At 44.5% G+C, this 70225-nt stretch overlaps 3 protein-coding genes across 6 annotated transcripts in view; 2 read left to right on the top strand and 1 right to left on the bottom strand.

The window, feature by feature from the left end:
- Nucleotides 1-13036: 13036 nt before the first annotated feature.
- On the bottom strand, nucleotides 13037-21511 carry DYDC2 (DPY30 domain containing 2). 2 transcript variants are annotated; one of them, XR_006209270.1, is made up of 4 exons: nucleotides 20881-21511; nucleotides 18218-18301; nucleotides 16875-17509; nucleotides 13037-13537 (listed from the first exon to the last, which is right to left on the bottom strand). XR_006209270.1 is itself a non-coding variant. In XM_007095604.3 (3 exons), exons 1-3 carry the CDS (start codon nucleotides 17518-17520, stop codon nucleotides 13403-13405), a joined length of 426 nt encoding a protein of 141 aa, XP_007095666.2. In that variant the 5' UTR covers nucleotides 17521-17839; the 3' UTR covers nucleotides 13039-13402. The 2 variants fall into 2 exon arrangements, 1 of the variants encoding a protein (XP_007095666.2); XM_007095604.3 differs by lacking the exons at nucleotides 18218-18301; nucleotides 20881-21511 and having other exon boundaries at nucleotides 13039-13537; nucleotides 16875-16997; nucleotides 17353-17839.
- Nucleotides 21512-21843: 332 nt separating this feature from the next.
- Nucleotides 21844-37813, top strand: DYDC1 (DPY30 domain containing 1). Of its 3 annotated transcripts, XM_015543594.2 has the most exons (9): nucleotides 21844-21948; nucleotides 22100-22173; nucleotides 24220-24314; nucleotides 24896-25058; nucleotides 25735-25836; nucleotides 32501-32593; nucleotides 34483-34539; nucleotides 35194-35298; nucleotides 37732-37813. In XM_015543594.2, the coding sequence occupies exons 4-9, from the start codon at nucleotides 24912-24914 to the stop codon at nucleotides 37759-37761; spliced, it is 534 nt and encodes a 177-aa protein (XP_015399080.1). In that variant the 5' UTR covers nucleotides 21844-21948; nucleotides 22100-22173; nucleotides 24220-24314; nucleotides 24896-24911; the 3' UTR covers nucleotides 37762-37813. The 3 variants fall into 3 exon arrangements, with proteins under 3 accessions (XP_015399080.1, XP_015399082.1, XP_015399081.1); XM_015543596.2 differs by lacking the exon at nucleotides 22100-22173; XM_015543595.2 differs by lacking the exons at nucleotides 22100-22173; nucleotides 24220-24314.
- A 25590-nt stretch (nucleotides 37814-63403) lies between these two features.
- Nucleotides 63404-70225, top strand: part of MAT1A (methionine adenosyltransferase 1A) — an 18259-nt gene continuing 11437 nt past the window's right edge. The window contains exons 1-4 of the mRNA XM_007095606.3: nucleotides 63404-63715; nucleotides 63808-64177; nucleotides 67926-68003; nucleotides 68804-68926. Of these exons, the coding sequence (XP_007095668.1) occupies nucleotides 64084-64177; nucleotides 67926-68003; nucleotides 68804-68926 (295 nt within the window). The 5' untranslated portion in view covers nucleotides 63404-63715; nucleotides 63808-64083. The remainder of the gene's footprint in view (nucleotides 63716-63807; nucleotides 64178-67925; nucleotides 68004-68803; nucleotides 68927-70225) is intronic.

Below are 70225 nucleotides of genomic sequence, written 5' to 3'. Positions count from 1 at the left end.
ATCCCATCAAACAGTCACGGAGAAGGCTAAGGTTATAAATGCATGTTTCAGGGATGCCTGGGTGGCTCAGTCAGTTAAGTGTCCGACTTCCCCTCCGGTCATGATCTCGCAGTTCGTGAGTTCAAGCCCCACATCAGGTTCTGTGCTGACAGCTCAGAGCTTGGAGCCTGTTTGGGATTCTCTAAATCTCTGGCCTCCCCCAGCCTCTCCCCCTGCTCTCTCTCTCACTCTCTATCTGTCTCTGTCTCTCTCTCACACACACTTACTCTCTCTCAAAAATAAAATAAAAACATTAAAAAAAAATACTGTATATTTCAGACCTCTAAAAGTAAAGAAATTGAACTGCTTAGATTCATATGGATACATTTTACTTTTTTAAAAAAAATAAATTTTATTTTCCCAGTGGAAATATTGTTTTATTTCTTTTTAATTTTATAAAGCATTCATAAAGAAGTGTAAGTGATACAGAAAAGTACTCAAAACATAAAAATTCAGCAGCGATCCTATTGCTCAAATGAGCGTCTTTCTATATAGTTCTCCCTGCACAGACACATAAACATATGCCCTGAGATAATACATTTGCTATGTCATGACATATGTTTCTACATGATTGCTTTTAATGGCTGAATTAGAGTCATAGCAGAATGTTTTCGTGATGAATTCGGTAATGCGACTTGTTCTTTCTACCTACCTATTTGAAATACACAAGATATTAAACACCAAATCAAAGCCCTCTTTTTGTGATCCTCTCTTAAAATTGTCAGTCTATGTTTCTATGTGTTCTCTTTTGTTCTGTGAAGTTATTCAGGAAAGGTTCCTATCTTTGTTTTACGAAAAAGTTGCATGCTAAGCATAGTGGAACCTGGGACACAATACCGCGTTCTGCCAGTTACCTAAAACAAAACCCTTAGAGGGGAAAGGTGGGCAGGCAGGGCTTGGAAAAGTTCCCTGAACCTGGAGCCCCTCCCCAGCACCTCTGTCCCGTCCCCATCCTCTGATACTGCCCCCTGGTGGTGGAGATGGGCAGTCAAACTTGTGCCTGGCAACGTCTAGCCTGTCTTTTCCTCCTTTTTCCCTTCACTTGGGTACTAGAAGGACACTAACCAGACAGGAGCAAGAAATACTAAAAGAGAGAGAAGCTTTATTTGTAGTTATGTAGATTCTCAGCCTTATTTCATGAGTTTTGGAAGAAGGTAGAAGAACCTGATCCTTTTATAGCATCTTTTCAAACCCCACATCTTTCTCTCCCCCACCCCATCTCTGTCTCTCTCATGCTCACACACACACACACACACACACACACACACACACACACCATATGAGCATTTAACCGTGCTACCTCATTCCCCCTATTGGTGGGCATTCTAATTGCTTTAGGTTTTTCATTATTATAAACACATTTTGCTGTACAGCTTTGTACCTACATCTTTACACATCTTGATAAATTAATAAGCTCTTTCTCATGCCTCACTTCCTTTGTAGGAGCAGAGGGACTGCCGGAGGCATAAAATGGCAAGAAGTTCTTTTCTCTACTGCTACCAGAGCTCCCCAAAGGCTCAGAGCTCTGCCTTGGGATTCTGGTGAAGTTTCAGCCCTTGGAGGTGGCCGTGGAGGTGGAAGGGAGGAATGGTTGGTGGCAGGTTCCTTCAAACCATTCTTTAGAGAACAGAGGGAGCAAATTCACTGAGCAGGAGAGATACTACACGGCATCGTACGTGTGCTGACGTGACATATCACTAGGGATGACAAAAATAATCTAGGGAAGGGTCTGAACTAATCAGTGGAATAAGCGAGACCACTAAAATATGGGTAATCACTTTTAATTAGTAGTTTTTAGAGGCCATATTGAGCTGGAGAAACGTGGCCCATAGGTACTGTTTATTGAGCACTTATGTATGTTGCCTCATGGAAACCCCAAAAGGACTTTACATGGGAAAGCTTACAAGCATCCTAATTCCAGGGGAGTCAGGCATCTGGGGCACAGAGAGATTAAGTAACTTGTTCACGGCCATATAGCTAGTAAATGCATGCCAGGGCTTGGGTGTATACCCAAGTCTTGCTGAACCCAAAATTCTGACCCTTGATCATTATGTTATGCTTCTTTCCATTAAAAAAAAATTACTTGAGGAGAAAATCAAGTAGAAATGGACCGATCTCATGATCAATTCTCTATTTGTTGTTGTTGTTTCCAATCTTCATTGAGATAAGGGACTATACGCCTCTCATTTCCTTATTAGGTACCCGTATAGTTATTACTTTTTCCTTAAAAAATTTTTTTTTTACCTTTTATTTAATTTTGAGAGACAGAGAGAGAGAGAGAGAGAGAGAGCACGAGCTGGGGAGGGGCAGAGAGAGACACACACAGGGAATCTGAAGCAGGCTCCAGGCTCTGAGCTGTCAGCACGGGGCCCGACACGGGGCTCGAACCCACAAACCATGAGATCATAACCCGAGCCAAAGTTGGAAGCTTAACCCACTGAGCTATCCAGGCAGGTGCCCAGTCATTTACTTTTTCTTCTGGAGTTTCTGAAGTACTTGATGCACCTTTAGAATTGATATTTTGTTACATTTTTTGTTGATAATCTAGGGAGAAACAGCTTCTTAGATGATTTCACCATCATTCTTCATGTCTAAGGAGTATCACTTAACCACAGTGGAAAAATGATGGTTGCCTATAAAATAACCACTTTTGAGAAGGAATTTGAATCAGAGTGGGGGGATATGACGAGCAGTCCAGTTTTCATGAAAGGCCTCCAGGGAACGTAACTCTCGTGATGGAACCTCCTGGCGAAGTGTGGCTGGATTTTTCTATCTCTTCTTGCTGATGTCTGTTACCTCCAACACCCACCTCTCCTGAGAGGCAATTTGGTAACATCCCCTCTCAGCTCCCGACTTGTTTCTGAAGGCAGAAACATTTTGGGAACTTCATCCCTTTTTAAAGGGAAGTCTTTGTGAATCATTCTTTCAGTACTGCCTCCTGATTGACCTTGTTCTTTGACGCTGACTTTCATTTTTGTTGGCTGAGAAGTATCGTCTTGGTTGATCTTAGTCTGGAGTTGTCTCCTGTGAAAACCTTTTTTTAAAAGCTTTTATTTAAATTCCAGTTAGTTAACATATAGTATAATATTAGTTTTGGATGTACAATATAGTGATTCAACACGGCCGTGCAACACCCTGCACTCATCATGACCAGTGCGCTCCTTAATCCCCATCACCTCTTTCACCCCCGCCCCCCACCTCTCCTCTGGTAACCATCAGTTTGTTCTCCATAGGTGAGGGTGTTTCTTGGTTTGCCTCTTTTTTCCATCTTTGCCCATTTGTGTTGTTTCTTAAACTCCACATGTGAGTGAAATCACATGGTATTTGTCTTTCTCTGATTGACTTATTTCACGTAGCACTCTACTGCCTAGCTCCATCCATGTCCTAGCAAACAGCAAGATTTCATTCTTTTTTGTGGCTGAGTAATGTTCCACTGTGGGTATATCCCACATTTTCTTTATCCATTCACCAGTCGCTGGACCCTTGGACCGTTTCCATAATTTGGCTGTTGTAGATCTTGTGAGAACTTTCAAAAAGACTATTATTGAAGTACTAAACGTAAGCAGATTAACCTTGAAGTGGCGAAAGTTCTTCATGCCTTCATGGCTTTCTAGAAAAGGATCATAGAAAACTGAAGGAAGAGCTCCCTCTACAGCTTTAGCTTGGGTAACACTGTCTACAGAGTTTGCACTTCAAGATGACATCTGTGGGAATATGTGGCCTGGACTTCCTTTACCTTGGTTCCCTGATTTTCCTGAAAAAAGATTAATTGAGATCATGGAACTTTTTTTTTTATGTTTATTTATTTATTTTGAGAGAGACAGGGAGGGGCAGAGAGAGAGAGAGTATCCCAAGCAGGCTCTGCACTGTTAGCAAAGAGCCTGATGTGGGGCTCAAACTCACAAACCACAAGATCATGACCTGAGCCAAAATCAAGAGTTGGATGCCGAACTGACTGAGCCACCAAGCACCCGTCATGGAATTTTCGTAGGAGAGGCAATTTGCTGAGCACTTTCTCCTGAAGGGTTGCAGGCAGACAGCATTGTGAGCTCAGTGTCAGCTCAGACTTACTTCAAACTCTTCCCTATTCCTAAGACATTTGATCCTGGCTATCTTTCTCTAAAGATTTTTTTCCTTTGGTTAATGTTTTCCAGGGAACTTCGCTGAGTTGGATCCTCTCCATAGATTTTCTGACAGCATATGCTGGGGAGAATTGTCCTGGCTCAAAATATTCATTACTTGTTCCTCTTCTAAAGAATTACTTGAAAGATTTTTATCCTGACTAATCTTATACTTGAAACTTTTAATCTCCAGATGGCATTATTTGACCAGACTTACCTACTAATATTTGTGGTGACATTTGCTGAAGAACTTGTTCTTTATTTAGGATTTTTTATTTAGTAGTTTGACCCATGACAATGATAATTCTTTTGATATTTTGTTCCAAAGGGATATAGAGATGAATAGTGACGTGTCTGAATTCATGTCAGGATATTGTGCTACAGAACCTGGAAACCTGTTACTCCTGAAGAGTAATCCCAAGACACTTTGCCCTTATACATTGGTTTAATTCCTCTTGATGTCCAGATTTGCTTAGTTTTATCATTTCTCAGTGATTCAACAAACCATCTTTCAAGCAAGCCTCTTTTGAGGTTTTGTTCTAAACATCTTGATCGTTGGGGGTTATTTTTCTGTATGAACTTTCTGAATATCTTCTTTTCTGGACAATCCTATGCCATTTTCTCTGTAATTACGTCCTGAATGGGACACTGGGAATGCTTCTTCCAGACCAGAATTTGGGGAAGGGAGGTGGATTTCTTTCTGGATTTCTATTAATTGGATTCAGCTGCTCCTGAATAGACTTGTAAGAGATCATGTCTTTGTCACGGTCTTTTCTACATGATTGCCTCCCTGAAGAAGCTGCTTGGGGAACTGGGTCTCAATCACATTTGCCCTCTGATGAGATGTCCACTGATGTCACTTGAAGAATGTGCCCCAATCATCTCTTTTTAAATTTTTTTAATTTTTAAAAATGTTTTTATTTATTTTTGAGACCGAGTGCGAGTACGGGAGGGGAAGAGAGACAGGGGGAGAGAGGACTCAAAGTGGGCTCTGTGCTGACAGCAGCAAGCCCGATGCGGGGCTCGAATCCACGAACCATGAGATCGTGACCTGAGCTGAAGTCAGACACTCAGCCAACTGAGCCACCCAGGTGCCCTCAATCATCTCTTTTTTAAAAAATATGAACTACACACACACACACACACACACACACACACACACTCTACTTTTTTATTTTAAGTAGGCTCCACATCCAATATGGGGCTTGAACTCATTACCCGAGATCAAGAGTCACATGCTGTACCCACTGAGTCAGCCAGGTGCCTCCCCCCACCTAAACACTCCTTTTTGAAGAGGCTTGTCTTGAATATCTTTATCCAAGGATCTCAGGCCTCCAAGGGTCCCTCCTGGGCTACTTATTTGGTGGCTAATTTTGTTCATGGAATCTCTTTATTCAGCAACTGATTTTTGAGGAGTCTCATAAACACTGATTTTATGCACTGATTGTGACAGTGATGAATATTGAGGAATTTTTCCCTGGCTAACTTTTCTCATAAAGTTGCTTTCTTTTGGTCATTATTCATGAAGGTTTTTTCCTTGGTCAGGCTCATCTGTAGAATTTATCTCCCCTGGTGATAATTCTTGCAAAGTCACTTCTCAGCTATTTGCATCCATGTAGTTTCAAATGATCTGAAGATATTTTATTCTGGCCCATTATGGTTCTGGAATATGTCCCCAGCGGTGACTTTTTCAGAGAGGGGTGGGGAACGATTGTAGTCTGGCTGAAAATAGCCATGAGTTTTACCATTAGGGGCCATGATTTGTCATCAGTTTCTCCCTTCTTGGCATTATAGGTGGATTTTTCTTTTCTGGTGCCTCTTATGGAGCAAATTTTGTGCCAACAACCCTTATCTCCGAACTGTACGCTCTTTGATTGTTCCAATTCACTTTGCCTAAACTTATCTGCAAGTGTGGTATTTCCGGACAATGATATCTTTGGATCCTGTTTTATTCCTGAAAGTTGCCTTTTTGGACAATGGCAACCAAAGAATTGTTTTCTTTTCTAACCATTTCTTTGGAAGGGGGTATCTTTTGACCATGACTCTAGAGAAGACTCAAGAAACCCCATCTGGTGCCAGCATGACTTTTGACCATGGCATCCAAAGGTCTAGTTTCTGGGAACACTAACTGAGATTCTCTTCTTTCGGTGACATTTGGACTTGCCTTTTGCTGAAAGGCCTCAGAAGTTTCTTCTTGACAAACAGAACTCAAACATGAAAGCAGAAAGACCTGGAGGACTTTCCCTCTACTCATATGACTCAGCTGTAAGCTATCCCTGAGGAGCGGTTGGCTCAAGTATTAAACTGTCTTCATACAAATAATAAATTTTAATCCTATTATGAAAATCACTCACCAGTGTTTCTTTGTTGACAAGCATCTTCTACCTACATTGTTAGTTAAAACTTATATTAACTTATATTAATAATTATATTTTCATTTTCATGTTCCAACCATATCTAGTTGTGACATCATAGCTTTTGTGTTTGTTCTCCAAAAGTCATTCTTCTCATTCTCTTTCCAAAGAGAGAAGAGGGGTGTTTATTTCCCCCATAGGATATTATTCCACCTTTTGAAAAATATTTACAATCTATGGAAAAATATGAGAATGATATCACTAAGTACGAGTTACTCAAAAGAATGTTTTCACTGGAAGATGTTACTCTGTCATTGGGAAAAGCTTTAACTTATGGACTTTATCACTTTCATGGTTATAAGTGGCTTTAAAGGATCTAACATGAATTTTTGAAGTATCCTGTTTGGGATTGCAAATGCTTAGAGCGTTGGTTAATTTTGGCTGATAATCAAGACAATAAAATATACATGAGTGAGCTTAAATGCTTCTGGATAACAATGATCATTTGAAAGCTTTTTGAAGGTTTCATTTCATCTACGAGGTAAGAAAAAGACTGTAATTGACTTGGAGCAAAATGTCCACAGACAGGGGATTAAACTTCCTTTATCAGTAGGTGTGAGGCAGCACAGCCTGGCAGTCAAGTGTGTGAGCTCCTGACAGACAGACCCGAATGCCACCTCCTGGCTGTTTGACCTTGAGCCAACCACTAACCTCTGAGCCTTAGTTGTTTCCTCAGCCATACGTGGAGATTATTAAAGTGCCCAACTCGGGGAGGGGGTTGCTGAGAGCGTTGAATGGGATAATGTAATCAAGCCCTTAGCATACGGCCTGGCACATATTAAATATCCAGCATAAGTCAGATAGTATTCTTGAGAACCAAGATAATGCTTTTTAAAGTATGTTTCTTTCTTTAAACACAGGTGAAGGAATAAACTTAAGGGGTAAGTGGAAATTCGCATATTCCCTTTAGAAAGTATAGAAAGTCTGAGTGAGATCATATGGCATTTGTCTTTATTTTGCTTAACATTTTCTTCTGGCTCCATCCATGTTGGAAGTGGCCAGATTTCATTCTTTTTTATAGCTGAATAACATTCCATTGCATATATATATATATACCCCATCTTCTTTATCCATTCATCTCCTCATATATGGAATTTAAGAAACAAAACAGATGAGCAAAGGGAAAATATAGGAGAGAAAGAGAGAGAGAGAGAGAGAGAGAGAGAGAGAAACCAAGAAACAGACTGTTAACTATAGAGAACAAACTGATGGTTACCAGAGGGGAGGTGGGCAGAGGTTTGGGTTAAATAGGTGGGGATTAAGGAGGGCACTTGTGATGGTGAGCACAGGGTGATGTATGGAATTGTTGAATCACTATCACACTGTATGTGAGCTACACTAGAATTAAAATAAAACCTTAAACTTAAAAAAAAAAAAAGCAAGTATAGAAAGTCTGACTGAATACGTATCCTTTGGGGGAAGAAGTACTCCATCCTAAACCTTTACTCTTTGAAAATGGTTCTGATTTAAAAAAATTTTTTAATGTTTATTTATTTTTGAAAGAGAGAGACAGAGTGTGAGTGGGGGAGGAGCAGAGAGAGAGGGACACAGAATCCAAAGCAGGGTCCAGGCACAGAGCCCAACACGGGGCTCAAACCCACAAACCCTAAGATCATGACCTGAGCGAAGTCGGATGCTTAACCAACTGAGCCACCCAGGCTCCCTGGGAATGGTTCTGATTTCAAAGTCACTTCAAAATCAAACATTATGGGGTGCTTGGGTGGTTTAGTCAGTTAAGCAACTGACTTGGGCTCAGGTCATGATCTCGCGGTTCGAGAGTTCGAGCCCCGTGTCAGGCTCGCTGTTGTCAGCACAGAGCCCACTTCGGATCCTCTGTCTCAATCTCTCTGCCCTTCCCCCACTTGTGTGCCCTCCCCCCCCCGCCCCATATCTCAAAAATAAATAAACATAAAAAAATTTTTTTTTAATCAAGCGTTGTTTTGGAGCAAATTTACTCAGCCCCTTAATTTCTTAATTTCTCCCTAAGCAAATAAAAGCTGGGGTCCATTCTAGACTTCTTCCCGCTCACTATGGATACCTCCTCCCCAGCATCTCTCAAATCCAGCCCTTTTCCTGCACCCTGAGCCCCTCCGGCAGTTCCTCCACACACACCCTGCTGACACTCTAGTGAGTAGTCACTCCTGCCCCTGTGCCTTTGCACGTGCCCTTCTCCCAATCTCCATGTCTTTCACCTACTGTCGTTTCTGCCACCATCTCTCCATGCACTGGGCTTACTGTGGTCATTGAACGCCTCCTCTGCCTGAATTACTGCTGCTGCCGGCCATAGCTGCCCTAAGAGGGCGACAGGACAGGTGAAGAGAGCTGCCAACCACAAGAACTAGGAGGCAAGGAAGGCACGGCTGCCTTTCTTCAGGTTAGTCTTCAGTTGCTCCCTAAAAGCAAAGCCAGCTTGGTCAGAGGTGGGATACATAATGTCACCTTAGTGAGAGAGGCGAGAAAGACCATACACCCAGTGGAGGCATCGAGCTTCCTCTGGACAATGTGTCCTTCAGAAAGAGGCAGCACAAGCGTTGGCAGTGACCTCCAGGCACTGCCCTGGGGAGAGGGAAGGGACTTGGCCATTTTATTTTGCCACTCAGTCCCTGGGCAAAACAAGCTTTTGGTAAAGCCTGTGAGACTCTGGTCACCCGTCTTGACTTTGTCCTGGGCTGTGGACTAGGGCCATCTCTGTTGGGAGAGGGATAAGTCAGGTTGCAAGCCCGTTCCCTTAACCAGTTGATTTCCAAGGCTGCTTTTTTTTTTTTTAATGCCATGTTTATTTATTTTTGAGACAGAGAGATAGTGGGGAGGCAGCAGAGAAAGAGAGAGAGAGAGAATCCCAAAGAGGATCTATGTTGTCAGCACAGAGCCCGACACAGGACTCAAACCTGTGAACCATGAGATCATGACCTGAGCCAAGATCAAGAGTTAGACACTTAACCGACTGAGCCACTGAGGGGTCGCTCTGAGGCTACTCTTCTGAGGGCGGTGTTGATGAGTGAGGTCAGGCCCTCACTCTGGAACCAAACCGTTGGGGGGGTTTGGACACTGACTCTCCCACCTCTAGCCACATGGACTCAGGCAGGCTACCTGTCTCTGTGCTTCCGTTTCTTTGTTGGTAAAATGGGGATAATAATGGTGTGTATTTGCAAAACACGTATCTGATTAGGGGTCAGTATCCGGAATATCTATACAGAACTCTACTGTTTTTCACATATCAGATGGACAGAAAATAAAACTAAAATAACCAGCTCAGTGTGGCAAGAGTATGAAGAAATGGCCACTTTGAAAAAAAAAATTTTTAATATTTATTTATTTTTGGGAAAGAAAGACAGACAGAGCATGAGTAGTGGAGGGGCAGAGAGAGGGGGACACAGAACCTGAAGCAGGCTCCAGGCTCCGAGCTGCCAGCACAGAGCCCGACGCGGGCCTCGAACTCATGAACTGCGAGATCATGACCTGAGCCAAACAAAGTCAGCCCCTTAACCGACCAAGTACCCAGGTGCCCCAAGAAATGGCCACTTTGAAATGGGAGTGTACGTTAGTCTAGCTTTCTAGGTGGCAATTAGGCAAAACTGATTGCAATTCAACATAAAAGATAACGTTTTCTTTTTAAAATAAATAAAAACCAAAGTACATTATTGGGATAATTTGGGATATTTGAAAATGGAGCGTAGGTGAGAATTGTATGAACTATTAAAAAATTAAACGGTTTCTGGGGCGCCTGGGTGGCTCAGTCGGTTAAGCGTCCGACTTCGGCTCAGGTCACGATCTCGCGGTCCATGAGTTCGAGCCCCGCGTCGGGCTCTGTGCTGACAGTTCAGAGCCTGGAGCCTGTTTCGGATTCTGTGTCTCCCTCTCTCTTTGCCCCTCCCCCGTTCATGCTCTGTCTCTCTCTGTCTCAAAAATAAATAAACGTTAAAAAAATTTTTTTTTTTAAAATTAAACGGTTTATTTTGAGATACTTAGAGATGTGCATGCAGTTGTATGAAATAATATAGAGATCCATGGATTCTTTACCTAGTTTCCCCAAATAGTAACATCTTGCAAAACTGTTGAGCCATGATATTGACACTGATACAACCGACCAATCAGATTCAAGATTTCTCCAGATGACTTGTACTTGCCCGTAGGTGTGTTTAATTCCAAGCAATTTTTTTTCAGATGTGCAGGTTTTCGGATCTACTACCGCAATCAAAATACAAAACAGCTCCATCAGCACAAAAACCCCTCTTGTTTTTTAAAACGACATCATCCCTCCCAAACCCCTGCCCTAAGCCATGGCAACTGCTAATCTAGCCTCCACCTTTGTGGGGTTATTTATAAATGAACCATAGAGTCTGCTGCCTTTTGGGATTAGACATAATTTCCTACAAGCTTTTGTGCTCGGCATGATTTCTCTTCAGATTCGTCCAAGTTGTTCGGGTATCACTCGTTCACTCCTTTTTAATTTTTTTTTTTTTAAGGTTTATTTTTGAGAGAGACAGAGACAGAATGAGAGTGGGTTGGGGCAGAGAGAGAGGGAGGCACAGAATCCGAAGCAGGCTCCAGGCTCTGAGCTGTCAGCACAGAACCCGACGCGGGGCTTCAACCCACGAACCTCGAGATCATGACTTGAGCCGAGGCCGGACACTGAACCGACTGAGCCACCCAGGCGCCCCAGTTCATTCCTTTTTATTGCTGAGTAGTATTCTGAGATACGGATGGACTACAGTTTAACTGTTGACCCATTGAAGAACATCTGGGTTATTTCCAGGTTTTGTCTACCGTGAATAAAGCTTTTATAAACATTCACATACAGGTTTCTCTATGAATCTGAGTTGGGTTTTCCTCATCCTCACTAGTATTCAGTGTTGTCACTATTTTTTAGCTCTAGGTATCCTGACAAATGTGAGGTGGTGCATCATTGATTTATTTATTTATTTATTTTAGAGAGAGAGAGAGAGAGAGAGAGAGAGAGAGAGAGACGCGCGCACGCGCGCAAGTGGGGGAGGGGCAGAGAGAGAGGGAGACAGAATCTGAAGCAGGCTCCAGGCTCTGTCAGCACGAAGCCCGATGAGGGGCTCGAATTCACTAACCGTGAGATCATGACCTGAGCCAAAGTTGGACGCTTAACTGACAGAGCCACCCAGGCGCCCCCAAATATCTTTCAGTTTAGCAATCTATAAATCTATCAGCAGAGATGTTCTAAAATATGTGTACAGGAAAGTTCATTGTAACAACTTTCTGGTAACAAAATAATAACAACAACAACAAAAAGCCAAACTTGGAAACAGTGCAAAAAAAGATTAGTAGGGATTGATCACACTTTCATGGGCCAGGAACGTGATCACATACCGGGGCTAAATAACGGTCAAAGGCAAAAGTATGGGATCCCTTAAAGCAGACAAAAGTTACAACTCACCTCACATGGGTTGTGATGTCCAAGGGACAACCGCTCCCAGGCAGAGGACTTCACCTTCCCGCTGGGGAGCTGCAGATACCATCCCATCCACTGAGGATTCCACTGCGTCCTCTACGAAGCTCTCTTTGCTTCTGTGTGTGGGTTTTTGGATCCTCTGGCTTTTTCCCAGCTACTCTGGAAAGTGTGGCTATATGTCTACCCACCAGGTGCAAAATTGAAGTAATGACCTCACCACCTGCTTTACTCAAAGACCGAGTGGGTCAAGGCCACTCCCAAGTTTCCCAGGTCTGCCCTCTGTGATAAAGTCTGACTCCACTTTTTGGTGTCTGACTGCCGACAGCTTTTAGGTTTCAACTCTTCCCCTTCCCCACTGTGCCCCACATCTGGGCAAACTGATAAACTCAGGTGCTCCCAACTTTGGCACGGCGGGAGTTTCAAGCCACACAAGCCTCTCCCCGAGGGCGGAACTCCTACTTGGGTCCACCCCTAACTACACTATAAAGCCTAAGCCAGTCTCCTCTTGATATCTCAAGCCATTTTCAAGCGAGCATGGGAAGCCTGTCCTCTTCTTCCCCAAAAGCCTCATCGTGGAATAACTATTCTATACTCTCTAGGTGTATGGGCACACCGAGCTCTACGGTCATTGGAGCTGTTTTAAAATACCTGTCGTCAGTGACATGGGTATGCTCTAGGACACGTGTAAACACTCGGGGACCTGACTGCAAAAATTCATCTAAAGTCAAGACACGGGGCTCCTGCATGGCGCAGTTGGTTAAGTGTCCAACTTTGGCTCAGGTCATGATCTCACGGCTCGTTGGTTCAGGCCCCACATTGGGCTCTGTGCCGACAGCTCAGAGCCTGGAGCCTGCTTTGGATTCTGTGCTCCCTCTCTCTCTGCCCCTACCCTGCTCGTACTCTCTTTCTCTCAAAAATAAAATAAACATTAAAAAAAAAATTTAAGTCAAGACATGAACACATGAAATGGATGTTTTTACTGTCTAATCTAAAAAAAAAAAAAAAAGATAAATCAAGAGAAAAAAGTCTTTTGGTTACTTATTTGAAATCTTCATGAGTTTATTTTATCCTATCAGTAGTTGAAATGTTTACATGATTAAGGGGTTTTCATGGCTATCAGAACAGAACTTTGGCTGGAGAGTCCCTGCAGACACCCCCCTCCACAGTCCCTCAAATTTTGGTTTAATTCACACAGTTACCATCTTCAGGTCAGAGCCCTAGCTGGCCCCTCTCTGAGCTTGTAGCTTTGAGAGAAGCATCATGAGAATCAGCCACCTTTTGATAACTTAAGGAGATTTGGAGCCAGGATGCATTCTGGGAGCAATTTTATGCCGAAAAGCCTAGGAATTTATTTCTTGTGGAGTTTCAACACTGCAGTCAGCCTGGCCAGACGTCTTTCAAGAAGGAATCTATTGAGGCATTCCGGGAACCATATTGGAAGTACCTGGCAAAGATTCTTGCCTCAAGCCATCCTTCTCAACGGGTTTTGTGTTCTCTTGTATGAATACAGTCTTCATTGTGGAGCTAGCTACAGATACCAGCGGCTAAACAAAACAAAAAAGGAAAAGAGTTCATTAGCAGAGATTAAAACACACTCAATATGCCAAGAACACAACACTGCCATTTTCACGCCCGAGACTAATAAGAAAATTAAACAGATCTGCTCTCACAAAGTATAAAACAAATCAGATAGGATCAGGATGATTCACCAATAATTTTACTGCCTGCCAGAACAAAACTCAACACCATTTAAAGGAAAACTACATAATCTAGGCTCCCTACTAAGTATCATCTACAATGTTCAGCACATAAGGAATAATTACTAGACATACATATCATAATCTAGGGAAAAAGTATGTAATAGAAAGAGACCTTAAAATGACAAAGGGCTTAAAACACTTATCACAAATATTGTCAAGATTGAAAAAATAAATTCAGTCTCAGTGACCTATGACACAGTATCAAACAGTCTGGCATCTATGTGACTGCAGTCCCATGAGATCGAAAAGAACCTTCCAACTTCAAAGTGCTATGCGTCTACACAGCAAATGTATGTTTTTCTGTTTTTTGTCTTTAAAGACAGAAAACATGGGGTGGGGAGAGGAGCAAAGGGAGAGAGAGAAAGAATCTTTTTTTTTTTTTAATGTTTATTTACTTTGAGAGAGAGAGGGGCACAAGCAGGGGAGGGGCAGAGAGAGAGGGAAAAAGGATTCCAAGCAGCGCAGAGCCCAATATCGGGCTCCATCCCGCAAACCCTGAGATCATGACCTGAGCCGAAATCAAGAATCAGGCTCAACCGACTGAGCCACCCAGGCACCCTGCAAATCTATGTATTGATTCCATAAAAATATAATTATAAAACATTTGTATGGCCACATCTTTATATAAAAGGGATCGTTTTCCAACATAGAAACAGAATTATGGTTTACTTACTTAAAACTACCTCAGCTTAATAAAGAGAAATACAAGGGCAACTTTTGCTAGCTTTCCTTTAGGCCTGACTCAAATACCACCTTCTCTTGCCACCTCTTCTTGATGGCTATAATTAGCTATGATCTCTACCACACGCAGTGCTGTCTGTACTCCTCTTTTTGACGCATCGACTGGACCAGGAGTATTCAATCTGGGGCACTCAAAGGCTTTCTAAGGTATATGCAAGCGATCATGGTTTTAAGATAGTAAGGTAAGTTTAGCAAAGCTTTGAGTAGGTGCACAAAAGCCCATCGGCAGGCCTGCTGACATCTTTTTTTTTTTTTTAAGTTTATTTATTATTTTTGAGACAGAGAGAGACAGAGCATGAATGGGGGAGGGTCAGAGAGAGAGAGAGGGAGACACAGAATCGGAAGCAGGCTCCAGGCTCTGAGCCATCAGCCCAGAGCCCGACGTGGGGCTCGAAATCACGGACCGCGAGATCGTGACCTGAGCTGAAGTCGGACGCTTAACCGACTGAGCCACCCAGGCGCCCCTGAAATCTTATTCCACTCCTCCTGGGCCTATTTGAGACCAGATTTCAGAGTACTAGTGACTCAAAATCTGAAAATGACCAGTAGCCAGGAATAGTCTGCCATTTGCCTTGAGCCGGTGAGAAACGAGAACTTAGAATTTCATCTTATTTGAGGTATCTCCACTTCTTTGCCCTCTCTACCCAGCTCCTTCAATTCATACTCTGAGAGCAACTTGCTTGTGGATGATGTGGCTCTTCAAGGGAAGCGTTGTTTCCCGATCATCGTTGGGTCTCTCTACTTCCTTCTAACAAAGGGCATCACTTTCCATGATCACGATTTGCACACGCATTCTTCCTTGAAACTGAAAACTTGGCACTTAGTCCTGGCATCATGCTGGCTCCCCCGCCCATCTTCCCTCACCATCGCCTTTGTCTCACACTTGGCAAAAGAACAGCATACCTTTTACTCATCTAAATCTTGCAAAGGAATATTGCTACAGGGCGTAATAGCTCCTGCACGCAACACAATGGGATGATTCAAAATATTCACGTGAGCAAAGTTTTCTTTAATAAAGGGATTCTAAAACCAGGGTGGAGTTTTGGAAGTCTTTCCCTGCCTTATATATTCATATTTCTATTAACAGGGAAGCGTGATGTTGGAAAAGGATGAGGGGGGCGGTAAGGGGATGACAGCTTCGGCTTCACAACCTCCGCACTACCATCTCCCAGCAACTGCTCAAAGAATGAAATGTTCCCCGGGGCATCTGGGTGGCTCAGTCAGTCAAGTGTCGGCTCTTGACCTGGGCTCAGATCATGATCTCACGGTTTGTGAGTTCGAGCCCCATATCGGGCTCTGTGCTGACTGCACGCAAAGCCTGCTTGGGGATTCTCTCTCTCTCTCTTTCTCTGCTCCTACCCCACTCGTGTGCTCTGTTCTCTGTCAAAATAAATAAATAAGCTTTAAAAAGTTAAAAAAAGAAAAAGAAAAAGAAAAAGAATGAAATGTTCCTGAGTGAGAGTTCCTTTGGACTATTGACAAACAGGAGTATGAACCTACCTTTCTTTTGACTTGATTTACCTTTAAAACATCCAGACTTAAAAAAATACATCTATTAATGATGAGGAAAGCTGAGCATATTAGCCTAAGTGTATGTAAGCTAAATAGTTTCAAGTCTCTTCATCAAAGGTGGCTTTGGAAACCAGCAAAAGCTAGTGGATTGTACAAAACTGCACTAAAGAGTTTAACACACAGGATATGGTGACAGGTGGAAAGACGTCAGATATCAAGCCCAGTAAGTCAATTTCCTATCCAGATATCACGCACTTTGAAGAAAGCGCAAAATAGGCACAAGATGTTTTTCCGAAGATTATGGCAAAAATCTCGGGAGATAAAAGGTAAGCTTGGCAGACTAATGAACATACAGCTGTTTCCAACTACAAGAAGGTAACAATTTATGACCAGTATTAAAGCATCACAGAGAAGGCATCTGTGGTTTGATACATAAATAAGTAGTGCAGAGGAAATAAAATACTTAATAGTATATAATGAATACAATAATGTACTTGAAGTATATACTGATAACCATATTTGGTTTCTGGAATGCTGAATAATACTTGAAAAGGGTTCAAAGGATCTTGTAAGGAAACATATTTGTTCTAAGTGAGAGCAGATTTGTTTTTAAATCTGATTTTTTAAAACCAGTAACATCTAAGGCATTTCCTGAAATCTAAAATGGAATTGCCTTTAAACATTTTCTTTTTTCGTTGACAAGGATTGCCAATAAGAAGGGTTTATACATAAACATATGAATAAGGAGGGAAAGGTGGGCTTACAGGAGCCGTGATGCACTTTGCACTGGGGCCTAGAGGACTTACAGATTTCCAGATATCCATCACTGGGATGCGTACACCCCCACTGCTGAGTTCCTTCTCCCTACCTGGTGACACTTATCATACTTCTGTTGAATCTGACACTCTTCTTGCTTCAGCATTTCTGTCATCTCGGTTTCTTTGAGGCTATTATCATATTCTTCCTTCTGCCGGATCTTCTCTCGGCTATCCTGGGGTGATACGAGAGCTGAATCAGGTCAGTCCCTGGGAAGCCTGTACGAATAGGCCTGCCCTTGCTGGGATAGACCACAGACTCGGATCCTGTAGGCCTCTGAAACTTGCTCCTGTAACTAGCTTTTGCCTGCTGGTACCTCCAAATCTACCAATTCCACAACTCCTCTGAGTTGGATTCCTTCTTCAGCCCCCAGACGCCCCAGACTTCAAGAATATCTGGGCCCAAGCAATCTCCCAGGTTGAATAAACCAAGAAACCTTTTGGGCTAGCTCTGGGATCCTGCTTTGGATTTCAAATTTCTGTGAGGAAGCTGAGAAGCCGTCCCCAAGACGACTCCGTGCACACACACACCTCTTCTTTTGCTCTAGAGGTATTCCTGTAATGATAAAGCCAGTGAGCCAGGTACTCTATGGGGTCACTGGGCCGAACCTTCGCCACCTCTGCCAGTGCCTGGCCCAGGCAGTTTCCAAAGCACCTCTTCAGGTAGTCCGTTTCCATCCTTGTGGGCCTGGGAAACATCAAAGCAGAGTCACGCTACTTTGTGAATTTGATCTGATTTTAAAGATAGACACATTCTAATCAATTCGGATTCATTTCAAGATAACTATGAGATTCTTTGGGACGCCACCCCTCCCAAAAGAGCCAATAAATCCATATTTGCCTATCGTTCTTATATTCAAATGGACTTTTTAAAAAGCTCTCCAGCTGTCTTAAGTCAGATAATAATAGATCTTGGGGGTCATCAGGCCCGAGAGGAGCTTGCTTTATTGGTGATTAGGGGAGGCTAAGGTCTCCATTTACCCCCACGTCTCTACCCTTGAGTAGGGAGGAAATAACTGAGCGGGCAGGAGGCCCCAAGAGCGGCTCTAAGGACCCAGCAAGCTGTGCTATTGTGAGGTTGGAAGCTACAGTCATCTGTGACATAGATAAGACAGACTTATTTATTTCATAAGGGACCACTGAGAAGCCCTGGGGAGGAGAGGAAGGGAAAATGGCAGGTGCCACAGCTACCCATAGTCAGGGCCCTGCCAGCACTTAATACAATATTCTGCTGTCTAGTGCTCAAGCAAGAAACTGCATGAGCTTGAGTTAATGCCCCGGTATTTGCTATTAGTCAGATTTCAAGAGCTGGGGCCGTGTAGGCTGAGTCAGATCATAAGTTAGGGATGGCAGTGTAGTGTAGCAGTCTGAACACAGGCTTCAGGAACAGACAGACCAAGTTCCGGTCCTGGTGCTGCTGTTTATTAGCTGTGTGATCTTCAACAATTCACCCGGTCTCTCTGAGCCTCAATTTTCTCATCTGTAGAACAGAATAATAAATGTATGTGCCTCATAATTGTGGGGATTAAAAGAGATAATAAATACATGTAAAGCACTTAGCTTGGCACACAGGAAGTGTTTAATAAGTATTAGCTATTACAGTGGAAGACTATAACATAAAAGAAGATAGACTGACACCTGGCCTATTTCGGACCAACTCTGTATTCCTGAAGTTTACATATCTTATGCCCCAAAGAGCAAATAATAAAGTGAATAATATTTTTATCTTATTTTTTTAATGTTTTATTTATTTTTGAGAGAGAGAGAGACAGAGTACGAGCAGGGGAGGGGCAGAGAGAGGGAGACACAGAATCCGAAGCAGGCTCCAGGCTCTGAGCTGGCAGCACAGAGCCTGATATAGGGCTTGAACTTGTGAACCACGAGACATGACCTGAGCCAAAGTTGGATGCTTAACCAACTGAGCCACCCAGGTGCCCTGAGATAGGGCAACTAATAAACATAGAAGGAATAATGGGAGTATTTAAAAAATCAACATTTTGGGGGCACCTGGGTGACTCGGTCGGTTAAGCGTCCGACTTCGCCTCAGGTCACGATCTCATGGTTTGTGGGGTCGAACCCTGAGTTGGGCTCTGTGTTGACAGCTCAGAGCCTAGAGCCTGCTTCAGATTCTGTGTCTCCCTCTCTCTCTGCCCCTCCTCCACTTGCACTCTGTCTCTCAAAAACAAATAAACGTTAAAAAAAAAATCAACATTTTGTACCCATCACAGTATAACTTCATCAAGCCGAAACATCAGTGAGTGCTAAAACTCAGTGAATATTTGATAAACAGAATATTCATATAGTCTCAAAGTTTTTCCTCACAGTTTGTGTATTAATTCCAAAAGGAAATACAAGAACTTTACAGTGACGAGACCTGCCCAATACAACTTTAATCAAGCGATCTAAGTAAACATCACTAATAAAGGGATAAAGTGACATCATGTGTCTCCTGATGTGATGCACTTCTTAGTGGGATAAAATACATTTCTGTGGATCCTGCCCAAAATGGAAACCTCAAATCTAATTGAGGAAATAACAAACAAAGCCAAGTTGAGAGACAGTCTTGCAACTGGCCTTTACTCTTATAAATGTCAAGATCTTGAAAGACAAAGAAAAGAGGAGGGACCATTCCAGAGCAAAGAGGCCTAAACAGACCTAACAACTGCACCGAACACACGATTCTGGATTGAATCTGAACCAAAAAAAAAAAAAAAAAAAAAAAAGAATTTCATAATTCTTTTGAATTATGTTGTTGGGGAAACTAAATAGGAATTGGACATTGCATAATAGAAGTGTATCAAGGTTAAATTTCCCGGTTTTGGCCATTGAAATATGAGTAAGAAAATGAGCTTTTTCTTAGTAGTAGGTCTGAATAATGGCTCCCCAAAGTGTCTAAGTCCTAATACCAGAACCTATGGAAGAGGTTACCTTCTGTGGCAAAAGGGGCTTTGCGGGTGTGATGAAGTTAAAGATTTTGATTTGGGAAGACGATACTGGCTTATCCCGATAGGCACACTGTAATCCCAAGGGTCTTTATAACAGGAACACACTAAGGTCAGACAGGGAACAAGGTGTGATGGCAGAAGTTGAGGGCAAAAATGTGATGTCATTCAGGAGCCAAGGAGTGTGGGTAGCCTGTGAAGCTGGAAAAGGCAAGGAAACGGATTCTCCCCTGGGGCTGCAGAAGGAGCCAGCCCTGCGGATGTGTGGGTTTTAGCCCTCTTAAGACTCATTTTGGATTCCGGCTTCAAAAACTCTAAGAGAATAAATGTGTGTTTAAAGCTACCAAGTTTGGGGGGCGCCTGGGTGGCTCAGTCGGTTAAGCGTCCAACTTCAGCTCAGGTCACGATCGCGCGGTCCGCGAGTTCGAGCCCCGCGTTGGGCTCTGGGCTGATGGCTCAGAGCCTGGAGCCTGCTTCTGATTCTGTGTCTCCCTCTCTCTCTGCCCCTCCCCCGTTCATGCTGTGTCTCTCTCTGTCTCAAAAATAAATAAACGTTAAAAAAATTAAAAAAAAAAGCTACTAAGTTTGGGATAACAGTGGAAGGTGGGGGTGGGGGTACGAGGTGTTCTACTTCTGTTAATGTGCGGCCCACCTGAACCAATGCACCTGGATAAGCTATCTTCTACACCCCTTTTACTCAAAATTCGGTCCGTGATCTGCAGGACTTCATCACCTGGAGGCTTGTCGAAAAGCAGATTCTCAGGTCCCACCCCCACCTCCATATTCAGAGTCTGCATTTTAGCAAAATCCCCAGGTGATTCTGTTACAGCCCTACTTGGCTTTCACCACTGGAGAGCTGCCAGAATCACCAACTCTGCATTCCGGGACCAGTCTCTCCGCAGGAAAGGAGGGGCAAACCCTTTCTGGAGTGAGCATCTGCTGGACACTGCACCTTTTCAACAAGGGTCTCAATGAAACAGGAGACCTGACAGTTACAAGGCCTTGCTGCAAAGGCAGTAGAGCCAGAAAAACAGAACCACCGTGTGAGGCCTCGGGAGGGAGAGGCCAAAGGGACGCCTTTCGCAGCCCTCTGTCCACAAACTCAGGGCACACTTACCAAGGGGGAGGGGGCTCTTTTTCCCAGAGCTCCTCTGAGGGTCTGCTTTACACTGCGCCTCCTTGCTCACGGCCTTGCAACTCAGTCGGCATAGAGATGGTCTTTGTTGACACTCTTCCCAGTGCTAAGCACACAGTAGGTGTTCAGGAAATATTTCTTGACTTAATCAGTGAGGGCCCTGGCGCGTGCTAGCTCAGGCAAGAGCCCAAGCTCCCGTCCATAGGTCAGTGCCCAGTCTGGTACTTACTGCCTCAACCAACGTTTGGTGAGCACTGCCCAACATAAATTAAAACAGAACCTGGGAGACGCTAGCAGAGCTCTGGGCCCAAACCACTAGGCCTGGGAAGACTGCAATGGCTCCGCAATGGCGTAGGTCGGAAGGCTTCCGGGAGGTGGGAGCGCCTGAGCTGGTTCTGATAGGAACCAAGCAGAGGTCACCGGCACTCGCAAAGGTGCGAAGTGTCAAAACATCGGGGCCGTCGAACTATGGCGATTGTCTCCTCTGGCTGGGGGCTGTAGGGGTTTCCCGCCCTTGGGGGACAGGTCTCTCCCAGTGACCGCGGGCCTGTCCGCCGCTCCACTCCTCCTCTCGGCCTCCCGCTCCTCCCAGCCTGCAGGTTGCAAAGTCTAGGCTCACCTACGGTGGCGCTGCCCCCTCTGCGTGGCGCCCCCGCCACACCCCGCGCGCGCCTTCTGCGCCCCAGTCTCGCGCACGCTCCTCTCCGCCGCGAGCTCGCTCCCCCGCCCACCAGCCCGCTGGCGCCCGGACTCACCCAACCTGGGAGCGCCCGCTCACTGCCGCGCCCCGCGCCCCCGCGCCCCGCGCCCCCGCGCCCCCGCGCCCCGCGCGCCGGGGTCCCTTCCCCGCCGCAGCGCGCCTTCTCGCGTCCCGAGGCGCGCGCTCGTTGCCTAGCGACGGGAGATGCCTAGCGACTTTGAGCGCGCGGGCGCCGCCCAGACCTGTTGCTGGCGCTTGGCTGGGGTCCCGCGCGCGCGGTGGTTCGGGCCGTTGGACCTTGTGAGTGGTGTGGGGCTCAGGCGACGCCTGGGCTCCCCGAGCAGAGCGAGGTTAGTGCAGCGCCTGGGGGCGGCCGCCGTTGCTACCGCCTCCTCCTCCTCCTCTTACTTTCCCTCCCCTCCCCCTCAACCCCGCTGGCGGCACTGCGCCGCCGGGTGGAGAGGACTGGAAACTCTACCCGGGCCCCTCCTTTCTCACTAGGCCGGCCGGCTTTCTCCTAAGCATGGGCAAAAGGACTTCTTTGTACTTCTTGTGACAACTTCTACGGGCTTGAGGTAGCTGTTTCTGTGGGAAAGAGCTTTCTTCTATTTGCGCCGATGCGCCCGTTGGTGTATATGATAAGTAACATTCCTTGCAAGAACACAAATATCCTTTGTGTATGGATATTGTCATTTCATGGACAGGAAACATGCCAAGCGAGGTAGCAGATGTTACCTGGGTTCTGCTAAGCCATGCCCATAGATCCGAGACTGACCCTCCATTGGGAGCCGCTCTTAGGCCAGAGGTTTCTTCTTTGGGGACATGGTCCCTTTCCCATTTATTTTCAGGAATCTGTTGCCTGTTTTGTGTTACTCCACTTCAGATGACATTGACCTGTCAATGTAGTTATTTTTGTCCTTAGAGTGTATCCCACGGAAGAAGCACAGTGAAGATACCGCGTCTCAAACTATCTGTAATACTGTCATTCTCTCTGTATGGTTAAGACACCCATGCCAGCTCGATAGGGAATTAGGCTCATTTGTGCCAGTTTTTAGAGTTTAAGTTTTTATGGCTGCACTTATGTACGCATATACACATTCCTTTCTCCACTGCTGTTGTTAATACAAAACATACTATATACAATTTTTGCACCTTGCTTTTTTTTTTTTCTCCCAGTGTCCTGGAGGCCACTCCAGGTCTCTAAAATAGGGAGACCTTCCTCCTGTCTTTTATATGCACAGTAATTCATTGTGTTGTTGTATTTCGTCAGTCCCTTAATGAAGAAGTTTTGGATGCAGTCCCAGTTTGACTATTCTAAATAACGGTGCAAAATAACTATGTGTATGTATCATCACTCCATATTTTTGCAAGATAGGATCCCCAGAAGTGAGACTGATAGTTCAAAGGGTAAATATCTGTTTAATTCTCTAGATATTGCTAAATTCCTCTCCATGGGGACTATACCATTTTGTACCCTCATCACCATCAAATGAGAGAGAAGAGGTGGGGCTTATGGATGAACCTCAGGAGGTTGTTGTTTCTGAAATTTTATGCGGAATATTAGGTGCATCTGTCCAGGGACAGGACCAGACATGCTGGCATTCTCTGCTCTATAATTGCTCATGTCTGACATATAGGCACACAGTATATATTTGTTGAACAACGATTATATCTCATTAGATTCTCAGAAGAGACTGGACGCCGTGAGGGTAATTTGAGGGTGATTAGTTTTTTCAAAGCACCTGAGATGCAGTTGTTGCTACATTTCTTTCCTTCCCTTGTTCCTTCCTTCCTTCCTTCCTTCCTTCCTTCCTTCCTTCCTTCCTTCCTCCTTCGTTCCTTCTCTCTCTTTCTCTCTCTCTCTTCTCTCTTTTAAATCTGGTCTAAGATTGGGGCACCTGGGTGGCTCAGTCGGTTATGCATCTGACTTCGGCTCAGGTCATGATCTCACGGTTCATGGGTTCAAGCCCCGCGTCGGGCTCTGTACTTATAACTCAGAGTCTGGAGCCTGCTTCCAATTCGGTGTCTCCCTCTCTCCCTCCCCTGCTCATGCTCTGTCTCTCTCTGAAAAAAAATTAAATCTGGTCTAAGATTATTCCTGTCCCATCTTCATAACTGAATAGACTGGGACATTATTGGGAGAATGGAGAAACTCGTTCACTTGCTCCATGGGGAACCAGCGTGTCTGCCCTGTGGTTAAAACACACTCCTTGAGGAGCTGGAGGAATTTGTCTTCTAGAGGGAGGACGGACATGCGCGTACACAGATGATTCTCAGGTTGTATGACAGGTGCTGTGTGAGTTGCTTGGAGAAGGAAGAATTTCTTTACGGTGCTTGGGAAGGCTCAGGGAATGAGAGATGACCTACATCTTGCGGGTGAGGAGAGACATTTCCCAGGCTGGGAGATGGTGAGGAATCATTATGCACAACAGTCTTGGAGACTGAAGTGTGCAAGGGGTGACTGGCAGCATGGCAGAATGTTCAGTATAGTTAGAGCCCAGGATGTGCTGGTGGCAGAGGAGATGTCTGGAGGTGAGCGGGCGAAGAAATTGGGGCCAAAGCATGAGGAGTCTCTTATGCTATCCTTTGAAGGTTGAATTCTTTTTATTCTTTGTTCTTAGAGATTCATGGACTTCTGTGGTCTCTTGAGGTGGAGTATTGTGATGTTTTCTAAAACGGACCCCCATGGCTTGGGAGGAACATCCTAGTCATGAAGGTAATGGCTCTGGAATCAAGATTTGGGTATGAATCCCATCTCCACCATATGGACTTACACTCCTTGTGTCTGGGCTTCCTCATCCACACAGTGGGGATAAATAATACCGATTTTTTACCCATGTTGTGAGGATTAAGTGACACATGCATTGCTTGGCATATAGTCAGCTCCCAACGACAGTATCCCTTTTTCTTTTTTTGTCGTTGTTTTGTTGTTGTTGTTGTTTAGTTTCTGTATCATTTATTTCTGCTTTAATCTTTATTATTTCCTTCCTTTTGCTGGTTGGGGGTTTTGTTTGCTACTCTTCTCTGACTCCTGGACTCGAAAGCCCTCCAGGATTTTGAAAGCATATCTTAGTGTTAGTTGTAGTGACATCTGTGGAGGCCTTTTGGAAACTGTGAGAAGTTTCCCAGAGACAGCTTTTTTGTGTCATCCCTGACCGGGGGGGGGGGGGGGGGGGGGGGGGAGGGGCGCCCACGACTGGTGACAGGATGTAACGCTTTGTTGGCCTCACCGGACTCTACTTTTATTGTGCCTTACTGAACATTTCCTGCATTGATGCACAAACATTTACCTTTTAGAGGTTAGGGGTGAGAAATGGAGTCGACATATCTTCAAAAGTGCCTTGGGACGTGTCTAACTCAAGGTCTTGCAGAAGTGGCGAGAATTCGCCCAGTGGATCCAGTAGAATATTTAGCATTGTGGATTTACAAATATAAGGAAAATGTGACCATGGAGCAGCTGGTAAGTGGGGACCTTCTTGTAGAAAATTAGAAGAGTGAGGGAGGCCCCAGTTGGTTGAGCGTCCGACTAGGTCACGATCTCATGATTCCTGAGACCTAGCCCTGCGTCCGGCGGGCTCTGAGCTGACAGTGTGGAGCCTGCTTGGGATTCTCTCTCTCCCTCTCTCTCTCTGCCCCTCTCCTGCTCCTGCTCACATGCACACTTGCATGTGCTGTCTCTCCAAATAAATAAATAAGCATTAAAAAAAAGTAGAAGAGTCAAATAACTGGTCCGATTTGCTTTTTTAAGTGTTATTTTTCAAGTGTTATTTCTTTCTGTTTATAAAAATAGCATGTTTATTATAGAAAAACTTGGACAATATCAAAAACATAAAAAAATACCCAGAGAAGACCTCTTTCTTCTAGTCTTTTTTCTATATATTTTCTATACATTTTCTATACATTTGTAGTTTTTCTTTTTACATAATCGTGAACATACCCACTGTATGATTTTAATTTTATGCTCTTTGTTCAAATAAAACACACATTTCCCCAAATTGTTACACATTTTCCACACGGGTGAAGTAAAATTTGCTTACCCTTTCCCCATTGTTGGTGATTAACATGCTTTCAAGATTGTTTTCACAAATTGTTTTATCTCCGCTTAGTCACTTGATATTATTTTTGAACACTGCTAGAGACAGAAGGAAATGGCCAACCTGGAGCGTGAGAGAGAACTGGCTTTGATAGAGCAGGAAATGATGGAGAGGCTCAAAGCAGAGGAGCTCCTGATTCAGCAGGTGAGACAAGCGTGGGGGTTCAGGGGTGACTGGAATTAGTGGGGTCAGCCTCAGTGTGGTGCGACCCAAATGGTGAAAAACTCCCCATCGCTAGTCAGTTACGAATGGCTTTCTTCTATCTTCATGTTTCTGTGTTTCTGTATTTATGCCTTCTTTGCTAGAGAAGCAGCAGCAGCTGGGGTAGGAGGAAACCCAGGGAGTGTGTTCTCATGAAAGCCAAGGGGAGAGAGCGTCTCAGTGAGACCCGAGGAGTCAGTTGCTGGTTGAGTGAGAGCAAGACTGTGAAGTGCTCATTCAAGGCCACTGGTGACCTTGATAGGAGCAGTGTGTTGGGGAGGGGGGAGGATAATGGGGGAGACAGTGAGCGGAGGTAATGCTTTCAAGGGGATTTTCAAGGAGGGAGGTTGGGGTTTTTTTAGGAGCAGAGGGGAAGGGAGTGGTTGACGTTAAGAAATGGGGAGAGGATAGTCTGGGTACATGTGGGTGTATAGGTTTTGTGGCACAAAGTTGAAAGCAGTTTCTGAATGACTCTTTCTTCTTTATGAAGTAGAGACCATGACCATCTTCCAAGAATGGGGTGATGAAGTGGGAGGTATGGGAAGAGCGGTGAGGGTTTGAAATGGTGGCTTTGGAGGATGTTAGAGTTGACCAGGAAACTTAGCATTGCTTGGTGGCATGGAGTACCTTGTTAGAGTTAGAGACCAGGCGTTTATAATGTTGCCAGTTGGTTTGGTTTTATGATTATGGGTTTTCTCCACTTAGGCCAGATATTTGAGTGAAGATGTGGAAGGGGCAGACCCCTTGACTGAAGTAGGTTTGGGGTAACAGGATCAGAGAGCTGAAGATGTTGGTAAGAGAACGGTTTAAGGGATGAGTCCTGGAATGTAAACAAGATAGGGAAAGTTCCAGAGTGGCTTCTGGACCGATTTAATTTATGCAGAGTCTCTGAACTAAATTTAGGTTATCCTTACCATTCTACCCTGTAGTACTTAACTCTAGAGTCTCGAGTCACAGCTACACATATGTGAAAGGGAAAGAAGCCCGTGATTTGGATGTGTGGATAAGAAGGAGAGTATAGACATGGCAAATAGTTTCTCTGCCTAAACTCTCATACCCGATACCTGGTTAGAACATTCTAGGCACCTTAGACAGATATGGCTATTGAAAACTTTACTGCTTCCGAATCTTCTTTTTATCTAATCATTTGGCTAATTCCCTATCAGGAGGTGGCAAAGCATTGAGTTGGATGTCAAACGATCATCCAAATGGGTGAGTGTCTGCTGTAGTTGCCCCAACTTTTGAGATGCTGCCCTTGTTCTTCAGTTTCTACAGCCAGTGTCTGCCCCCTCCTATCAGAATAAGGAGAACCTCTCAGCAGTTCTCCTTCCCCAAGGCAGTTACATCACAAATGTAGAGGCACTTAACGTTCTTTGACTCATCCACTTTGTCTTACTTAGATCCAAGTTGGCAATACTAGAAATCAAGCACTCCTCTCGCGGTATCCTGTTGACCAGCGTGAAGTGATCCGCTGTGCATTGAACCCTGAGCATTGTATGGGGAATGGAAGATAACAGTAATAGTCTCCAGAAGATTTTATGACCAGTTAAAGAAATAGCTTGGTGGGCAGAACTAGATGAGACGAGGAAAAGGGGCACATGGGTCAGGAGGAGGGAGCATCAGAGAAGAGCTTGGGAGAGAGTGAGACCGAGATGCAAAGAAACATAGAGGCGCTCGGAGTCCATTGGATCAAGGTGAGCTTGGGCTTCAGGACTCTGGTCACTTCCCTGCTCTCACAATTAGTGCTACTGATTTTTAAGCACTCTCCAGTAAACCCTGGGCCCTTGTGAACTGGGAAGTATTTTTACTGCCATTTTCTACTTAAGAGCTTACTGAGGAGGTATAAAAGCTGGTCTGTCTGTTTGTTTGTTTTGTTTTTTGAATACCTTTTCTAATGGTTTTACTCATGTGTGAAGAAGGGAATTAGGTTTTGAAATTTTCCCGAAAATGTTACACTGGTTCTGATGACCAATGTGGCTGGTATTTACCAAGTACATTTTGCATTGTTGTTGAGAGATTAGTTATCTCACTTCCTCTGCGAATATCTGCAAGTGGATTGAGTGATGTGTTCTTGCACTTCGGCTACCTACCCCATCAATTTTATCCTAGTGTGCATGATACAAAATTACGAAGAAATTCCCTTCAACGACCTTTCGTAAATAAATATTAACTCCTGTTTATTATCTCTTTATTTGTCAAAATGTATTATTTTTAAAAGATGTGTTTTAAAAGCATAGCTTTAAAGTGCTCTTGGGGTGCCTGGGTGGCTCAGTCGGTTAGGCGTCCGACTTGGGCTCAAGTCATGATCTCGCGGTCCGTGAGTTCGAGCCCTGCGTCGGGCTCTGTACTGACAGCTCAGGGCCTGGAGCCTGTTTCAGATTCTGTGTCTCCCTCTCTCTCTGACCCTCTCCCATTCATGCTCTGTCTCTGTCTCAAAAATAAATAAATGTTAAAAAAAATTTTTAAGTGTTCTTAATGGGATATGTATGTATTATGGAGTATTATGCAGACATAGCAAGAGAGAACAAATTTCCGCAAATGTTGTGTCAATGAAATAAAATAAAAAAAATAAAATTGAATGCAAAATATAACTTTCTTTTTGGAATCCGGCTTACTACTTGGAAGACTTAAATTATTATTATTTTTTTTTTTTCAACGTTTTTTATTTATTTTTGGGACAGAGAGAGACAGAGCATGAACGGGGGAGGGGCAGAGAGAGAGGGAGACACAGAATCGGAAACAGGCTCCAGGCTCCGAGCCATCAGCCCAGAGCCTGACGAGGGGCTCGAACTCACAGACCGCGAGATCGTGACCTGAGCTGAAGTCAGACGCTTAACCGACTGCGCCACCCAGGCGCCCCTTAAATTATTTTTTAAAGATAATATTTCACTTAGTTGGAGTTCAGAGTTAATGTTCCTTATCATCAAAATTGATTGAAAATATTTATCTGTTAATGCTGATCTGTAATGAGATTTTAGTATTCCATCTTTGAAAATAGCTTAGAGATGCTTCCTGCCAAATACTGATTATCAGTCCATGTGCATATAATTTTGACCATATTTATCTTCTGGAATGCATTTGTAGAATTCTGTTAGATTTTTATCTTGTTTTGCCTTTTGGCATGTCATTACCTTGTAGATTAATCACTTCCAATTGAAGGTTGGTAAAAGCTTCTCAATCACACAGTTAAATGGATTTGGGGATATGGAAATTTAATTTGCACTTAAATCAAGGCCAAAAAAAAACCAACAACAACAACAACAAAACTCTGGATCTATAGTTTGAGATTGGGAAATACACCTGCTGCAGACTTGTGTGGGAATGGGGGTCTAGTTTCTTGTTTTAGATTTTGCCTGCATGGGAAGTGAATGAGGCAGCTTGACATGGTGATTCAAACATTAGGTGTTGTTGAAATGTCTGTCCTGCAGGGCTAAATTTTTACATGTTAGTGCTGTTTCACCTTGTATGTTTAGTTTGAATCGATTTAAAAACATTATTAGGTCTGTAGCAAAAGCTTATTTGCAAAGCCATTTACGGTTTGATAATAGTGACTGAACATGATTCTTCTCATTCAGAAAAATTTCAATCTTGGTCCTGAGCCCCAAAATTCACACTAAACTGTTACCGTGTTTTCATTTCATGATACATGGCCAGTATAGAAAATTCAAATTTCGGCTTCTCGGTGAAGCCATGGAACTGCTGTGTGGTAGGGCAAGCCTAGATTTATTCGGTTTCCGTTCCTGACAGAAATTCACAGAACTGATGATGGGCACGCTCGTAAGGGTGAAGGAAAGGTGCTGCTGGTCCCGCTGGCTCAAGAGCACGTGACGCTTCCTGCAGAGGACCTGTTGGTGGGCAATACGGCCACGACTCATAGGCTCTCCACGCTGTGTTTTCACAAGCTTGGTAAACGTGTCCAACTAAGCCTCTTTCCGTTCACCATTGGTTGTAACACATATTAGCAGGTTTCGCTGCTGGTTTTACTGAATTAGTGTTTCTCCACTTCTTTGAAAATATTCTTGCCTGTAGTTGTCCCATGAAGACTGTTCATAGAGGCTGATCTTTCAGTCACTTCAGACTCAGCCCTGGGGCGCCTGGGTGGCTCAGTCGGTTGAGCATCCTACTCTTGGTTTCAGCTCGGGTCGTGACCCAGGGTCGTGGGATCAAGCCCGAGTCAGGCTCTGCGCTGAGCATGGAGCCTGCTGAAGATTCTCTCTCTCTCTCCCTCTCTCCTGTCTCTCTCTCCAAAAAACAAAACAAAACAAAAACCCTCAGCCTTGATTCCAGTAAACAGTAACCCCTGAGCAGTGTTGGGAACATTAGTCTACCCATCAGGAGCCAAGGAAAATCGCTCAAAATAATTCGCCTTGGTTTTTTTTTTTTTTTTAATTTTTTTAATGTTTTATTTATTTTTGAGACAGAGAGAGAGACAGAGCATGAGCAGGGGAGGGGCAGAGAGAGAGGGAGGCACAGAATCAGAAGCAGGCTCCAGGCTCTGAGCTGTCAGCACAGAGCCCAACGTGGGGCTCGAACTCACGAACTGTGAGATCATGACCTGAGCCGAAGTCGGATGCTCAACCAACTGAGCCACCCAGGCACCCCTAATTCACCTTGTTTTTAATTGCCTGTTGATGTTGCTCCCAAAGCCATCAACTCTTTGAGCAACTGTTTCACCAAAATCTTAATGTAAGTCCCCGCCCCCCCCCACGCCACCCTCTGCCCCCAGGACACTGAAATCAAAACACGTCATTAAATCATCATTGGTAAGTGAGCGTCTTTGCTTCGCTAACAAAGGAAACACTTGGGAACTTGCTTCCATTGCAGTCTCATTTCTATTTTTAATTTTTGTGAAGAAATCCTGTGATGAAGTAATTCTGCTTAAATTTTCTAATACTTCTGACCTTTGTTTTCATGTGGGCTGAGAATATTGTGATGACACGTGCTTAGTCTGGTAGTATTGCGTTTTTTTTTTTTTTTTTTTACAAAATGTGCCCTTTTATTTTAAAAATTTACATCCAAATTAGTTAGCATATAGTGCAACGATGACTTCAGGAGTAGATTCCTTAGTGCCCCTTACCCATTTAGCCCATCCCCCCTCCCACACACCTTCCAGTAACCCTCTGTTTGTTCTCCATATTTATGAGTCTCTTATGCTTTGTCCCCTCCCTGCTTTTATATTATTTTTGCTTCCCTTCCCTTATGTTCATCTGTTCTGTCTCTTAAAGTCCTCACTTGAGTGAAGTCATATCATATTTGTCTTTCTCTGACTGACTAATTTCACTTAGCATGATACCCTCCAGTTCCATCCATGTAGTCGCAAATGGCAAGATTTCATTCTTTTTGATTGCCGAGTAATATTCCATTCTATAGATATACCACATCTTCTTTATCCATTCATTCATTGATGGACATTTGGGCTCCTTCCGTATTTTGGCTGTTGTTGATAGTGCTGCTATAAACATGGGGGTGCATGCATCCCTTCGAAACAGCACACCTGTATCCCTTGGATAAATGCCTAGTAGTGTAATTGCTGGGTCGTAGGGTAGTTGTATTTTTAGTTTTTTGAGGAACCTCCATACTGTTTTCCAGAGTGGCTGCACCAGCTTGCATTCCCAGTATTGCATTCTTTTAATAAAGTATCATTGCTTCGTAAACACCATACTTTGCCACTTAATTTGATAATAAAATAATCCACTCTCCACTGTGTCTTCAAAGGGCAACATTCCAAATCCACATCTTTTCTTGTTTTGACATGATGGGTGTGCACTGTTATAAAAAATGTCATGGTGTGGTGATACCATGCCACTCCAAGAACTGTTGAGATAAAATGGCATGACTGTGATTTGTAGTGTGCTGAGCAGAGCACAAAATGATGAGAGTACCACCTATGGTCCCTGTTGCAACTACCCAACCGCCGTTCTGCAAAACCAGTCACAGACAATAAGTAAGCAAATGAACCTGGCAGTGTTTCAACAAAACTTTTGTTTATGGGCACCGAAATTTGAATTTTCTGTAATTTCCATGTGTTGCGAAATATTATTCTTTCAGTATTTTTCAGTATTTTCATTTAAAACTTTAAAACCTTTCTTAGCTCATGGACTGTACAATACAGGACTGGGTTCAGATGTGGCCCACAGAATTTAGTTTGCTGACCCCTATTCTAGTGTGGCATGTCTGTTGACTTGGAACCAAATATGCTGTTGATTATCTGTGGTTTCAGATAATATACTTAAGGTTTTCTCATCCACTCTTCTGTAACCAAGGTTTGGCTATTTGAAGACCTATCTATGGATGAAGAGATTTTATCTGAAAAAAAGTACGACAATCTCATTTGTTGCTCTAAGAAGAACAGAGAAAATAACATGATTTTGTGCAAATTGTTCTTTTCTGCAAATTAGCAATTAAGGAAGCTTCCTTTTTTATGTTAGACTTCAGGAAATATTTGTAAAAGCTAAAGTATTAGGCGGCTGTGATCATTTATTCTCGTAAGCGTCTGAAATTTACGTAGGTATAAACTTAATTATCCTGGGACATTTCAGAGTGATTAGAGTTAATTCCTGGCAATTGATCTGACTTTAACATGACTTATTTATTTCTGAATATTCAGCAACAGCTGGCATTCCAGCTGGAGTTGGAAATGCAAGAAAAAGAGAGACAAAGAGTAGAAGAACTACACAGAGCTCAAGAACAATTAGAGAAGGTAATTTGAAGTTTTATACCTGCCCGCTTTATTTAAAACCTCTTAGAACCCTCAAACTGTTTCTTCCAGCTGTTATAACGTGGGATTCATAGACGTGCTACACATTAGCTGTGTGACTGACGCAAGTCTTATAACCTTGTTAGTCTCCTTTTGCCTTTTTGAAAAATAAGAATAACAAGATATCACTAGCACTATCTTACTGGTTTGTCACCAGGATCAGTCAAGACCGTATATGTGAAACTGCTTTGTGAGCAGTAGAGTCCTCTCTTGGGGATGTTAGCAACATTTTAGTCAAAGCACAGTTGTCCTTGACTATGGTAGCTGATGTTGAAGGTTAAGTTCTTTGTAACGTTGAGGGCGTTCTGATCTCTGAGACAGTCGCATATTTCTTCCTCGTGTTCGATGTGTTATCAACACTATTTTTACGTTTCAAAATATTTTTATATGGCTGTTTCATGTCTTTCATTCAATTATGCAGGGACTTATGTTAAAAAGTCTGTTTCAGGGCACCTGGGTGGCTCAGTTGGTTGGGCGTCTGACTTCAGCTCAGGTCATGATCTCACAGTTCGTGAGTTCCAGCCCCGCGTCGGGCTCTGTGCTTACAGCTTGGAGCCTGGAGTCTGCTTGGGATTCTGTGTCTCCCTCTCTCTCTGCCCCTCCCCTGCTCATGCTCTGTCTCTGTCTCAAAAATAAATAAAAACATTAAAAAAATAATTAAAAAAAAAAGTCTGTTTCCATTGACTGTCTGTATAATGTCAGACCTCTAGTTTGGCCAATGTTCCCTGGGATCCAAAATGTGTGTGTCACATAGACCAAACTTCTGAAGGACTGAGTTATACCTTTCAACTGGATATTTTATATTCTATGTTTATAACCAGCCTCAATTTATTCCACAATTAAAATTAAAAATAGAAGTAGGTTTCATTGAATATGTCTATTCATGGCTTAGATGAGAGCATCATTATTTAGAGCACTTTTTTGAAAGGTGGAAGAATGGATTGAAATAAAAAAAGATTCTTAAAAAGATAAATTAAGGGGCACCTGGTGGCTTAGTCAGTTAAGTGTCAGGCACTTGATCTCAGCTCTCAGGGTTGTGAGTTCAAGCTCCTCATTGGGCTATGTGTTGGGCATGGAGCCTACTTAAAAAAATAAAATACTAAGATAAAACACAAACAAAAAAGATAAATTCAAAACCCTATACATAGTCTGAAAACACACATAGTTAACAAAAACACAGATGCTGATGTTATCTCAGTCTGAATGTTGGAGGGCACATGGATATACATGCATGCACACACACACACATAAATACATGGGGACATTGGGGCGCCTGGGTGGCTCAGTCGGTTGAGCGGCCGACTTTGGCTCAGGTCATGATCTCGCGGTCCCTGAGTTCAAGCCCCGCATTGGGCTCTGTGCTGACAGCTCAGAGCCTGGAGCCTGTTTCCCCTCCCCCGTTCATGCTCTGTCTCTCTCTGTCTCAAAAATAAATAAACGTTAAAAAAATTTTTGTAAATACTTGGGAATGTATATCCCCTTTCTCTCTGGTGAGGATTCAGTGATGTCAAATGGAAGGAAAGTTTTTGTTTTGTCACTTGTCACCCTGACTAATAATTTGGCTTTCGGTTTAATGTCTCAGATCATTTCATTTTTTAAAGTCGTGTTCAATTATAAATAAAACATGGTTTTCTATCAGTGTCAAGTGTTAAATGAGACTGTGAGCTGCAGTTTTGTACTAAATGTATTCAGGTCACCCTTTTAAAAGTGATGACATGTTTGCTGTTAAACTGATCATAGCACTATGTAAAAATAAACCGTCTTGAACATTAAACATGGAATCAAAATGGAAAGTATATTCAAATATTTTTCTTCATTTTTATATATTGTAGGAGATGGGAATGAATATAGAAAACATACCTACGAGTGAAGATAGTTCACATTCAGAGGTGAGAAGGAAACATTATCCTGTGTCACGTGAAATGAATGAGTGTCCTGGGGGGCAAAGCTTAACTTTGATGCATTAGGAGCTAAACTTTTTAATAAGGAAATTATCAAACTTGATAGTCCAAGTATGTGTTCTAGTAACAACAGTTCACAAGTACAGTGTTCTTTAGAGCAAAATCTCAAAATGGATAAAAATTGGACTTTTGGTTTGCGTTTGTATTTTTTATTTTTTTTAAATCTAATTTATTGTCAAATTGGCTAACATCCAGTGTGTGCAGTGTGCTCTTGGTTTTGGGGGTAGATTCCCATGATTTATGTCTTACATACAACACCCAGTGCTCATCCCAACAAGTGCCCTCCTCAATGCCCATCACCCATTTTTAAAAACCAGAATGTCGTGAGATATTTATTGACCATATGTTTACTTCCAATGATACATGTTAATTTTCTGTATTAAATTAAATTTCTTAAATTTAAGTAAGTTTTAGCATTTATCTCTAGAATTCTCTCTCCGTTAACAGGTGTTGGTTCATTCCATTAATTAATGACGCTGAATTTTGATGTTGTAATTCAGAAATCTCCTACCAAAATCAGAGAAAATTAACATATTCATTTTGAACTCATCTAATATTAGAAATGAATTTTAATGATTGTAGGATATAACACCAGACTCAGGCAAAACGCTAGCTGAAATTAGCGATCGATACGGGGCACCTAACCTGAGCAGAGTGGAAGAACTTGATGAGCCAATGCTGTCTGATGTAAGTATCCTTAAGAAGTGTTTTGTGAAAAACAGATTTGTTTGTTTGTTTTGTTTTACTCTGGGAAAGCCTAGTGCCTATGAGGCCTGGGTTGGATGGCAAATGGGCCCTTACTGTCATATAGAAAGAAACCAGTTCCCCGAGTGCTGACCATATTCCCAATCGGCCTTCTGCCCTTTTGTGGACCTGTGCTGCTGGCCACCAGGGGCAGGCTGGGCGCAGGTCTGGCTCCTTGCAAATGTGTCAGCACTGATGGGAAAGTAGCTGGAAGCTGGAGCTGAGGTCATGGTGTGCCATATGCAGAGGGTGATGTATATATATTTTGGAGTTAGGCTTTGAAAATCTCAAAATCTCTTCAAGATATATATTTAAAATCATTTGGTGAAATACATAATCTTTAAGTTAAATGTTGGGGGCCAGCTTATTGTTTCTCAGGAGCAAACACTAGAATGAAATAAATATCCTAATGAAAGTGCATGCTTTTACAGTATATAAGTACACATGCTTGTTTAATAAACACATGGTGTTTTCTAGGTACCAGGCATTGTGCCTGATGTTGTTGTGAATAAAACAGTTTTTTTTTCTTTTTTTTACCTTGTCTAGGGGGGAAACAGGCGATTGGACAAGCAATTAATAGTCATTGTTAGAGGGAACAAGTGGTTTATTGCCCAGAGCAGTAGGCTTTGAGAATGAACAAGGGAGCTATTAATCTAAGCCGGACCTGCGGGTATAGACCAGGACTGTCCTGGCAGAGGATGTATTTAGTGACTTAACCATGCGCACTGACAAAATGGGACAGCCAGCCCAGCGGAGGAGCCCTGTCAGGGAAGGCTTCCTGAAGGAAGTTGGTGACTGATTGCTGGGGGTGCGAGGGGGAGGATGTGAGAGTACAAGTCAGCTAGAGACCTGACAGGGGAGAGTTGGGGGTGTGAGGCAGGGAGGAGGAGAGACCACGCAGGGGAGGGAACAGGAACCAGGCTGTGAAAGGCCTGGTAATTTGTGCCCAGATGCCGTAGATTTTATCCTAAAGGCAATGGAGGCTGATGCTATCAGCACTGCATTTTAGAAAAGCTCTCTGGCAGCAGCACGGAGGGGAGGATGGAGAGAGAGAGGTGAGGACACCCATTAGGAGGCTAATGCAGTAATCGAGAGAGAGATGGCATTGGTGGCCTATTCACAAGGGGGAACTGGAAGGGCTTGGTGCTAATCAGTTAGTAGAGATGTTCCATTAAATGTCTGCTGTGTTTTGGGACCACGCAGGGAGGTAGCGAAGACAAATGCACAGAACAGATGTGGCTCCTGCCCTCGGGGCGGGTGGGGGGGGGGCGGCGTGGGCCAAGGGCAGGTGCTCTAAGAGGACAGACCTAGCCTGAATGAGTCTTCCTGAGGAAATGAAACTTAAGGGGTTAGTCTGAGCTCAGCCCAGCAGACAGGGAGAGCAAGACACTCCCACAGAACGGAATGGCCCAGCTCTGACGCTGGCTGGGTTGTGCGGAGCTTGGAGATGGTGCAACTCCAAGCTGGAGAAGTGGCTAATGGCCACATCACACTGTGCTCTGTATGGCAAGTGCAGTGGGATTCACTGAAAGGGTTTATGTGAGGACTGGAGATGTGGCTTTAGAGGGGAGAGAGAGGATTTGAGTGGGCATGCGTAGAAAAGAGGGACCACTTAGGAGGTTTTATAATTGTCCAGATGCAGGATGACCAGGGCTAGGATCAGGGTGTAGACAGCAGAGATGGGGAGAACCCAGTGGATTTGATATTGGCTGGGAGGATAAGGGACAGAAGAAAGTCAAGGTGATGCCCAGGTTTCTGCCATGGGCAACCAACCGGACTCAGAGCTTAGCCATTTGTTGAGGTGAGGAACGTAAGAAGAGGAAGTAGGTTTTGTGAAAATGATGGCTTCCGTTGTGAACATGCTGAGTCTCAGGTGACCCTGAGATACGCAGATGTAAGTGGCCAAAGACCAGTTGATGTGCGGCACAAGTTCAGAGGACAAGAGAGCTGTCCAGGCAGGAGATAGGAACGTAGCAGTCGTCGGCATATGAGCTAGGTGAAGCTAGGAGAGGGAGTCGGGTACCTAGGAGAATGTGCAGAATGTTCAGGACGGGGCTCAGGCACATCCATTACACATTCCATCATTTAAGGGGTGGACACAGGAGGAGGACCCCTACAAGAATGATAGGGATAACAGTAAGAAAGGGGGGAGGGGAGCAAGAGAAGGAGAAGAAAGGATGGGTTGATAAACACTGTGCTTGAGAACACCATTGTTATCATGCTGAGTTTGGATCTTACTTGAACTAATTCGAAAACTATCGAAAAGCTTCATTTACATAGTCACATAGAATTGACCCCAACTCTGATTTCTTTGGCTTGTACCTTTTCACAGTTCTGATTGTATTAAAGTATATTTACTTTTTATTCTGCTTTTAGGTTGCATTAAACATTGATCAAGATTTGTAAGATCAACCAACCCAAGAGCAATACATTTTTCTGCTTGTTTCAAGTTTCAAAACATGAGGTTCCCGACTGTATTTTTTTCCTCCAAACCTGAACTCTGCTTTTTTTTTTTTTTTTTCTAAAGACAGCTTTATAAATGGGCTTTCAAGGGTAGCCTTAACAGGTTGTTTTGGATTCTCCGATGCAACTGGTTGTTTGTAGGATTCCTCAGAGAGCAAGAGCGAGAGTTTGCCCAAGCAACCGGAAGGCGCAAATGGGAGATGAGCTGAAAAGACTGTGTGCGTGTGTGTGTGTGCGTGCGCATGAGAACAAGATTGCCCGAGGTGAAGGTTACGGTCTGTGAAGAGTGAAAGGGGCTGCCACTGTGCAGGACTTGGGAGTGTTCGACATGCCTTAGATCTGAGCTCCCCCCTTCAAGTGGACTGTGAGGATTTCTCCAGTTTGCTCGGCAGTGATACTTTGTAGGACCATTAATTCACGCTTACTGATAGGGCTGGATGGGGAAGGATGCCAAGTTCTGGGGTACCAAGACCCAGCATTTCTTCTGGATCAACCAGTGTGAGCAGACGTCCTGGTGATACTGTTGGAGAGACGCTCTCGCTGGACACCGGCCATGCAGGGGGCTTCCTCGGGTGGGCGCTGGGTGGTCCACGGGCCCTGACTGCTCTCCTGGCCCCTTGGAAGTTTCACACCCAACCTTGAACTTTAGGGAGAACTTTGCTTCCTTTTTAAAATTCTTCCAAATCTAAGTCTTTATTCTGAATCCTTTGTTATTTAAGGAAGGGTATAGGCATGGAAACATAAATGCCAGGAAGAGGATTCTTAAATAAAATTTTAGGGGCTCCCTGGTGGCTCAGTAAGTTAAGCATCCAACTTCGGCTCAGGTCATGATCTCATGGTTTGTGAGTTCAAGCCCCAGTGTCGGACTCTGTGCAGACAGCTCAGAGCCTGGAGCCTGCTTCAGCCTCTCTCTGCCCGCCCCCCCTTGCACTCTGTCTCTCTCTCTCAAATATAAATAAACATTAAAACAATTATATAAAAAATAAATTAATTAAAAATTTAAAAGATCTGCTTTTGGTCATCATATATCTTTCCTGAAGCAATGAGAACAGAACAGCCTAGTTGCTTAAATGGGAAGAGAGAAAGGGGGAAAAATAATGGGGAAAGCACTGGTTTCATTAAAAAGAAATGTTATCTCGTCGTATCAGTTCTGTATATTCTTTAGAAAGAAGTCCCAGGTGCCCTGGAGAGATGGTTTCCGGGTCAGTTGGGCCACCAGGCACTGTGTCCCCAGCATGGATGACCTGTCTCAGTCTGCCAGGCAGGTGTCTAAGGCAGCGAGAGAGCACGTGTCCCCCCGCCCCCCAGCCTGGGCCTGTGAGGGCACCCTTGTGGAGGGCTGGGGGTGGAAGGGTGGGCTCAGGGGGCCCTTGGGCTCAGCGCAGCCCAGGCAGTCTGGTGCTGGGGCTTGACAGCAAGAGTCTGTGAGTGCCGGTTAGTCGCGGGGTGAATCACTGTGGCTCTGGGACACAGGGTAGCCCTCTTGGAAGCATCCCCAGCCAGATCTGAGCATAAGAGGGAGGAGGTAGAACGGGGTGAAAAAGGAGATGACGCTTTTTCTCTCAACCTTCTTCTATGCCGAGTAATTTTGGATGAGATGTGAATTCTATCTTCTTGGGTGTTGGATATTTTTATCCCTGTAAATATTTGTGAGCTTTGTTTCTGGATGCCATTAAGGTACTCGGGAATAATTTGATCCTTTCTGGTCTTGCTTTCAAGAAGCTTTGTTAGGTGGGACCAGAGAAGAATTGAGTCTAGGGCAAGTTTTGTCCCACCATTAAGGGCACACACTCTAGGGACGCTGTCCCATGTTGAGTGAATTATGAGAACTGTCACTTTGGCTGTGGAAAGAGACACTATCTTCATTGTATTTTTAGACCACTTTACTGAGGTATGGTTGACAGAAAGGTAACTTATTCCCACCTCTCTTTGAGAGAGCTCGTGTGCCCTCCAGTCATCTGAGAGTTTCTTTCCTTGGCTTCTTATCACTTCTTCCTCCCCATGCATTTATTACTCAGCTGAGGACTCAGGGGGACCCTCTGGAGGTACCCCTGGACTCCAGGCTCTGAGACCACTGGGCTTCACCCACAAGGCAGAGCGCTGATGCGGTTGCAGGGAACACTGTTTCCCGTTCCTCAGAGGTCTTTGTCCTCTGTTGCCTCAGGTTCACTGTCCCAACAGCTGTTGTTTCGCACCAAACGGTGCTGGTTTTTCGTTGTTTCACAGGTGAGGGCAAGGCCTGTCTCTGTCGGTCCACCTTCGCCTGAAACCAGAGTTCAGATGCCACAGACTTTTTCTCATGAAAATCCCTGTTCCTTCGCTTCTTCAACTTGCCTAATTTGGTGAAATTTAATGTGGTTACTTTCTGAGAAGAATTTAGGGGGTTTGGGAAGTATCGAATGACTTGTGTCTCTTAACCTGCTTGGAACCAGGCCGAAAGGGCCAAGCGGGAATCAAGGAATCAACTTTACAGATGCTAAAAGGCCACCAGAGAGTGCAGGACACCAGTCCAAAGCTGAGTATCCTGTTCCTCTTGGCTAGTTTGAAGAGAAGCCGCTGGAGAATGATAGTTCTCTCTGTGTCAGCTGAAGAGCCCACCTGATCTGCTTCTCACGTGGAGGACTGAAGCACGGCGGGGCTGTGGCCGATCCTGATCCCCGAGGCTTTCAGGAGCGAGAGCTCGAGAGGCCAGGTTGAGCCTGGGGCCTTTACCCCAGACCCATTCACCCATCTCCTGAAAGAAGGAAGAGAAGAGGGTGCAGAAATTGCCTGGCTCCCTGTTCTGCCACACGCTTCTCTCCTGGGAAATGACACTTCTCAGTATTATTTTGCCTGACGTAAGTGACCAAAAACCCTGACTTGGAAACAGGCTGACACCCTTGATGCAAGTGGCTTAATGGATCAAATGATCTCTTGTCTCCCACGAGAAGTCCAGAGAATGGGCAGGCCGCAGACGCGATGGGTCAGGGCTCTGGCACCCTCTCTCTTGGCTCTGCCTTTCTGGTCTCCACTGGTCTCATCCTTGGGCTCTTCCCAGTGTGGCTGCCGTCAATTCCAGGTGTTATATTCAGCCATGACAGCATCTCATGGAAGAAGAGGGGAGAGTCCTCCTGGTGTTTTTATTTATATTCCTAGAAACTCCCCGGCAGACTTGCCTTTCTGTCTCACTGATTATGAGTGCATTCTACATTTACTCTCTCCAATTTCAATCACAAGGAAGATAAGGAATCATTACACTGTCGTCTTACTGATTCATTGGTTTATAGATTCATTTATTTTCAATCTATGTCAAAGGGTCATAAGTAGTCACCAGGGTGGCATAAGTGTGGCCCCTAGAGAACCAAATCTAAGTGCCATCTCTGCAGTTAACATGAACCTGAGAATGAGCGCCTCTAAAATTTTGCTATGGGGGAACTCTGATTGCCCTGCCCTCCTCCTGGCCCTGCCATTTACTATGGGGAATAAGAGTAGGGCATGACCTTTGCCCTACAGCACTTTTGGGTCAAGTACAGCTTGTGTGCACATATAATAGGAACTAAGTACCTGGTGCAAATAGAAGCTAAGAATTTAGGGGTATAAGATTGGAGCCAGCTTCATGAAAGCGAGGACATTTCGAAAGGAACCTTAAAGGAGAGGTAAGTTTTCAGTGGGTGAAATTCATGGAAATGCGAAGGAAACTGGGCCAAAGACAGACAGGTAGGAACCTGACTGGGGAGGGTCTGAACACCAGCCTCCAAAGTCTACACTTGACCCCAGGGAGGGATGTGTGGGAAGACCCAGGATGGCCTTTGAGGACTTTTCACAGTTTCCTTTCAGGATGTGCAAGTGAAATTCAGATCATGTGGCTAAGGGCACGGATTTTGGTAAGGAAAGGAAAAAGACTGAGGTGATCTTTTGGAGAAGTTTGGTGACGAAGAGAGAGCGACTGGAGAATGTAGCAGGATTGAGCAAGGATGCTCTCCTTGGAAATGAGGCTTTGCTTGTACTCTGGCAATAGGAAATAGGAAAGTTGGTGAGCCCAGAAGTAGAGACTGAAGGTGTGGCTCAGAAGGGTTCGAGCAGGGATCCAGGAGTACTACATGTGGGTCAAAACTGACAAGAGGGAGGAGAGCACTTCTGAAATTATGTTTCCCCCCCAGGAGGGGGAAAATGTAGAGAGAGAGACATTTTAAATGAAGGGGATGAATATTTGAGGGTAGTGGAGCAGCACACACAGTCTAGGATTCTCTACTTCTGATCCTTTTGGTAAAGAAGGAGAGAAGGGCAGAGGCTGGTCAGGTACATGAGTGAGGATGCATTTAAAACATGTGCTGGGGGGCGGCGCCTGGGTGGCTCAGTCGGTTAAGCGTCCGACTTCGGCTCAGGTCATGATCTCGCGGTCCGTGGGTTCGAGCCCTGCGTCGGGCTCTGTGCTGACAGCTCAGAGCCTGGAGCCTGTTTCAGATTCTGTGTCTCCCTCTTTCACTGACCCTCCCCTGTTCATGCTCTCTCTGTCTCAAAAATAAATGTTACAAAAAATAAAAAAACAAAAAACATGTGCTGGGGACTACTGACAATAGCCAAATTGTGGAAAGAGCCCAAATGTCCATCAACTGATGAATGGATAAAGATGTGGTGTGTGTGTATATATATAAAGGAATATTACTCAGCTATCAAAAAGAGTGACATCTTGCCATTTGCAACAACATGGATGGAACTAGAGTGTACTTAATGCTAAGCAAGATAAGTCAGAGAAATATAAATATCGTATGATTTCATTCATATGGGGAATTAAGAAACCAAGCAGATGAACATAGGGGAAGGGAAGCAAAAATAAGATAAAAACAGAGAGGGAGACAAACCATAAGAGACTTAAATACAGAGAACGAACTGAGGGTTGCTGGTGGGGTGTTGGATGGAGAGATGGGCTAAATGGATGATGGGCATTGAGGAGGGCACTTGGGGGATGAGCACTGGATGTTATTATGTAAGTGATGAATCACTACATTGTATTCCTGAAATCATTATAACCCTGTATGTTAACTAACTTGGATTTCAATTTAAGTAAAAAGGAAGAAAGAGAAATGAATAAACAGCATGAAGTGAGGAAGTGGGTACAGATTTATGAAAAAGATGCTCTAATGCGCGTTAAAATCATTTGGATGGAGTGGTGAAGCTGTTAAAATATAAACATTTCTGGGTCTCAGTCTTAGAAGTTCTAACTTAGTTTTAGCAAAAACCAGAAATGTGCATTTTAAAGAGCATCCCAGTTTTAATAAAGGCTGGACTATATTTAAAAAATTGGCAATGAAAAAGAGGAAAGGTAATGGGGGAGAAGCCTTTCGGCTGGGGGGTGGGGGGCAAACACCTTGTAATTTTAAACTTGCTTCCCTTAGAAAGCTTCTTCCCTGTGGCAATAACGTGTCACCCAGCCAATACGAAGACCAGCCTGCTTAATAGTTGTTCTTTTCATTGTAAATTGTATAATTGCCTTTTGGTATCATTGCCTTTTGGGCATCTTGACCTAATATATCTTAGGGCCTGATGACCCTTGGATAAACTCAACTTTGATATTTTAGCCTTTAATGAATATCTATTGTTTAATGCTTAAAAAAAAATAAATTAAAAATAAATAAATAAAACATCTGCCGGGGGAATGGACCACAGAATGATTGTTGGACAACACTTTGGGCCCAACGGAAGTTCATACAGTCACAAAACACTTGATAGGGGCGCCTGGGTGGCTCAGTCAGCTAAACGTCTGACTTTGGCTCAGCTCATGATCTCGCGGTCCATGTGTTCAAGCCCCGTGTCAGCCTCTGTGCCGAGAGCTCAGAGCCTGGAGCCTGCTTTGGATTCTGTGTCTCCCAATCTCTTTCTGCCCCTCCGCCCCTCTCAAAAATAAACAAACATTAAAAAAATAAATTAAAAAGCACTTAATAGATGCTTACTCTCTGCCTCAGTTTCCTCATCTGGATAATAAGTAATAGTGCCTGCCTCTTAGTATTGCTCTGAAGATGAAGTGACTCTATTCATGTGAAGTTTTCATAGGGGTGCCTAGCCCTTAGTAAGCACTCAACAGGTAGTGAAGTTGTCTTACCTGCCAGGTACTGTGCTAGGTAAGTGGAGTCTGCATTAGAGCTCTTCAGTCCTGTTCCCCAGTGCCCATAACAAACTCAACGGTAGAACAGCATCCATGGGTAATGGAGGCACACTAGAATTGAGGATTGGCAGACTGTCACAAGACCGGCAGGATCTGAAGTCAAGTGCGAGCAGCAGTGGAGTGTGTGGCTACCAATTTCACCATTATCTGGGTGTCAGCACTTGGCTCTAGGCCAGGAGGTAAGTGGCATTGTTCAAAGCAGATTCCCAGCCAGGGAATGGTGGTGATGGGGGGGGGGGGGGCGCAGTGCTCAAGGTAGGCGAGGAGACAAGAAGGGGCATAACTCATGGGAGGCGTCTGCAAGAGTTTGGCCCAGCCAAGCAGTCAGTGTTTAGGAAGGCTGTGGCCCTTACAAAGAACTTGACCATAAATTAGGAACAGCATCAATGCCCATTGTCCAGCTTTGATCCCAACTGGAAGGGCTGGGGCAAGACAGAAGGGGGCTTGTGACTGGGTGGGAAGGCTTGAAATTGGTGGAGAGGGGAGAGGACTAACAGGGAGCACTTCTTAATGCCGGAGGCTCTATCAGGAATTCGTGGGACTGTGGGTATGAGCTTGTGTTTGAATGTCTGGAGGAATGAAATTTCAGAAAGTAACTACACAGAGTTGTTCACTAATGAGCCTTGGAGCTGGCCTTGCTGCCCCATGCGGTTTGACAGAACTACTGAATGTGTGTGGGATACTAAGAGCGTTAGAAAATAGCTTTGTCTAAAATAGAGTTGACTCTAGTTTCTTAGTAGCTTTTTCCCTTCCTCATTTCTTCAGCACGATAGGTAGCTTTGTTACTAACCAAGTGCCCAATCTAGAAGGTGGGAGTCATCCTTGACCGTCCGTGCTGCTTATACTTCGAGCCCAATACAGGGAGCCTGATACCGGCTCCTTTTTCTCTCATGTTCCACAGCCACAGGTGATCGGTTTCTTAGCCAAAATATAAGAGATCAGCTTGTATAACACATTGTTCAGAGTCCTGTGCCAGTTACCTCCAGATTAAAGATTGTAAGGGCTTATCCCAATTGCAATCAATGGCCATTCACCCTTTATCTAATTCTTCTCATTTCCACAGATACCTCTGAGCTGGCTTCCTTCTGAGGACTATGCTAGTTTCCGAGAACACAAACCAGTGTGAGAGGCGGTCAGTGCCATTGAAACGCACTCTTCCAGATGGCGGGCAAAGGCACAAGCAAGCAGATAAATCAGGACACAAGCTCCAAAGGGCCAGTTTGGTAGGTAGTGCCATTAACTTTTTACATGGAGAGACGCCACCTAGAGCTGCATGGAAGTGAAAGACTCAGAGCAAACGACACCCACACAAGAACAAAGGTGCAGAATTGATGGTGGGTGGGCAGGAGGAACATGTGAGCAGAGCAGTGAAGATGGGAATGCCCTCAGGAAGCTTGAAGAATAGTAGGTCTGGGCAGGGATCTGGGGGAGGGAGGTTGAGCAATGTCAGGTCTGGACCAGGTTGTGAAGCACATTACATCCCAAGCTAAGAAGTTTAAACCGTGTCTGCTGACAACGGGAGTGGAAATGAGATCTGCACGTGGACAAACTTCACTGGGAATGAGGGATGAGGATGTGGCCCTCTGTCACAGGGAGAAGTTTTAAGAGGTTTTAAAGGATGGTATTTAGGCTGCTGTTGTCCTAGTCTAGGCCTGAGGTAATGAGGGTCTGAGCCTGGGTCGTGGCAGTGGAAATGTACTCCGTGAACATTTGTCTTGGGTTGACCACGCACGCGCCAAGAACTGAACTAGGTTCTTATGGGGAACATGAATGTGAGCGATTGATGGTCCTGCCTCCCGTCCCTCACAGGGAGAAAGTGAGTGATGGGTCTGACACATTCCAGAGGTGGACTTGGAAGCTGATTGAATGGACGTGGAGGGCACAGGAAAAACCTGGACCTGGAACCTTGACAGGGCCATTGAGGGCTCGGGGAGATGAGGCGGGGGCACTGGTGTGAGGTAGGGATGGACACCTGGCCAGCTGGGTGTGTAGCTCAGAGCTCCTCTCTGCTGCTCTCACTGACCCAGGGAGTGTGGGGTGGCAGGGCCGGGTGGGGGCGGGGGCGGGGCTTGTGTGGGAGACAGCGGAAGTGACATAATTGATGTTTTTTTAGGAGACCAGAGTCTGAGCCCCATGACTGATGTATACAAGACAATACCATATTCCAAAGTGTCATTAAAGATACTCAGGGGCGCCTGGGTGGCTCAGTCGGTTAAGCGTCCGACTTTGGCTCAGGTCGTGATCTCGCGGTTGGTGAGTTTGAGCCCCGTGTTGGGCTCTGTGCTGACACCTCAAGAGGCTGGAGCCTGCTTCGGATTCTGTGTCTCCCTTTCTCTCTGTTGCTCGCTCGCTCGCTCTCTCTCAAAAATAAAGATTAAAAAAATTTTTTTTAATATTCAAATGTGGTCCACTAAGAACACAAATCAAAACAAACAGCACAAGCTTTAAAAATTTTGTGAAAGGTTAATTAAACCAAGAATTCAGGTATCTGTGGTATGTTGAATCCAGTTTGTTTCTAAACGTGTATTAGATTGTAACCCTCTGCTGCCACTAGGTGTCACAAAGATTCAGTTTTTAAAAGCTCTACCTCTTGAGGCTGAGGCTTTACAAGATTTCTTTTTGTACAGATAAGGTTTTCCAGTATTCACAAATATAACGAACTTCAAATCTTAAAATCAGTATGATGAAATACTTAGAATATGCACAAGAGCACACACATTAATATAAGCCATATGTTTTACCCCAACTCAGGTTTAACAAATATTAACCCTTTACCCTATTTGACAGCTTAAAAAAAAATCTTACAGTTGATGTTCTGTTTGTACTCCTATATCCCATCCCTCTCGTATCTTGCCCACAGATAACCACTATCGTAATAAGATCAGCAGGCTTACCTACCAGACATACATCCCTGATGTCTTCATACAAGGGTTTGTGTGTTTCTCAAAAGACAATGTAGATTTTTGGGTGAGATTTCAACTTAATGTTATGTGGTGTCCTGCTGTAGGTGCCATTCTGCAACTTGTTTTTTCTCGTTCAGCATTATATTTTCTTTTTTTTTTTTTTAATTTTTTTTTAACGTTTATTTATTTTCGAGACAGAGAGAGACAGAGCATGAAGGGGGGAGGGGCAGAGAGAGAAGGAGACACAGAATCGGAAGCAGGCTCCAGGCTCCGAGCCATCAGCCCAGAGCCTGACGCGGGGCTCGAACTCACAGACCGCAAGATCGTGACCTGAGCTGAAGTCGGACGCTTAACCGACTGCACCACCCAGGTGCCCCTCAGCATTATATTTTCAAGATTTATCCCTGCTGATTCATGTAGATCTCATTAATTTTAACTGCTCTATAATGTCCCATAGTACCTACTCTTCTATTGGCCACTGTTTACACTGTTTTAAATGCTTCATTTTTTATACGTTCATCCTTGTACACATCTCTTTGTGCAAATGTGTACATTTGAGGAAACCTGGATTGCCTTTACAGTGTCCCTTTACTCTGTCCCAGTAAAGCCAAGATCTGTCAGACCACCTTTGTAGACAATGTATCCAGAACCATGACCCCAGTATTCTAGCAATGTCCTGTTGAAACAGGTGGGAGCTGAGGTGTGAGTTTCTCTGGGGCAGCGGTTCTGAACTTGGGCATGGGCCGCAATGTGCTGGAGGGCTTGCTTCTTAAAATGCACCCCCAGGAAGGAAGGCAGTCTTGGGCTGGGACTAGAGAATTCCATTTCTTTCTTTCTTTCTTTCTTTCTTTCTTTCTTTCTTTCTTTCTTTCTTTCTTTCTTTCTTCCTGTTTTGTTTTTTATTATTTTATTTTTTTAATTTTAATTTTATTTTTTAAATTTACATCCAAATTAGTTAGCATATAATGCAACACTGATTTCAGGAGTAGATTCCTTAGTGGCCCTTACCCATTTAGCCCATCCCTCCTCCCACAACCCCTCCAGTAACCCTCAGTTTGTTCTCCATATTTATGCATCTCTTCTGTTTTGTCCCCCTCCCTGTTTTTATATTATTTTTTTCCCTTCCCTTATGTTCATCTGTTTTTTTTCTCTTAAAGTCCTCATATGAGCGAAGTCATATGATTTTTGTCTTTCTCTGACTAATTTCACTTAGCATAGTACCCTCCAGTTCCATCCACGTAGTTGTAAATGGCAAGATTTCATTCTTTTTGATTGCTGAGTAATACTCCATTGTAGATATATGCCACATCTTCTTTATCCATTCATCCATCGGTGGACATTTGGGCTCTTTCCATACTTTGGCTATTGTTGATAGTGCTGCTATAAACACGGGGGTGCATGTGTCCCTTCAAAACAGCACACCTGTATCCCTTGGATAAATGCTTAGTAGTGCAATTGCTGGGTCATAGGCTAGTTCTATTTCTAGTTTTTTGAGGAACCTCCATACTGTTGTCCAGAGTGGCTGCACCAGCTTGCGTTCCCATAGAGAATTCCATTTCTTTTTTTTATGTATTTATGTATTTATTTATTTATTTTTTTTTTTTTTAATTTTTTTTTCAACGTTTTTTAATTTATTTTTGGGACAGAGAGAGACATAGCATGAACGGGGGAGGGGCAGAGAGAGAGGGAGACACAGAATCGGAAACAGGCTCCAGGCTCCGAGCCATCAGCCCAGAGCCTGACGCGGGGCTCGAACTCACGGACCGTGAGATCGTGACCTGGCTGAAGTCGGACGCTCAACCGACTGCGCCACCCAGGCGCCCCTATTTATTTTTTAACATTTATTTATTTTTGAGACAGAGAGAGACAGAGCATGAACGGGGGAGGGGCAGAGAGAGAGGGAGACACAGAATCGGAAGCAGGCTCCAGGCTCTGAGCCATCAGCCCAGAGCCTGCCGTGGGGTTCGAACTCATGGACCGCGAGATCGTGACCTGAGCCGAAGTCAGACGCTCAACCGACTGAGCCACCCAGGCGCCCCGAGAATTCCATTTCTAACCAGCTCCCCAGCAGTGCTGCTGCCAGCAATCACACATTGGAAAACACGCGCTGACGTAGCCATGGCCAGCCTGTGCTCTGCCCGGCGCCCACTTTCCAGCCACTAGACAAAGCTAGATTGCTTTCCAAAGGGGTCACGTGGGTTTCCTAGGTCCTCCTATTGGCAGGGCACGGGCGTTCCTAGTGTGCCATTTCCTTTCCAGTAGTGGGTAATGTCGCACTGGATATTTGATGGGCACTGGATATTGCCCATCACAGATGTCTAATGCGGTGGCTTCTTTAGGGTTAATTTGCATTTCCCCTGATTAGTAGCGAAGTTACAAATCTTTTTGTGTGCCTTGGACAATGGGTTTGCTCTTCTGGGAATTGTGTGTTTGTATTATTTGCTTACATTTGCTATCGATTTGCTTGTCTCCTTTCTTATTGACTTTCTTTGTCCATTATATGTGTTGGGAAATCTCCCAGGTGGTGGGTTGTCTTTTAACTTGGTTTATGGTGTTTATTGTTGGGCAAAAATGTTAAGTTTTGTTTCAGTTAAATGTACCCTTTTTTCCCCCATTTTCGCCTTGTGCTTTTTAAAACTATCTTAACAAATTCATGAAACGTTATTAGTTGTCAGTCTGATTTAAAGATTATCTTTATAACAATGATTTCACGTATTTTATTTTATTTTTTTTTTTTAAATGTTTTTTTTTCAACGTTTTTTATTTATTTTTGGGACAGAGAGAGACAGAGCATGAACGGGGGAGGGGCAGAGAGAGAGGGAGACACAGAATTGGAAACAGGCTCCAGGCTCCGAGCCATCAGCCCAGAGCCTGACGCGGGGCTCAAACTCACGGACCGCGAGATCGTGACCTGGCTGAAGTCGGACGCTTAACCGACTGCGCCACCCAGGCGCCCCTGATTTCACGTATTTTAGAGTTCTCAAATTAATTGCTTTCAAGTATAGTCAATAATCAAACTGACAATTTAAACATCAGGTAAAGCATGGGGTCCCTGGCTGGTCCAGTCAGTGGAGTGTGTGACTCAGTCTCAGGATTGTGTGTTGGAGCCCCACCTCAGGTGTGTAGAGATTAGCTAAAAATAAAATCTTAAAAAAAACCCCAGGGGGCGCCTGGGTGGCTTAGTCGGTTAAAAGCCCAACTTTGGCTCCAGGTTATGATCTCGGGGTTTGTGGGTTTGAGCCCTGCTGTGCTGACAGCTCAGAGCCTGGAGCCTGCTTTGGTTTCTGTCTCCCTCTCTCTGCCCCTCCCCAACTCATGCCTCTGTCTCTGCCTCTGTCTCTGTCTCTCTCTCTCAAAAGTAAACCAACATTTGGGGTGCCTGGGTGGCTCAGTCAGTTAAGTGCCCGGTTATGATCTCACGGTTTGTGGGTTCGAGCCCTGGGTCGGGCTCTGTGCTGACAGTTTAGAGCCTGGAGCCTGCTTCGGATTCTGTGTCTCCCTCTCTCTGCCCCTCCCCTGCTCACGCTCTGTCTCTCTCTGTCTCTCAAAAATAAATTAAAATGTTCTAAAAAATTTAAAAAAACCAAACATTTAAAAAATCAGGTAAAGCATAATTAATCAGTTAGAATAATAAAAACAATTCTAGTTCATTGCTTGTACATCAGCGATAATGCTGGAATGATTTTTTAAGTGCTAAAAATGAATCTATTGCAGTCTAAACATCACAACCTATTTTTCCCCCAGTTAATATTTTTGGCCTTTTAATTGAATGATTAACACTTTCTTCAAGGACACAGGAAGAAGAGCTTTTGGTCAGAAGTCTCCAAAGTCTAAGTTAGTGCAGGAGAAGTAAAAGGGGGAAGGGTACACAGGGAGTGACTTCCAGCATAGCTAGGCTGATGGTGGTCCGCAGATGCGATTTTATGAGTCACGAGAAATGCTGACCCGTTTCAGGTTATCTCCCTGTGCTCACCCCGGCTGGGGCAACACCAGCTAGACATTTATTTGCATCAACACTATTTTGGAATTCAGTTAACTGTGACGTTATGGTTTATTTGTTCAAAAGGAAGAGACAGCACTTACCATGTGCCCTGCGTGGTATGCAAAAAATGCTTTGCATTACCTCTAATCCCTTTGTAAGGTAGATATTATCCCCATTTTACAGAAGCAGAAATGGAAGTTCAGAGAGCTATTTAAGCTTCTGAGATTCTCCAAGCTGATCATTGAGAGAGCTGATATGCAAACACAGATTTTTCTGGCTTTAAAATTGTCTTGTTACCTCTGTGTTCTCTCAGGATCATTTCTCCAGAGCCTACTCTTTGTAGGTATTATTAGTTACTCATATTTTAGTGTAAAGTATAGCCTAAGCTGTTTTGATAAACCATAAAACTAGTTGAATTGGATGTACGAGGGGAATAGCTGAGCAGGTGGGCTGGTGCTGGAGGGTTTGAACTTGGCCTTAACACCTGCTGAGAGCCTAAAGAACTGGTACCTGCAGACGGCACGGGGGGACGGGGTGGGCAACCAGACAAGAGGAAGTTCACCTGCTTTGCCCTTTTTCCTAGGGTGGTGCTTCCACATTTTAGTTTCCCACAAGTTACTGGGGACTTTTGTTAAAGTATAGATTCTAATTCTCAGGTCTAGGGTGGACCCCCAATTCCCGGGTCTAGGGTGGACCCCCAGATTCTGCATTTCTTTTTTAAAAAAAAATTTTTTTAACGTTTATTTATTTTTGAGATAGAGACAGAGCATGAACGGGGGAGGGTCAGAGAGAGAGGGAGACACAGAATCTGAAACAGGGTCCAGGCTCTGAGCGGTCAGCACAGAGCCTGACGCGGGGCTCGAGCTCACGGACCGTGAGATCATGACCTGAGCCGAAGTTGGCCGCTTAACCGACTGAGCCACCCAGGCGCCCCCCAGATTCTGCATTTCTAACAAGCAGGCAGGTGAGGCTGAGGCTGCTAGTTAGGGGACCACACTGAATACCAAGGGCCCGGGTCGTACTTGGCCGTGTATGGTGGAGAATGTGCTGGACAGGGGATGGGGGGGGAAGGAAAAGTGTTTAGACCCTTGGGTGGCTGGAGGAGTTTGAGGACAGAGCAGCTGTGCAGCAGTTCTAAGGAAGGTGGCTCCCATCTAAGGATGGGAGGGTCTGTTTGGCCCCTGGGTGGTGGGGGTGGGTGGGTGGTGGGCACAGTGCTGGCAGTGCCTTTGGCTCACGCTGTAGATTCTGAGCACAGGCAAAAAAGCGAGCAGCGTCACTTTCTCCTTTATGGCATCTGACGATTCACTGGGCGCAGAGCTGCAGGAGACAATCCCTCATGGCTCCAGAGCCAGCGGAAGCAGTTCGCACCGAACAGTGGAATTAGGGATGTGTTTGTCTCACCCTCTAAGGACCCTTTGGGTATAGTTCTGGAGCACTCAATAGCAAGCTTTCTGCAAATGAAGCTAGGAAAAGCTTCTTCTAAGCTCTGGTAGCAGGAAGCATTAGAGCGGCTGGCAGATAAATAAGTAACCACAATTGTTGGTAATTTTTGTTATTTTGAATTAGGAAAACATTGAAGCAGATTTAATAGGCATCTTAGTGTGGGAAAAGGAGAGGATCCTTGGAAGAGCCAAGTTTGAGTGTGGTGTCACTTAGCACTTATGACCCAAAATAAATCATTGAATCTCTCTGGGCCTCAGCTTCCTCCTCTGTTAAATGGGGACAGTACCCTGCCTGAGTCATCGTGAGAGCTGAATGACATTTGTAGAGGAGTGCTTTGTAAATGGCGACATTGTCTATACGTGTTTATCAACATGGAAAATTGGTATCGGAGACAGAGTAGGGATGGAAGGCAGCCCCTACATAGGTTTTTATTTAATGTTTAAAAATCTTTTTTTATTTTTTAATAGAGAGTACAAGCAGGGGAGAGGCAGAGAGAGGAAGACAGAGGATCCAACGTGGGCTCTGTGCTGACTGACAGCAGTGAGCCTGATGCGGGTCTCAAACTAATGAATCAGGAGATCATGACCTCAACCAAAGTCAGACGTTCACCCGACTGAGCCACCCAGGTGCCCCCATGTAGGCTCCAACCCCCAAATGAGACAATGTTATAGACACTTCCAAACGTGAAACACTTCTGGTTAAATTTTATTTTTGAATGGGAGGGTCTGTTTGGCCCAAATGACCTAAATAATTATTTTAGTTTCTTATTTCACTTAAAATATTTAGACCCCACTAACATCATTCGTGTGAAAATATTTTTCTAGGGCCAATAAGGGAAGGCAAAATATCAAGAGAAAACTAAAGCCAGCTTATTTTATGAGTCTAGTTTTCTTTCTCTACGATTTTTGCCTCTAAAATGTTCTGCCTCCAGTTTACTTGTTTGGGACAGAGATTTGTTTAGTGAAGAAATTGTATTCTGGGGAAAAGACAACCTGACTTCTGTCTCTACCATAGCCTTTGTCTGTATTGTGAAACCTCAGGTCCGTGATTTAACCCCACTAAGTAAAGTGTGGACTGACGTCACATGGCTCTCTGTCAATCCCAGATCCCAGATTTCCTGCCTGTGCTGTTGAATTGATGACGATGTTGAATTGATGTGAATTTAACAAAGTCGATTGAGACCACCTTCAGTTTTTAAAATAAAACGGATTCACACGGACTGGCTAAGGCCATTATGATTTCATTTCACAGTGGAAAGTGTGTGCATACATGTAGTCTTTAGGGGGGCTGACAAATGTCAAAGTGCATCCTAACCATGGTCTAAGTTTAGAGTTGAGGGGTGATGGATTCCTTGAAGCCCTATACGCTATATTTGACATTCGTGTTGTTGGCTACGAGTTGCCTCATATATTTGATTCAGTATCTTTCTACTTTAAAAATACTAAAAGTCATTGTACAGCAAAGCTCTCACCAGCCAAGTAGAGGATTCTGTAGTACTCACAGGTGGTGATTTCCCACCTAAGGACAACTGGGTTTGTGTAATCCACCCCTGCCTTCCCTGCCACCGGGGTTATCCTGCGTTGGGAGACCAACTGGCCAATCACACGCTGCCCTCCCATCCCACCCAACTTCCTGCTTTGTCCTCTGAGATTACTGGCTAATTTGAAACACACCCGTGTTGGCTCCATTTTTACTTCAGTTGGATATTTACCTTGGTGAGTGTGTTTGCTTATGTAAAATAAGTCCTGTTTACTTAGTGACGACAACCGTCAGAATATTGCATATATAACAGAGAATCCCGTATGTATAGAAACCCTTACAGAAATCGCCGTATTTATCAGGGTATGGGATCCTTTTCATGTTTCTATATCTATAGGAATGTTTACTTTAAACTTCTTGGATGCTCATTGAATCCATCCTGACCTGTTGAGCAAGACGTTTACTTGGAAGAAGGCCTGGGGGTGCACGTAAAAGGCAGCACTAGTATTTGCTGGGTAGGGGACCAGAGTTCTCCCGAGGGCGCCGGCACCCACTCAGTTAGACTCAGCGTCTAACACACCCTGGGAACACACAGTGTTTGTGTTCCTTGTCATCATTACTCTACCCTGGCATCTCGAGTATTCACCTGGGGCCAGAAACATAGACGTCACCTGGGAGTCCTCCCACTGCTCTCTTCCTACATCCAGTGAGGTCTCAGGTCCCGCCTCCACCTTCTGACTGTGTCATGTACTCTGGGACTCCAGGGTGGATCTATCTAGTCCGGTCTCCACACGACAGCAGTACCTTGCAAAATGGGTTCGGTAAAAGTCTACATCTGATCACATGCCCCATCTGTGCACATCATCTGCTTTTGAAACTCTTCCTTGGCTTCCCTTTGCCATTAGCAAAAAGCCTAAACTCCTTGCAGGACCCTCCGAGCCCTTCATGATCTGGCCTCGGCCACCACCTCCAGTCTTCCCTCTTGCCGTCCTTCCACCCAGGCTCCGTGCCCCAGCCTCACTAACAACTTAAAGTGTCATGAAGCTGGCCCCTGGGTGGCTCAGTCGATTAAGTGTCTGACTTCAGCTCAGGTCACGATCTCACTGTTCGTGGGTTCAAGCCCTGCGTCGGGCTCTGTGCTATCCGCTCAGAGCCCAGAGCCTGCTTCAGATTCTGTCTCCTTCTCTCTCTACCCTTCCCCTGCTTGCGCTCTGTCTCTCTTTCAAAAATACATAAACATTATAAAAAATTAAAGTGTCATGAAGGCTTCATGCCCTTGCTAGCTCGTGGGCTTCGGTAAATATTCTTCCAGTTGCCTGGAACATTTTCTCCCCGTATCGCCTGGCATATTTGTTTTTGTCAACACTGCAGAGGGCCTTCCCTGTTCTCGGCCTACAGTAGGTGTTTAATTCGTGTCCAGAGAATGAATGAGTGGAATGTGAGGATGGGAGGGTGGGTGGATGTGTGGAGCCCTGTGTGAGTGGGGCACAGCCTGTCCTACCTGTGCAGCTACCGCTGAGATAGCACCCAGCAGGGCACAGTGCTTTCTAGTCACATCTCTCTCCCGGCACTGCTCTGCCTTCCGGGGAGCCGACAGGTAACCTGGCTCTGTGGCATAAGCCTAGACTCAGGGTAGATATTCTTGCTCCTGCCAGGAAGCCGGGTCTCCTGCTAGGGATGGGCCTTATTTGGCTCCAGAGCCAAGCCTTTTGCCCCTCCTTGGATACCCTGCTCCTTGGTTGTCAAATTGCCAGACTGTATAGTCTTCAGCTCAGGTTTTTAACTTCTCAAAGATTGTTCTTCTATAATGATTCGAGAAGATAATTTTTAACTTTGAAAGTAGAGACTTCTTCCTTCAACCCCTTAATGTTGTTTGTTTCATTTTCCACTGCACTGTAAGCTCCTTGATGGCAAGAAGCCTGGTGGGTTTTGTTTGCTGTTTGTATTTCCAGAGACTAGAGCAGTGCCTGGGACATGGTAGGTGCTCAGTCCATAGTTCAGTGAGTTACATGAATGAATACAGGAATGAATGAGCCAAGGCAAATATTTCGTTTTTTAAAAGAAAAAATTTAGGGGTGCCTGGGTGGCTCAGCCGGTTGAGTGTCCGACTTCAACTAAGGTCATGATCTCATGGGTCGTGGGTTCGAGCCTCGTGTTGGGATCTGTGTTGACAGCTCAGAGCCTGGAGCCTGCTTCTGATTCTGTGTCTCCCTCTCTCTCTCCCCCTCCCCTGTTCACTCTCTCTCTCTCTCAAAATAAACATTAAAAAAATTTTTTTCAAATAAAAGAAAAAATTTAGAACAGTTTTAAATTTGCAGAATTATTGCAATGATAGCACAGAGTTTCTGTATACCCTGGACCCAGTTTCCCTTATTATTAACATCTTATGTTAGTATGGTATAACTATAGTCATGAGATCCTTTTCCTGAGCTCTATCTCTCTGTGGGCTTCTCACCTTTTTCCCACTCTGGGCCTCCCCTTTTTGGTCCTTTGTCCAGAGGCTGGGTTTCAGTTACTCTCCTCTGCTGCGCACCTTCCACAACCATGCCTGCATCCGTGGCCAAGTGGCAGGAGACGCATGGAGAAGAGCGGTAGGGATTGTCACCACTTTCTTGAGAATCACAGCTCCTCTGATGAGAGAATTCCCCCTCCCTCAGAATTTTAGTTGCTTGCAGACCCCCACTGCCAATTTTGTCACCAAGGAATTGTCTGGGAGCTGGGGCTCAAGAGAATAGAAGAAAGAAAAAGAAATACAGAGGATTTCCCTCCACTTCCTGTGGTCAGAGAAAGGGAGCCTCTCCTGCAACTTTCTTTGTGTGGTCAGATGCCCACTTCTGGGGTGGCATGCCCTTGGATCCAGGATATGGGAGGAAAACAGTGGGACCCTCACTGCCTTTTCAGTGTCCCTTTGCATTTTTGGTCACCCCCCCTATTTGCTTATGACTGCTTACTTTTCAGAGTCTGCAAAGAGTTACTCCATGCATTCCGTCCAGGTTTTATGGCTGTATTCAGTGGCAGAGTCGAGGTGGAATATGTTGTGCTCATTCTATCCCACCTGGAACTGGAACTCTAAATGTTTAATTAACTTTAAAATTTTTATCTAAATAATACACACAGGGCCTATCCCTATATAAACATATGAATCCGTTTTATGAATCCGTTTCCTTCAAGAGAAAAATACACCATGTTAATTATGCTTACCAATCTATGAATGGAAGGACCATAGTATTTTTTTTCTTCCATTTTCCAAATTTTTCCACAGTTACCATAGATTACACCAGCATTAGACCCAATAAATGTTGTTTTTTAAAAGAAGCCCAATACAATTGAATGTTGTAGTTAGAAGCTCTCAGCACCAGTTAACACAAAACATTTTACTTTCATATTTATTTTAGAAACCAGCCTCAGGAAGCCCAGAGGTTTCGGGATGTTTAATTGCTTTCCCATTTGGATAACATTTTGCTTATGCCAGTATCCTACAGAGGTTTGTAGTAAGTTTTGAAGTTGGAAAATGTGAGTCCTCCAACTTTATTTTTCCTTTTCAAGATTGTTCTGGCTATTTGAGATCTTTATAATTCCATATTAATTTTAGGATAAACTTCTACATATTTGGAAAAGAGGCCACTGAGATCTTCATAGAGATTGCACTGAATCTGTGGATCACTTTCAGTAATATGTAATTTTAACAATATTGTCTTCTAATCCATGAATATGGAATGTCTTTTCATTTACTTTGGTTTTATTCATTTCAGCAGTGTTTTGTGGGGTCCAGTGTACAAGTCTTGAACCTCCTCAGTTAATTTTTTCTTAAGTATTTTACTCTTTCTGATACTATTATAAATGGAATTTTCCTAATTTCCTTCTCGAATTGTTCATTGATAGTGTATGGACATCAACTTATTTTTTTGTGTGTTAATTATGTACCCTGAAACTTTGCCGGATTAGTTTATAAGCTCTAATAGTTTATTTTGTGTGGATTCCTTAGGATTTTCTTTATACAAGATTATGTTATCTGCAAATAAATAGTTTTACTTCTTCCTTTCGAATTTCAGTGCTTTTTTTTTTTCTTTTCTTGCTGATTTGCTCTGGCTAGAATTTCCAGTACAGTATTGAATAAAAGTCACGAAAGTAGGCATACTTGTTTTGTTCCTGATCTTAGAGGGAAAGCTTTCCATTATTTACCATCGAGTATGATGTTAACTGTACATTTTTCATAAATGTCCTTTATCATGTTGAGCAAGTTTCCTTCTAGCCCAAGTTTGTTGAATATTTTTACCATATAAGAGAATCAGATTTTTCAAATGCTTTTTCAGCCTCAAATGAGAGGTGTGTTTTTCCCCCTTCATTTTATCACTATGGCATATTACATTGATTTTCTTATTTTTAACCAGCCTTGCATTCTTGGGATAAATCCTCTTTGGTCATGATGCATAATCCTTTTAATATATTCCTGAAATTTGTTTGCCAGCATTTCATGGAAGATTATTTCATCTATATTCATAAGGGATATGGGTCTATAGTTTTCTTCTGATATCTTTGTCTGACTTTGGTATCATTATAATGTTGGCCAAGTAGAATGAATTAGGAAATGTTGCCTCCTCTTATTTTTTGGAAGAGTTTGATAAGACTGGTGTTAATTCTTCTTTAATTAAGTGTTTGGGAGAATGAATTGGTGAAGCCATCTGGTCCTGAGCTTTTTGTTAGAATGTATTTTAATTGCTGATTCAATCTCTTGACCTGTTATAGTTACATTTAGATTTTCTATTGCCACTTGAGTCAGTTGTAGTTCGTGTTCTTCTAGAAATTCATTCCATCTAGGTTATCTAGATGGATATTGGCATGCAGCTGTTCATAGTATAATCCTTTTTATTTCTGTAAGGTCTGTAGTAATGCCATCACCTCTATTTCTGGTTTTAATAATTTAATCTTCTTTCTTAATTCCCTGGTATCCATGGTAGCTTAAAAGAAAATCCTGTACTTTCCCCATGTATCTCTTTTCCAACCTCTTTCTTTCCAGGCTTTTTGGTCTTTTTATTACTTGTCCATGTATTATCCGTTGCCTCAGTCGCTTGTGACCAACACTTTTGCCTTGAAATGCTTTCTGCAGATGACAGCTGGGAAGCTGCCCCTCGCTTGGAAATGTTCTGGGTTGGAACAAAACATAAGCCAGCCCTTATACCAGTCCTTTAGGGAGCTGCTAGACAGGTAAAAAGGCAAACAAACAGAAAACACAACCTCAGTTATTTGAGAATAAGGTTTGTTTTGCTCCCTTTGTACTAGCAACCTGCATTGGGGGTATGGGTTACCATCTTCATGGATACCATCAATCTGGGGAGTGAGGGACAAGGTGGGAAATTTAAAATATAACAGCATTCTCTTAACTACAGTGTGACAATACAAAGTATCACAGTAAGTGTGACAGCCTCTTTCTTTAGTAAGCTTCCTATAAATTCTTGACTGGATTCCAGAGTTTTGCAAAAGTTGATTCAAACAGTTTTTTTCCCCCACATTATTAGTTGATCTTTGTGGCAGGATGGAAGCTTTGGGTTCTCTTCTCCACCATTTTCAGTGATATCACTTCCTGCTTTTCCTTTTTGAATCCTTTATTGAACCTTTACCTATTCCTAAAAAGTAAATGTTACAAACCTTGTTTTATTTTTATTAAAAGGGATATTGTATATTCTCTTTTGGCCCCTGCTTCACTGAATATTATTTCAATTCATCCATATTTTTGCAGGTGACATCGTGGTTAATGTTTTGACAGCTGAGTGGTATCCTAGCATAGGAGTATTTCTGGGAGATTGTCTAGCTCTTCTTGTGTAAATATTTTGTTTGCACAGCTTAACTGAGGTGAGGTAGTGTACGAGACTGCTCATTTTTTTCTAGGTACCAATTGGCAGGCTGCTTTAAGGCACCTACTATGTGTAGCATGGTACCGCCACTGAAGGGTATGTTGGTACGGGAGGGTGGGCCCAGCTGGTGCCTAACTCAAATGTGAGATGTCAACAATGGGCGTAGAGGTGACTGTTTGTGGACATGAAAATGGAAGGGGAGAATTCCAAAAACACCACTGAGAAAGAATCGTTGGCAAGCTTTGTGGGAAATTGGATACAGATGATAAGCGATCGGAAATTGAAATAAGCTGTCAGGATCACAAGTCTCAGAAGCTGGGGTGTATGTGTTTGGGGGAAGGGATGATTCCAGTTAGAAAAGCAACAGGGTTTTGAACAATGACAATGCATAGCAAGATTCACATTATATGAATATCTGAGCATTTGTTCCTCTTTAGTTTACTCCTGGATCCAGGCAGGAGTTTTACCTCTTCTCTCTGATCTTGGAATCCTTTTCCTCTATAATCTAGCTTTCATTCCTGTCAGATAGAAACTCCCGTTCTCTTGCCTCTCTGCATGGCTACTTCCTGCCCTGAACCCCAGCTCCTGGCTTTCCCGGCCCTCCCCTTCCCTGCCCAGTTACCCCATACCCCCCAGGTAAAGTTGGGGCAATGCCCCGCTGCACCAGCTCTAACCCACACTGTGGCTTCTTGGCTGGTAAAGCCCCCAGGTCCTTACTGCCTCCCTGCTGCCTTGGGGTCCAGCTCAAGTTCTGGTTTTTCCATGAAACCTTTCTACATTTCTTTCTTCCTTTTCAGAAGAGCTGTTGTATACGGAGTGCATATGTGGATTTTTTACTGAACCAAAGTCGTATAGTGTTGAAATTACCTAAAATTAAAAAAAATATATACAGTCTGAATCTATTTATCTCTCTTTCATAAATAAGTTATTCACGTTCCGGATGATGTATGTGGGAAGACTTTGTGTTTAAATTAATGAGGGCAAAAGTAGTAAATCCTTTGAAAATATCCCATGTGGTTATTATGTCATTGATGTTTAAGGGAGTTTCTCACCAAAGGTCAGAAATGTTTGCACTTGGGTGGTTCAGTCGGTTAAATGTCCGAGTCTTGATTTTGGCTCAGGTCATGATCGCACAGTTCGTGGAATCAAGCCCTGCATCAGGCTCTGCACTGTGGCATAGCCATCAGGCATGACAGTGTAGGAGCTGGCCAAAGGCACTATCAGACCAGGTGCTCTCCACTAGTTACCTGGGGGTCGGGTGCCCTCCAAGCCCCTTCATGAAACTGGTCAGTGTGGCTTACACAGACTGCTCATTGGAAACACAGCCGTTTGCTTGGTATTTTATATTCATTTGGTATTTTATATTTTAGTATCAGGGGTAAATCTGACCAAAATGTTATTTGTTTTCAAAGCCAAGTTTCTTCATAGGCTTGTCAGCAAAGCTTCAGAGTTGAAGGTTGCTGCATAGAGGTGAAATCAACTGTGGGCCTTTGACACCTTGAATTGGACTTAGGTAATCAGTGGGGGTGGGGGGACATTAGGACAACTCATGCGTAAGGGAGAGCGGGACAGCCTGTGCGTCAAGGAGGCTTTAATTTGAGTTTATGACGGCAAATTAGGGATACAAAGTCCCCATAGATTCAGTTTTCTAAGTAATTAGATCTTGGCCAAGGTCTGCCAGTTCTCTCTAAAGGGAGCAGATTGAAACCACTATTTTAACTCTGGGTTCAAGTGCTATTTCTTTTAGTACATTTAGTACAAAATCAGGTAACATTTAGTACAAAAGGGATATCTTTCGACTGATTCAGCACTATTAGGGCCTTGCATTTTATCTTTTTACATAGGAAGATCATACATTGGGTCGCCTGGGTGGCTCAGTCAGTTAAGCGTCCGACTTTGGCTCAGGTCATGATCTCACGGTTTGTGGGTTTGAGCCCCACGTTGGGCTGTGTGCTGACGATTCAGAGCCTAAAGCCTGCTTCGGATTCTGTGTCTCCATCTCTCTCTCTCTGCCCCTCCCCCATTCACCCTCTGTCTCTGTCTCTCTCAAAATAATAAATAAACATTAAAATAAAAAAAAAAAAAGAAGAGCACGTATTACGTACATGGAAGGTGCTTAAGGAATATTTTATCGAAGTCTTATCATGCACCAGCTCTGTGCTCAATACTCATCCTACCGCAATGGCCACATCTGTTTCTCATAATGATGCTTACTTAACCTGCTTTACAGATGAGGGAGGTTAGGAAGCCTGCCCCACGGTGGACAGTGGGTTAGAGGTCACACAGGACTCCAGCCCTGAAGCCCACACTCTCATCCACGGTGTTCTGTGTGCTGCTTGTTAACTAACCTCTGTCTGCTGAAAGAATATAAGGTGGCCTAGATTTCGTGGGGATGTCATACGAGACTCACACATAAGATGGGGACTGAACTCCGTGCTTCCAGATCCTTCCCTCACTCTGAATTTGTGGCCAGGCTACAGAAGCCTCCTGTATATGTTTCTGGAAACACCACTTCTCTGTGTAGGACATGCCCCTCCACTCCATGCTTTTAGTCATTCTGGAATTCAGAGGGCAGTTGGGCTTTGCTCTCTGACTTACTGCCAGCTCTAGGACCCTGTTGAGTACTTGCTACTTAAACCCCATCTTGCTCTTAAAGCAGAGTTAGAACGTAATGGCTATAGTTCTAGCTGCTAGGCTAACCTAGGTCTACAGTTCACATTAAACATTAGCTCATATTGCCTCCAGGTTTGAAACCAGTGTACCCAGAAGAAATTTACAAAGGGACAGCGATGTTGAAATATTTTAAGTGCAAACAGGAGGACGCCTGTGTGCTGACAAGGACAAGGCTATGTTGTCTAAAGTCCTTGTTTGATCCTCATTTTTCCATCCCTTCCCAGTGGCTTTTTCTCTTCGAACCTTCAGCAGTCTTGTGCCTGAGCGGTCCAGCTCGCTGTTTGTTAAATGATGAAATAAATATGTGTATGTGAAACCTCTTACTTTATCCCGTGAGGAGGTCACTTTAATATAGTTTGAATTCCCTGGATAGTTGGTGCTGCTGCTACTGACCACGTGGCAAAACTCAAAGTTTAGAGCACCAGGAAGAGAACTGTAATGCTCACATTCTAAGTAGAGAGGGGATTTGGGGCCACCGCATCCTACCTTTTGCTTCCCACGGTCCAATATTTTTGATGCATGAGCTTTTGGCTGCTTACATTTTATTGCTTTCTAGTGGGAACTGGTTTCTCCACCCATTCTCACTGTCTGTGATCTCAGTTCCTCACTCTTCCTGCAGCCTGAGGTCTGAGAGTGGGAGGGAAGGAAGAGAGAGGCACTGTCATGTAGAGCATGAATTTGGCTACAGATGTAACCCAGTTCACTTCTTTTCTTGGTCAAAGCAAAAAAAAAAAAAAAAAAAAAAAAAAGTGCGGGAATCATGTGATCAGAATGTTGATCAAGTGTATAGGACTGAATAGGTCGAAGTTTAATGTATCTTATGGAAGCTGGACTCGGATAATTTCCCTGTAATGAATCCATCTCTCAAGAGTCTTTTTCCAAAAACAAAAAAATAAAAATAAAAAAGCATTGTCTTCTGTAACCTGTCCAGATACTTTTTAATGTGACCGCTGGTGTCTTAGAGAAGCTGACAGCTTAGGTGCTTTCTATCAGCAGAGAAATGTGGGCTCGAAAGCTTTTCCCCTAAACGAACGTGTTGTGTAACGTCCACGCTGACTCAGAATACAGGTGCGTGCTCTTGCTCTGAGAAGGTAGAAGAAGGGGGAGAGCCCAGCCCAGACAAGGTGTGGGGGAGGAAAGGCAGCACCCAGTAGCAAAGGCCACCCTGTGCCGCAGCCTTAGCCGAAACCGCATCTCTGGGAAAGGGCTCCTTGCTGCCTGTTTGTATCCCTGAGTCACCACAGACCCCCACCCTCCAACGTGGGATGTTAACCTCGGCCCAATATGGAGATTAGCTGCAGAGCCGAAGCAGAGTCCCAAAGGAGCTTCGGTTCTGCGGAATCTGTACAGCCTTCTTCACCGTGCACTGACCAGACGTTGGGGCTCGGGAAATCCGAGCTGAGGACCGGAATTCCTCAAGGTAAGAAGACACCCCTCCCCCCCGCCCCAGGAAATGGACTCCTCCAATTTTCTCACATGATTATTCAGGCCCTTTCACTTTTCCATATATAGGAGTCACTCAGGAGCGAGCCGTGACCAGCCGGAGAGAGTGACACGTCGGTACTCAGGCCCGCCCTCCTCACCATCCTCACCTTCCCCACCTTCCCCTCACGTGCGCACAGGCAGTTCCCCAGAAGCGAGCCCTGTAGCTCTGCCAAAGACAAGCCTGTTGGGTTCCCGGGGGAGAAAAAAAAAAAAAAAAAAGGCAACCACACAAAACCACTTCAGGCAAAGTCAACAGCGTTGAAATCGTTACCTTGAAGAAACCCAGTGGAGAAGCGTGCAAAGATGAATGGCCCAGTGGACGGCTTGTGTGACCACTCTCTAAGTGAAGAAGGAGCCTTCATGTTCACCTCGGAGTCTGTAGGAGAGGGACACCCGGGTAAGTAGGTGGCTGTGGACCGAGGACAGCCTGTGCCGGGGGAGCCATTTTCCCCGGGGCCTTAAAACCAATCCGTGTTCGTTACCGTGAGGGGTCTCTGGAGGCACCATAGGAGGCGTCTTTTAATTCTATTAATTTACTAATTTACTAGTTTTGGAAAACAGTCACTGATTAGGAAATGAGAAGTTGTCAGTTAATGAAGCCAAGCGTTCATGCTGCCACCCACACCCAGCATCTCTGCACGATGAGGCCGCTACAGGGAACACACGTTGGGTTGACTAAACATATTACACGTCTAACATGTATCGGATATCAGCTTTATATATTGGGGGGCAAGACAAAGCTTTATCATTGAGCGACTTAAATCAACAGAGAATGTTCCAGTGTTCCCTCCAACAAGACTGTGGTCACTAAGTGTTGCACATAAAGCGTGTATAGTCTAGGAACGAACAGCACATTCCAGTAGTCGCTGAGACAGATCTCCAGGTCCTGAAAGCCTCAGGTATATTATCTATGAGCAGTACAGATGACCTCCTGAAGAGGAAGAACATTTGAGTATTTTCTGGTGCTGTGGGGAAATGGGAGAGTCTTGTGTGCGAATGTGAGGACCATGATCAGCCTCAGGCCGCAGGTCAGTGGTTCTCAGACATCAGGGAGCATCAGCATCACCCAGTAGGCTTGTTGAGGCAGAGTGTCGGACCCTACCTCCAGACTTTTCTGATTTCGTAGATCTTGGGTGAGGCTCAAGGTTTGCATTTTTACTAAGTTCTCAGGAGATGCTTTTGCTGCTGCTGCTGTGGGAACCACACTTTGTGAACCACTGCTCAAGAAGAATCTTGGGGGCTGGGCACACTGACTTATTCTTTATGCACTTTTTCAAAATTCATCTGAGAAATTAAAGTTTTGGTAACTTATCACCAAGGCTACCTTCTTTTCATCTGCCTCATCCATGTTATTTCAGAGCTTGTAACTCAGCTGTAGACATCTCCTTTCATATGCTTTAGCTGGTGGTTCTCAACTGGGGGCGGTTTTGCCCCCTTTCTCCCAAGAACATTTTGTAATGTCTGAAAACATTTTTGGTTGTCTGTCATAACTCTGCTGTGAGGGGTTGGGGGTGCCACTGGCATTTAGTGGATAGAGGCCACGTGTGCTTCTAAACATCCTGAATGCACAAGACCATCCCCCCTGCAGCAAAGAATTTTCTGGCCCCCAATGTCAGTAACGGTTTCTTACCGCTGTTAAGAAACCTTGGTTTAAACTCAGTTTTGTATGTGACTTAGCTCAGTTCGAAACAAATAGCCCCTTTCATTGTGTGTAACTTTATAAAGTCTCCGGGTGCTTGGGCACGCGGTGGCCAGAGGTCCCACAGTACACACCGCGGTGTGCTCAGTGGACAGAAGAAAAATTCTAGCCAATCAAATGGCCGTGTTGTCTATTTAATGATAGCCTTTCAGTCTGTCTGACTCTCCTTTCAGTTGCCACAATCAATTAACTGTCCACGTAAGTCAGCTTCCTCTAAGCTTGAGGACTTGTTGCTTGTCATTCCAGTGCTGAATTCTTCCACCAGCAGGATAAAATGAATGCTTTTTCAACTTCCAAGAAAACCACCTATGAGCTATCTTACAGCCACTGAGTGATACTAATAGAAATTCTGAAAGCCTAAAGAAACAGTTCAGAAAGAGCCTCCTTACACGTTATTTCAGTCTGCGGAGCTGTCTCAACACCCTTGCTCATCTCGGCTTTATCCCTAATACCCCTTATCCCAGTCCCCCGTGTGGACTGGGGACATGTGACCTGCGTCCTTGAAACAAGCAGAGTCATCCGTGGTCAGCATGTGAGTAACCCTAGGAGTCCTGATGGAGATATTTTAGTAGCAGGCTTTCATTAGTAGGGGTGTGCAGAGGCCGTGGCATCAGACAAACCTGGATTTACAGCAGGGATCTGCCACTGGAGTGGGGTGCCTAGAAAGCCCGAAAGTTTAGTGGCAGTTTCTCAAGGAAAGATTAGAGAATTTACCTTTAATGGCAGATTAACATTTTAAGTTACATTGACGTGAATGTTTTAAATGATGCGCTTAGGACAGCAGAGTGCTTGATTCTGGATCTAGATTCTTCATATAAAAACCAAAAAACAAAAACAAAATAGGAGGACACAAGGAAACTTTTGGAGGTGACAGATATGTTTCTTACCTTGTTTATGGTGATGATAACGTGAGAGTACTCACATGTCCAAACTCCTCAAATTATATACTTTAATTTTATGCAGATAAGTTTTGTACACCAATTATACCTCAATAAAACTGGGAAAAACTGTATTAATTTATTAAGAGCCAACTCTGGAGACGCCTGGGTGGCTCAGTTGGTTGAGTGCCTAACTTTGGCTCAGGTCATGATCTCATGGTTTGTGGGTTCGAGCCCCGTGCACTCTGTCAGTGCAGAGCCTGCTTGGGATTCTCTCTCTCCCTCTCTCTCTCAGCCCCTACCTTGCTCTCTCTCTCAAAAATAAGTAAATAAACATTTAAAAAAGTCAACTCTGCGGGTATTTTGAACATTAAATGAGATGTAATATGTATAAATAGGTGTCGCTTTTATTTCTGAATCTGTAAACATTGACTGTTTGCACAACCCCAAAGCAAGAGCGGACTTTTCCAGAGTGCCACTGAGGGGTCTGCATGCTCAGCCATGTGGAATTCTTAAGGCAAGTAGTGGAAAAATAAGGTCAAATCCCTGCTTCTGTTGAGCTGTGGTCAGCCCCCACCTTGACTGAGGTCAAACCCAGCTAGAACATCTAGCCTTCAGGGGGCTGAGTGGCAGTGGGGATGATCTGAGAGCTGCCTGTGGAAATGTTCAGTAGAACAGCAATGATGTGTAGAGGTTCTCTTATGGAATTTCTACAGCTGGGGTGGTGGATTCGGGCTTGGTGTTGTGTACACAGTATATTTTAGCTCATGGAATCTGCAGAGAAATGTATCTGTTTGTCCCATCTGATTTTACGTGTTGGCACCTAATCTTACTGACATCATTAGCTATTTTAACTTCTTTTTTTTTATAATTATACATTTTAATGATCATATCCACTCGTTAAATATTTTTATATCTATATCTATCTATCTATCTATGTATATATGTACATATTAATGTTTATTTATTTTTGAGAGAGAGAGAGAGAGTGTGCGAGTCAGGGGTGGAGCAGAGAGAGAGGGAGACAGAGGATCTGAAGCAGGCTCCTCACTGACAGCAGACAGCCCGATGTGGGGCTAGAACTCAGGAACCACGGGATCATGACCTGAGCTGAAGTCAGACACTCAACCACTGAGCCACCCAGTCCCCGCAGCTATTTTAACTTCTATTTCTAGGAGCTTTCTAGATTTTAGACTTAAAGGGAATATCTTAAAGAATGAGAGACTTTTTAGTAGGAGAATGTGTGTGTGTGTGTGTGTGTGTGTGTGTGTGTGTGTGTGTATCTGTGTGTGTCTGTGTAAATTGCTATAGTCTTTTAGAACTGATTTTGGAACGTATGTCTTTTTTGGGGGAATGCTACGACTTCATGTAATATACATCATCCAAAATTAGGCAGAAATGGGATGAAATAAAAATTTCAAAATTTCCTAATTATGTATATTTAAAGAAGTGTCCTCTTTGGTAGATAGATTTCATATGTAAGCTTACCAAATACCTGATTATTTTGATACTTCAGTCTGTTAGACCCACTATCTCTGTGATTCTTATACATGTTCCTTCTCCTCCAGACAAGATCTGCGACCAGATCAGTGATGCCGTGCTGGATGCCCATCTGAGGCAGGACCCCAATGCCAAGGTGGCCTGTGGTAAGAGATGTCTACTCCCTGCTAAAGACCTCAGTGGGCTGGGCTCGAGGTCTTTGCCTGTGCTGAGGCCCTCGGAACAACAGAGAGCCAGGGGCTCCAGTGCCTGGAGGACCCCCGAGGTGATCACGGCTGCAGCCGAATCAGGGCCTTGGCCAAGGTCATGGGGCAGGGGTGCCCAGAAGGGAGACCAGAGCCCCTCTGTCCTCACTGTGTGCTGCACAGACGGCTCCTTCCCTCTCCAGTGCCTCCCTAGCCCCTGCGTTGAGCACCACTGGGACCTGTGCCTTCTGAGGGTACACTTCACCCTGAGATATATCTTTGTGAATGGCCAGTGAGGAGGTTGGCCCGCCCTGATCTCAGGACCTCAGCCTGCGGTGGAATATTAGCAACAAGGGGCGGGAGAGGCCTCCCGGAGGCATGTTGACAGCATTCTTTATGACAACCACCTGCCACCGTTGTCTCACTTTGAGCCACGCGGCAGTCGTAACGTTGTCTTCATGTACAGTTGGGGAAGCCGAATTAGGCTAAATAAGTGGTCCAACACCACGTGAGAAGGACGGGGTCACTGTGAAAGCGAGGTGTGACCGGGTCTGTCCAAAGCATAGTTGTCCGGGCAGCATTCACACACGGTTAGCACTTCTGCCGGGATTTACTCTGCTTGTCAGCATTGTTCCCTCATTTCCGGCACCCATGCCTCGTAAGACTCTTCGTGAGTCCCTTTATCAGCGCTGTGCAGGGGTCCAGGAGTGGCGCTCCCCTCGGCTGGCCCGTGGCCGCTGACCTTGCCCCCTCTCTCGCAGAGACGGTGTGTAAGACGGGCATGGTGCTACTCTGCGGAGAGATCACCTCCACGGCCACAGTGGACTACCAGCGGGTGGTGAGAAGCACCATCAGGCACATCGGCTACGACGACTCCGCCAAGGGTGAGGCGGGCCCCCGGGTCTGAAATGTGTGGGTGCCCCCGCCGCCGTGTCAGATCCGAGGCTCTCTGTCCTCTGCCAGTGCAGATACCAACTGGGAGAAAAGAACATTCCTTGGCCCGCCTGGCAGGTCAGGAGTCACCGTCTCTGGCGATAGCATGGCGGCCCACGGGATGGCGCCCGGTTGAACTAGCCCGTGTCCATCTGTTGTCGCCTCTGGTCTTGGTGCTGGCAAAGGCTTTGGAAGAGAGAAGCACCAAGTAAAGGGAGCCGCCCTCCGCTGGGGAGATGTTCTCTGTCGGGCGTGGGCGCTGGTCTTTGTATTTGTCCTCTTCATCATTTGAGGCCCTCTGCCGTACTCCTGCAGACGAGGCAACTGAGGCTTGGAGTCGTAAATAATTTGCACGAGGTGACAGCCAGTAGTAGGCGGCCCTTTGGAGACTCCTGCGCTTGCTGCTTCAAGATGCCGCTTCTCGTTCTAGACCAGGAAAAACAAAGTGACTCAGTCCAGAACTGGTACTCGTGGCAGGTGGAAGGAGACAGGCCGGCTGAGGTTGGCCCCAGTGGCAGGCAGTGTGGGAGCTTGTATCCCAGGGAAGGGACCCAGGCCCTGGCAGGAATCGAGGAGGAGCGCCGTGATCAGGCCGGGGTGACAGCTGGAAAGAATGGGGGATGGGGGGGACTAGCAGCAGAGTCCAACATCTAAGACAAGGTAGGGTGGGAAAGGGTCCGGTTTGGAGAGGCACCAGAGGACAGGGTGCGAGAGTCAGATGCTGAGGGCCTGTGCACACGGACTTGCCACTTATGGGTTCTTGAGGGTGACGTGTGCCACCTCTGTGGGTCGGGGCAGACTGGAACGATGTGCTGCATGTGTGTGAGTGAGAGTCCCTCGCCGCTGAGGGTGCAGACACACAAGCTCCGTGCAGCCACCTTCTGACCCGCCTAGAGTACTCACTCAGCACACGGAAGTGGACACAGAACCAATGAGCACAGGCTCATTCTGCCAGTCAGCACAGTGTTCTGGAGGAAGCACATTGTCCCAGACCAGCAGCTTCCCAACATGTCACCATGCACAGCTACACCTGTTCTACCAGGAAAAGGCGGTTATTTAAGACGTGTAGACCTTATTCAAGAACAAGCCTTGTTCTGCACTAGGTGGAAGGGAAACTTCCCAGGAGGCAATGTGTGCTGGCAGGAGAGAGCGAGAGAGAGCCCAGCTCTGCTGCTGACTGCATCTCGGCACACCCAGCTTGTCGCTGTGCCTGCACCCAGAGGACCCCACACAGCGACACAGTGCGGTGG

The sequence above is a fragment of the Panthera tigris genome, chromosome D2, assembly GCF_018350195.1.
Source record: "Panthera tigris isolate Pti1 chromosome D2, P.tigris_Pti1_mat1.1, whole genome shotgun sequence".
In the NCBI taxonomy this organism is placed as follows: Eukaryota; Metazoa; Chordata; class Mammalia; order Carnivora; family Felidae; genus Panthera; species Panthera tigris.
The sequence above is the reverse complement of the archived record's forward strand: the minus strand, read 5'-3'. Positions and strand labels throughout refer to the sequence as shown.

Excerpts from the sequence above, each read along its gene's own strand:
- DYDC2 (XM_007095604.3), bottom strand. The coding sequence starts at position 17,520 with ATGTTTCCCAGGCCCACAAGGATGGAAACGGACTACCTGAAGAGGTGC. Across the intron at positions 16,998-17,352 it reads CCTCTAGAGCAAAAGAAGAG|GATAGCCGAGAGAAGATCCG; the intron begins GTGTGTGTGTGC and ends GTATCACCCCAG. Across the intron at positions 13,538-16,874 it reads AGTATGATAAGTGTCACCAG|CCGCTGGTATCTGTAGCTAG; the intron begins GTAGGGAGAAGG and ends TGTTTTGTTTAG.
- DYDC1 (XM_015543595.2), top strand. The coding sequence starts at position 24,912 with ATGGAGTCGACATATCTTCAAAAGTGCCTTGGGACGTGTCTAACTCAA. Across the intron at positions 25,059-25,734 it reads ATGTGACCATGGAGCAGCTG|AGACAGAAGGAAATGGCCAA; the intron begins GTAAGTGGGGAC and ends GAACACTGCTAG. Across the intron at positions 32,594-34,482 it reads CTCAAGAACAATTAGAGAAG|GAGATGGGAATGAATATAGA; the intron begins GTAATTTGAAGT and ends TATATATTGTAG.